The 72,089-nt window shown below is 35.7% G+C and overlaps 2 protein-coding genes and 1 pseudogene across 2 annotated transcripts; 2 read left to right on the plus strand and 1 right to left on the minus strand.

Annotated features, from left to right (window-relative positions):
• Window positions 1-4,843: 4,843 nt before the first annotated feature.
• On the plus strand, window positions 4,844-8,085 carry LOC131058544 (cysteine-rich receptor-like protein kinase 44). Its single transcript, XM_059219967.1, has 7 exons — window positions 4,844-5,993; window positions 6,153-6,296; window positions 6,390-6,532; window positions 6,612-6,822; window positions 6,912-7,146; window positions 7,250-7,400; window positions 7,499-8,085. The coding sequence occupies exons 1-7, from the start codon at window positions 5,186-5,188 to the stop codon at window positions 7,871-7,873; spliced, it is 2,067 nt and encodes a 688-aa protein (XP_059075950.1). The 5' UTR covers window positions 4,844-5,185; the 3' UTR covers window positions 7,874-8,085.
• A 16,501-nt stretch (window positions 8,086-24,586) lies between these two features.
• Window positions 24,587-27,675, plus strand: LOC131058550 (cysteine-rich receptor-like protein kinase 10). The gene is made up of 7 exons (XM_057992304.2): window positions 24,587-25,648; window positions 25,779-25,922; window positions 26,025-26,167; window positions 26,272-26,482; window positions 26,568-26,802; window positions 26,915-27,065; window positions 27,152-27,675. Exons 1-7 carry the CDS (start codon window positions 24,781-24,783, stop codon window positions 27,491-27,493), a joined length of 2,094 nt encoding a protein of 697 aa, XP_057848287.2. The 5' UTR covers window positions 24,587-24,780; the 3' UTR covers window positions 27,494-27,675.
• A 34,362-nt stretch (window positions 27,676-62,037) lies between these two features.
• LOC131058542 (cysteine-rich receptor-like protein kinase 43) lies at window positions 62,038-64,178 on the minus strand (annotated as a pseudogene).
• Between the last annotated feature and the right edge of the window lie 7,911 nt (window positions 64,179-72,089).

Here is a 72,089-nt window from a genome sequence, read left to right on the forward strand (position 1 = left end):
CATAAATATTTCCAAGAACACTGTTTTGCACGCACAGACCAAACATATTGAATTGAAGTATCATTTCTTAAGGGAAAAAGTGCAGAGTAAAGATGTGATCTTGGAGCATGTTTCTACCAAGGAGAAACTTGCAGATATCTTTACTAAACCTCTGCCTAAGACTATTTTTGAGTATCTTAGAAGTCAGGTAGGTTGTACCCCTTCATGAGGCTAGTTAAGCATGATGTAGATTACATCAGTCCCAGAGCTACTTGTAGAATTTTATAGAAGGATTGGTGGTAGAAGTGGAGTTATTCCACAGGGGGGCATTAAGTTGCAGGTTGTTGATGCTCCACAATGATATTTGACATTACATGTTTTACTTTCAATTTGGCATTGCTGTCAAATGGGGAGAAGAATTATGCTATTAAAAGGAGAAGAACCGGTGACAAGTTGAAGACATGGAGAGCTTGGTGAATACTTGGTAATGTAAACCAAGATTCCTATTCAAAATCACAGCAGCAATCAATGGTATTGATATTTATATTGCCATCAATGCCAAAGGGGGAGATTGTTGGCATTCGCATGAAGATTGCATTAATGATATGTTATGTTGTCATTGATGTCAATTAACCGGTAATGATATTGTTGATATTATTGTAATATTGTTTTGTAACCAGTAGGAAGAGCTAATGAAGGAAACTATAACTGGTAGGAAGAATTTGTGGAGTGAACCGGTATTGTTATATATTGGAGAGTTGAACCAGTATTCGATAAATCCTACCTGTTGTTTTTGATAAACCCTAACCGATTAAGTTTGGTGAATTGGTTATATTGGTTTACAATCTGAAGATGAGCGACAATGATTATGACATGTATGATTATTGTATGAAGACAATTTTAAGTGATTTTGGTAAGTTGATGTAACAGTTTTTGTCTAGGGAATGAGAAAGTATATTGCATATAATGCAAAGTGCATGATGAGTTACTAAGTTCGATGAAGTGGTGATCAAGGAGTGATTGAGGTTTTCTTGATTGATGTGCAAAGATTGCTATGTAATCCAATGGTCATAGTTGAACCAACTTGTTTGTAATCTCTATGAGAATTAATTTTTTGTTGTGTTGCCGACCTAATTGATTTGTTTATAAGGTTGATGAAGTTGTTTAGTTTAAGTGCTGGCAAAGATTAGTTAAGTGTGTGGTTACCAAACTGGATGATGTATCTGTAGTTTGAGTAAAGGCAAATAGGAGCATGAAAAGGATCTGATCAAGCAAGTGTCTAGTGCTATTCAGACAAATCAATAAACTCCTATTGTTTTCTAACAATTACAACAGAATTGAAATCCCCTAACCGGGTAAGCTTTAACAAGCTTGGTGCTATTCAAATCCTCTAACAAGGTGATCCATTAGCTTGGATTTTCAAATCCTCTATTGAGGTTACTCCTTACAGGGTATTACTTCTAACAAGGCATTGTAGTCAATCCCTTAACTAGGTGGTCCCTAACAGGATCTGTTCTTAATAGGGCTTTTGTAAAGCTTTAACAGGCTAGGCTCGTAACAGTGTGAACTTTAGAAGAGTTCAGATAGTTATCTTGTGAGTCTCATCTCACCATGGTTTTTCCCATTTGGGTTTCCACATCAAAAATATTTGTGTCAAGTGGTGAATGTTTTTTTGGTTATGTTCTTATGGTTGATTTACTTAACTACTTTGATAAGTCATGATAATCGGAAGCATTGAGAAATAAAGTCTGTTGACATATGAAAAAGCATTTGGATGTTTATGAGTTTGAAGTTGTTTATCGTTAATTTGTTGTAACAATCAACCACTTTATCTTATGAGTTTTTATCTTGACAATGGTATTACATTATTAGTTTACTTTGAGAGATTGATTTTGAGATTGGTGAAGTTATTATCAGTTTTTCTATCTACTGATTCACCCCCCCTCTCAGTAGTTGACCGGATACTTATTCTTTCATCGTACCATCACATACGGTGTTCTAAAGGGTCATATAGTGTCATTAAGTGTCATATGGGGCCCTAAGGGGGAACACATATGAGCATTAGAAGACCATATGACCCTTGAGGACACCACATGACCCCTAAGTACACCGGATTACCCATTAGGACATCATATTGTCCTAAAGGGTCATATGGTGTCATAAGGGGTCATGTCATGTACTAGGATGTTAAAAGGGGTCATATGGTGTCCTGAGGGGTTATATGGTATCCTAAGGGGTCATATGGGGTCCTAAGGGGCCACACATGTGTTAGAACACCATATGACCCATTAGGACATCATATTGTCCTAAGGGATCATATGGTGTTATAAGGGGTCACATGGTGTCGTTAGGGGTCATATGGGGTCTTAAGGGGCCACACATGTGTTTGAAGACCATATGACCCCTTACGAAACCATATGACCCCTAAGGAGACCATATGACCCATTAGGATATCATATTGTCCTAAGGGGTCATATGGTGTCATATAGGGGTCATGTCATGTACAGGGATTATAAAAGGGGTCATATGGTATCATGAGGGGGCATATGGTGTCCTAAGGGCTCATATGGTGTCGTTAGGGGTCATAATGGGTCCTAAGGGGCCACACATGTGTTAGAACACCATGTGACCCTTTAGGACACCATATGACCCCTTAGGACATCATATTGTTGTATGGTGTCCTAAGGGGTCATATGTTGTCCTAAAGGGTCATATGGTGTTTTAAGGGGTCATATGGTGTCGCTAGGGGTCATATGGGGTCCTAAGGGGCTACACATGTGTTAGAACACCACATGACTCCTTAGGACCATATGATGCATATGGTCCTAAGGAGTCATATGCTTTTGTGAGGGGTCATATGGTGTCCTAAGGGGTCATATGGTGTTGTTAGGGGTCATATGAGATCCTAAGGGGCCACACATGTGTTAGAAGACCATATGACCCCTTAGCACACCATATGACCATTTGGGACATCATATTGTCCTAAGGGGTCATATGGTGTCATAAGGGGTCAAATGGTGTCTTGAGGACCCCTTAGGACACCATATGACCCCTTAGGACACCATATGACCCATTACAATATCATATTGTCTTGAGAAGTCATATGGTGTCCTAAGGGGTCATATGGTGTCATTAGGAGTCATATGTGGTCCTAAGGGGCCACACATGTGTTATAACACCATATGACCCCTCAAGACACCATATGGACATCATGTGGTCCTAAGGTGTCATATGGTCTCATGAGCGGTCATATGATGTCCTAAGGGGTCATATGGTGTTGTTAGGGGTCATATGAACTTGTAAGGGGCCACCCATGTGTTAGAAGACCATATGACACCTTAGGATACCATATGAGCTCTTAGGACACCATAAGACCCATTAGGACATCATATTGTCTTAAGGGGTCATATGGTGTCATAAGGAACATGTAGTGTACTAGGATGTTACAAGGGGTCATATGGTATCATAAGGGCTCATATTTTGTACTAGGATGTTAAAAGGGGTCATATGGTGTCTTGGGGAGTCATATGGTGTTCTTCGGGGTCATACGGTGTCCTAAGGTGTCATATGGTTTCGTTAGGGGTCATATGGGGTCCTAGGGGCCACACATGTGTTAGAACACCATATGACCCCTTAGTAAACCATATGACCCATTAGAACATCATATTATCCTAAGGGGTCATATGGTGTACTAAGGGGTCATATGGTGTCCCAAAGGGTCAAATGGTGTCGCTAGGGGTCATATGGGGTCCTAAGGGGCCACACATGTGTTAGAACACCATATGACCCCTTAGGATACCATATGGACATCATGTGGTCCTAAGGGGTCATATGCTTTTGTGAGGGGTCATATGGTGTTGTTAGGGGTTAGATGGGGTCATAAGGGGCCACACGTGTTAGAAGACCATATGACCCCTTAGGAGACCATATAACCAATTGGGACATCATATTATTCAAAGGGGTCATATGGTTTCATAAGGGGTCGTGCCTAATTTGTTCTACCAAATGGAAGAGGAGCTGAAACTAAAACCATGATGAAGAGAGTAGTTTTTCCAATTTAAATATCTAAACGCTTGCTGCCATGCCTTCCATATAGACTGCAAATAAGGTGAAGCTCTAATATGAAAGAAGGGAGCCATCAATGTTGTCTTCCCACATGATAGTTCACCAACCATCAATATATGTAGAAAATAATTCCCCACATGATAGTTGCTAGGCAAACCCCTTGTGTTTTGGGATCCAATATCCCTATCCAGCCAAACTATCATAACCTTTATCGCCAACATAAAATGGAGCTACCGATCCCAGCAGCTATGAGGAGCTACTGATGGGCCCAACAACTATTAGTCTAGTATAATTACATTTTTGCAAGATTTTTATAATATTTTCAATATTAATAATGTTTAGAAATTATAAAATTAGTTTATCATTATCTATTTTATTAGTCTATATTGTATAAAGATAATTTTATGTCTCTTAAATGTATTTTTCTTTGACTTTTAATTCATTGTTTTAAAATAACTAATCTTATAATTTTGGGATTGACCATAAAATTTATATAATTTTGTTAGATGTATTTTATAATTTCATCATAAATCATCTTACGAAATGCCCTCGAAAAATCGTTATAATGACCTTATCAAACTTGTTTGTCACTTCCTTTGATCTAATTAGAGTGGTTTCAAATAGCCTAATTTTTTCCTTTATAAGTAATATAAAATCCTCGTTCAAAAAAAAAACGAAAGGAATAGCTTAACCGTGGAACGTCACTTCAGTTTGGCTAGCTTGTTTTCAAAAGTCATCTATTAAACTTTCAGACACTGTGAATTCTCTCGACTGACGTGTCGTGAGCTGGTAGACCAGAGTTCACAAGTCGTCTTGTGATAAATTTCCTCTGTGCAAAACTTATTTGTCAGATTCGGGGAAAAAGTTCAGTGGTTCAAGTTAGGCAGGAATATGTGTGGTATTTACCTCTGAAGGCCTTCCTCAGTTGAGTAATTTCCCCATCGAAATTTATTAATACCTACAGCTGCCACTTTACCTTATCTTCAGGCGTTCCCCAACCCACGACTTTTGGTAAAGTGAATGAAAACCACAGGCGCCTCCACAAATCAACCCTGAAGACAAAAACTTATGATCTTGCTGTGTTTGAGACCCTGCAGATCGAATCCCAATGTGAATGTAGGAGTCGTACCAGTTAACAATAATGAAAAGGATGAAGCGGGATTCCATTCTTATTTTGCTCTTTCTATTGAATTCTTGTTGGTTTATATGTGAGTGCCGATGGTCTAACTGTAACAATGGAACAACTTATCTTTATGGCGGTGCATATTCCACAAACCTGAAGCGAGTCATAAACGACCTGCTTTCCAATACATCTGATACTCCAGAGTTTGCTATCTCTTCATACGGTCAATCTCCCAACACCGTCTATGGCCTTTTACAGTGTGTCGGGAATATATCAGCTGAAAAGTGTTCTGAATGTTCGAAGAATGCATATAAAACCGTTACTGAACAGTGCGGCAATGACATAGGTGGGCAAGTATGGATGGATGACTGTTTCTTGCGTTATGACAAATTCAATTTCTTTAGGGATCTTGATATCAGTGGAATGCCATTTCCCAATGAAAGTCATATTACTAGCAATTCACAGGCTTTTGAGGCAACAGTAACTAATCTTTTGAAGACTCTGTCTGAGAAGGCTTACGAACCTGCAAATAAGGATTTCGCCATGGGATCGGCTAGCTATAGCAGCTCCGGAAAAGTGTACGGTTTAGTCCAGTGTTGGAGAACTTTAGAGAGAGAAGATTGCAAAAGGTGCTTATTGTATGCGAGGCAAGAAGCACAGAGTTGCTGCTCGATCGATAAAGGAGCTCAGGTTCTGTCCACATCCTGCAAGATAAGATATGAGATATACCCTTTTTTTGGATCTGCAGAGTCGATGTTAACTGATGGATCAAATAATCCACCCACTTCTTCACCTCCGGCATCTCCCGCAGAACCCCATAGTTCTGGTAATTTATTTTATGAACTTCTGAGACAATATCTAGGATTATCCAAGTGTCATTTGTTATACTGCTGAATGTGATTTATAGGTTTTCAGTGGGGTAGATATTGCAAGGGATCCCGAGTGCCACAGTTCCAATGACTAACAATGAAGATCTACTCTGCAGGAAAGTCCTCAAAAACGTTACCCATAATATTGGGACTCATGGGAGCCCTGATTCTGGCGTTACTTATTTGTCTGATTGCAATGAGAAAAAGAGTGGCGTCTGCCATTTGTAGGAGGCCAATAACAATAGTTACCCACAGCGAAGGTGCTCGTTCAAATTTACTTCTTTGTTATTTTAATTTCTCTGTTTCTGGTTAGATTGCAACATTTAATCCTATGCTTACCCACTTGGCTACAGAGAGGCAGGGAAATTCCTCTGAAGCCAGATTAATTATACAGGAGAAACATTTTGTGTTCAGCTTAGAAGAACTTGCAGAATCCACACAAAATTTTGATGAGAGTAAAAAGCTTGGAGTGGGAGGTTTTGGTGCCGTCTACAAGGTGGGATGTGTTGCAATCCTTAACAACAAAGTCCGTTTAAAGAAGAATTTGCAGCTCTAAATCTGTTGTGATCTTTCAGGGAACAACTAGGGAGGGAAAAGAAATAGCAGTGAAAAAACTGTCTGCAAGATCTACGCAAGGTAAGAGAGAATTTATGAACGAAGTGAAGTTGCTCTCCAATGTTCAGCATCGAAATCTTGTGAAGCTGTTAGGATGTTGTGCTGAGGGAGATGAAAGGTTGCTTGTTTATGAATACTTTCCCAACAAGAGCTTGGACACTTTTCTTTTCGGTAAGTTATAGGGCAAGCGCTTTTTATAAAGTTGTAGAGACTTTTGTTTTGGAGAAAATTTAACAAAAGTTAAAAAATTGGGATTACAGATCCGGAAAAGCGCAGAGATTTAAGTTGGCAAAAGCGTTATAACATTATAGTTGGAATCACCCGTGGCCTTGTCTATCTTCACGAGGATTCACAGTTGAAAATTATTCACAGAGACATTAAAGCAAACAACATTTTACTTGATGAGAAACTTAATGCCAAGATAGCTGACTTTGGCCTGGCTAGATTATTTGCTGGTGATGAAACGCATGTCCATACAAAAGCCGCAGGCACATAGTAAGAACCCTCACAATAATGATGTTAGATCTATATCAAAGATGGCTAAGGATTGTTAGGGTTTTCTTTTGTGATTTTACAAATTAATGTGTTGTTATTGCAGCGGTTACATGGCTCCAGAATACGGAATGCAAGGGCAGCTGTCAGTTAAAGCAGACGTTTACAGTTTTGGGGTGCTTCTGCTTGAGATTATGAGTGGAAGGAAAAATAATGATGTAAATATTCCCTACGAAATGGAAAACCTGTTAGAATGGGTAAGCAACTGGACTTCCCACTACGCATCTATCTTCATAATTAATGCTTTTCAAAGCCAAACAGCCAAGTTGTGTTGAATTGATAATATGTGATGCAGGCATGGAGGTTCTACAAAGGAGATGGTGTTAAAAATATGGTGGATCCAACGGTAGCAGAAACATGTCCAGAGGAGAAAGCGTGGAGATATATTCAAATTGGGCTTTTGTGTGTACAGATGGATGCAACACTTCGTCCAACTATGTCGAATGTTATTATAATGATATCGAGCAGTTCGGTCACACTACCGAGTCCCAAAAAGCCTGCATTCATTAGCATGAGCAAAAGCTATGGCCCAAAAGCAGGAGTGAAGATAAGCTCAGGAGGATCAGGAGTTGGGGATTATGAAACGGGGACATCTGGGACGACGACGTCATCTGCATCAGGGCTTGCGTCAGTAAACGATGCCTCCATCACTCAAGTGAACCCTAGGTAAATTTGAGTTTAGAAATGAATATCTGGAAGGCAGCCTTGCCGGCTATTCTTTATAGTCTTACCTATATGCTATGTAATTATAATATACTGATTCGCTCTGGCGGTCGGGAGTGGAATAATTGTGTTAATAAACAATGAAATTTCCCGTACAGAAGCGTGAACCTTTTGTCTACAGTTCAGAAAAGTAAAGTGCAAGCCAGCTCAATTTGTGCAGTATAATGTTCAGAAAAGCTGTAAAGCGACCAATTAAGCACGTGATTACTTTTCGCGAGGCAAAACTAGTGTTTAGTGTCGAAGGAAAAGGCAAGGAAAAGGCCCTTTACATATTTAATTAAAAAATAATTTAAAGTTAAAGGATGATATTGAAATAAATGTTAAATTACATGTAAAATTGTAATAAAGTAAATGTAGTATTTATTTTGACAAGAGACAAGAAAGGTAATGTATCATTTATTTATTTATGAATGTTTTAATGTTGAGATAGATGAAGAACCTCTTTTTATAAATTGGTTACTTGTTTGCCGTGGTTTGTCTTTATAAGTGCATATTTGATCATGTATGTGGATGTAATCTTTTTTGAACATTTGAATTGGTTTATATGGATATAAACCTACTTCACGAAACTTGAAATATTTTGCTCACCTCAATTTTTAATGTCATTATTGTTGCAAGGATATGTGGTTTTTTTAAACACTTTTGAAGAATATGTCATCTTAAAAACTTAGTAGATTAGATTTATGGATTTAAGTGGAATGATAAAGACGCAAGCATGTAATAGTCTAAGATGATGTAAATATTTTGATGATTTGATTTTGATTGTCTCATAAATACATTGATATTTTTCTATAAGCTCTCTTGGATTCATCAAAATGAATGAATGAATATCTTTAAATACAACCACCAAGCACACAAATCAACATAGTATGTGCTAACTTGGGTCACAATATTTAGTGAAATGATAGATGAGGTGAGAATTCAAATTTTATATTTTAAAAGTGAAGTTTAGATTTGCATTTTATGGAATTGACTTAGATCAATCTTACACTTGTGGATTTGATCTAGGGCAATGAACACTGAATTTTAGGATTATGAACAAAAATTTGGGGATCAATTATGAAAGCAGCTAGTATATGGGATGGCATGGACCAATTTCACATAAGTGTGATACTCTATCTAAATATTACACACACAAATATGTAATAAAAGCAAGACCAAAATTTGAGAAAAAAAAAAGAGTGTATGGTATGTTGTTATTACATTTTGGCCCTATTTTAATGTGTATACAAATTATTGAATGCAAATCCATGTTGAAATAAAATAAATAATAGATACATAAAAAAAATTAACAAAGTAATTGATTATTATTGGAACAACCTAGACTAGGCTACCAAAACTTTATATTGATTTTTTTCCTTCTTATTATTTTCTTAATATACAAACATATATCTCATGGTTTACTTAATTAGTTTTTATACATTCAATAGAAGAGACATTGGATCTATAAGGAGAATTAACTTGGTTAAAGTATCATTCTGGTTTCAAATGAACTTTGAACCTCTTGATTACCATTTGTAGTAATAATTTACACCAAGGACTCTAGACATGGCCTAATTTGGTTGTTCGAATATATTAGGGATTTTAGATGACCTAAAGCAACCTTTTTGTGCTCTATTTATTCCCATGAAGCTAAGCATTTCTTGATTACACTTATTTGTTCCCTTATGTTTTAGGCTCAACTTTAGTACATGCTTCTTAAAATATCCCTAAACAAAATAATTCACTAATTGAATCACACGATGTTCTGCAACATTGATTAATAAAGCTCACAAAATTAAACCTACAAATATTTCAAGCTATATTATCATGCACTATGGAAATTTATAATCAAGAACCCAAATAGTGTCAGATTTTTTAGGATATGGATTTACTTGATTTCAAATGTATTTTTAAAAAGTGTCCATTCAAAAAATATCTCCTCATAGTTGTAGACACATGTTGATAAAAGGCCCTGTTTGGTTAATGATTGGAAACCACTATGAGATTTAATAGTAATATGATTCGATGTATTTTCAAATTTTGTTTAGTCAAATTCACTCTTGAGGCAATACTTAGTTGAATTGCTTCAATTAGTAGTATATACTAACATATCCATTGTTAAAATTTTTTATATCAAATATTTTGAGAGGTAACCTTCTTGAGTTGCATGTCTTTAATCAATTTATGATGTATAAGAAAAAATGGTCATCTAAAGAGGATATCTCTCAACATATTTCATATATAGTTGCAACATGTAAGACGACATTAACTTAGTCATTGACAAAAATTTATAATAAGTAATACTATATTTAGTTACGTAAAATTTAGACTTAGATTTAGGGTTAAGATTAAATAGTGTTAGGGTTGGTGTTATTGTTAGGGCTAAAATTATTGCTAGGGTTAAATTTAAAATTAGGGTAACAATTAGAATTAGGGTAAGGGTTAGAATTATGGTTATGGTTAAGGTTAGGGTTAATATTAATGTTATGATATATATTTTAAAATGCTTTACTAAGTTTAATCTTTTGTTATTTTTTTATAATGGACTATAAATATATAATATATATAAAGAATGAATATATAATAATATTCTTATATTTATATATAGATTATATAAAATAATTATTTATCCACCATTATTGTAGAGGAGGTTGTAGGGGAGGCTAATTTCTACCCAAGTTTGACTTAGGCAAGCCCCTATACAGACAACACCATTTTCTCTCTTTCTTTTGTTTGTAGGATTTGGATCTAATGAATTTGGAATGCAAATTTGTCAAATGTAGACTGAGATGAATAGATTCAAAATTTGAAAAAGACAAAAATCCTAGACGTTGCAGCTTAGCTATATCGTCCAACACTTAAAAAAAACAAAAAAATAGGGAGATAATTTGTAGGGTATCCTAATTCAAAGTTTGCTCATAGAATTTGCATTAGATGCCTTAAGGATAGTGGCAGCTAGCTATAGTGTTTAAATTTTTTTGGCTCAAATTGTACACGTTCCTTTCTAAGTTTCATTTCCAAACCTATATTCAAAATTTGTATATCTGTTTTGTAGCTTACTATTCATGTTGATTATTGTCAAATTTGCATCTTTATACCTAGTTCTTGTATTTTCTCATTTAATATTATCCAAGCACATCAAAAGTAAGAGGATAATAACTCAGTTATTGTGTCCAGCTCTCCCAAGGGTTTGAAGTTGGGTATATTGACTATTCTTTAATATATGTTGATGTGAATGGGTTTGACTCCTAGATTGCATGTTTAGACTAGTGAACCCCATTTTTACTATATACACTTACCATCAAGAAGGATGGTACCAAATTGTCTATGTGGTCTTGTATAACACGTTATAGAAGCACAAGTGCTTAGTAATGCTCTGCAAAATGCACAAGGTTAGACTAAAACCTATGGTCGTATAACACACAAAACACAAGAAGCAAAGATCCAAGTTAGTGTTATTCAACCAAAAACTAATCTAAGCAGGCATATCAAAAGAGACACTAAAAACATGATAAGATATTTAACTATGGAAGTAAATACAATAAGGCATCTCCAAATACCTTCTCTCATGCTCTTAGCTCCTTCTCCCTTGTTCCTCTCCTCTCCAAGTTCCAAATTAGTGTAGCTCTCAGCAACTTTTTTGCACTATGGATGCTTATGGAGGTTCAAGATTGTAGATTACTCTAAAATACCGTGCAAATATGAATAAAAGCTAATATTAGATGCTATGATGCTAAAATGATTTATTTTAGGCCAAAATAACAATATATTAGTGATTTATGCTAAATGCTCTCTAAAATTCTCTATAACTTAGATGCATACCAATTTTCAGGATCTGGATTATGAAGAAATGGGCTATATTTATAGGAAAAATGGAGCAATGGATGGCTGAGATTGAGTAATCTCAACAAGGGCCAGGATTGAATGATATTCAATCCATGTGAGGGCTTTCGACCCAATCCCAGGATGACAAGTGTCAACATGAGAGGGGTTGAGAGGAGAGGGAATAAGCATTAAATGCTTGACATGACCTGAGAGTAAACTTGGGAGTTAAGGTCAAGGTCAAGGTTGGGTTGAATGAATAAATTCTTTATTGAAAGAATAAAGCTTTTATCCAATGGATAAACTCTTGTGCAAAGGTAAAAGGGATAACCATGGTCAAAGCAATAAATGTTTGAGGAGACACATGAGTCACATGAGGGTTGAGTTAGGGGTAAACCATAAATGGTCATGTAAGAGCTATTGATGGTTTAGAAGACTTTAGGGGTTAATTTGTTGAACACACAAAGCATTTAATGTTTTTCAAAGACTTTGAAGTCTCTGAGAAGTGACTCCAAGTTGTTTAGGATTGTGACAATAATTAGGGGATGGATTAGGCTAATTAGGAAGGGGTTAGAAGAATCTAGAAGGGGGTTTAGGAGTGCAAGTGGATTTGGTGGGTAAGGGAAAATAGGATTTTAATTAAAATAAAATTAATTTATTTCAATTTGTGGTTGCAAGTTGTATTTGTAGGAAAATGCAAGTGGGGGGAGTAAATGAGAAAAGGGGATTAAATGAATTAAATAGGATTTATTCATTTAATTGATTGTGAGTTTGGTTTAATGAATTAATTGAAATAAATTGAATAATTTATTTAATTAATAGGAGAATGTTTGAAGATGAATTAATTAAATATTAATTTAATTAATTGATGGCTAGTGGGTTTTTAATCAAATAAATAACAAATATTCATTTAATTAAACTGGACAGATTTATATTGTAGTGTGTTTGTGGATTGAGTGCTTTTACATAGTTTATTGAGCGCTTTTGTTAGGGTATTAGCGCTTTTGTGAGGAGATAGCGCTTTTGTGTGCAAAATAGCGGTTTTGTGTAGGAAAATAGATGTCCCAGTTTGTGTGAACAAAAATCTCTCGATGTCAATGATGGATGGATGGAGAGAGGAGGTGAAAGTTGTTTTGAACCATAGCAGCCTTGATGAGACTTAGATCATTAGGATAAATGTCTGTTGAAGTCTAAGTGTGCCATGATTGCTTACCTGTTAAGACTCGAAGAGACTTGATCAAAGTATTTGTTGATAGTCTAGGTTTAAACTTAAGAAAGTTTGAAACAAAACAACTGATGATGATGGTCGATGCACTTGTGTAGGAGGATCTTCACGTCTTACAGTTGCGCGAGAGGCATCCTGGCACACGGGGGTTGCGCGATCAGTTGACAGAGGCCGAGGTGGATTGCATTGCAGCGACTGGCTTGTACGATGTGATGTATATGCTCATAATTCAAATGAATCGCGATGGCATAGTGAGACATGCACGTTTCACTTGGCGTAGGGGGAGATGACTGTGACACTGGAGGATGTATGGTGCATCCTGCATATTCGCATTCGAGGTGAGCTGGTGACGTATGACAGAGCTTGGGGGACAGCCGTAGTGTATAGATTTTTTTATGAGGACGCTTTATTGATGATGGTTCGATAGCCTGGGAGGATATAGCTGCCTTGTACGAGCCATTACCAGTAGTGCTATCAGGGATTGTGGGGGAACTACTGTGCCCAGATCGACGATCACATGGACTTGCTGTTGGTTGGGGTCAGGTGATTGAGCAGATGATTATAGAGGGGACCCGTTTTGCATGGGGTCCATGCGTGCTAGCACACTTATATCAGGAGCTTCATGATGTAGTATACCGAGGGAGGGGCTCATTGGGAGTGGGAGTCACGTTGCTACATATTTGGGCATGGGAGCACTTACCAGTTAGTATGATATTTTGGGCAGTCGACCAGCCATATGTATATATGTATAGCGATATGATGAGTCAGCCCCACCTGGGGAAGTTAGAGTAGTGGCGGCAGGCATTGGATGATTTGGATGCAGTGATCTGGAGACTGTACATTGAGTGTGAGCCCTGGGAGGATGATGCGGAGGCGTTTCCATATGTGTTCATGACACGATTCCTCATTGGTAGGACAACCTACCATGTGGAGAGATAGTTGCCTGGCAGAGTATTGAGACAGTTTGGACGACGACAGGGATTGCCTAGGGGAGTGGGAGAGTATGCACGAGTTGTCCGAGAGAGGTATTTATGGGGGCTAGTATTACCTTATGATCAGGCATTAGCAGAGTTTCAGATGCTACAGGAGAGACCATGGGATATACGACCAAGGATGGTAGATGTAGGGGTGTTGGAGGAGTATACGCAATATATGGCGGCACATCCGATTCCTCGGATATCAGATCCGACAGAGCCGATTCTAGAGTTTGAGGAGGATACAGGACAGAGATGGAGGAGGAGAGGAGGTCAAGGACCTATAGTAGATGGATGAGGGAGAGGGGATGGTGGTGATGGAGGAGGTGGTGATGGCGGTGGTCGAGTTCAGCGGAGAGGAAGAGGCGGTTTGCCATTGCGGATATCACAGGGACCTTTGATGCAGGGAGGAGTTAGATGAGGTGGCTGAGGTATGGGGGAGATGGAGGTACCGATGGATAGAGGGGAGGGAGCCACTGAAGAGGGAGCTACAGGTGAGGCACCTATGGATACAGGGGAGGGAGCCACTGGAGATCTTTGGGACCATATGATATTATATTTGCAGATTCGACTTACAGCAGCCGAGACACGGGTGGAGGATATGGAGGCAGAGGTTGCAGCTAGAGACGTGCAGTTGTTTGCACGAGAGTCAGAGCTAACTGTAGTGTTGCGGGAGAGAGATGATGTAGTGGAGAGATTAGCAGAGCTACAGGAGAGAGTCTGGGTTGGAGTAGGAGCACAGGGTCCTCCTGGGGAGGTGATGAGGGAGATTCGGCGAGCACAAGCTGAGATAGAGTATTGGTAAGGGTTATATGAGCAGGTGGTGCCAGCTAGTTAGCGAGCACTAAGCTATTCACAAATGCGGCAGGCCAGATCAAAGCGGTCTTAGAGGATGCAAAGCAGTGGGGGTGTGATGGGTCCTCCACGGAGAGATAGGTCAGGTGATGTAGGAGCTAGTGGGGGTTTGATGGGTCCTCCATGGAGAGATAGATCGGGTGATGCAGGGACTAGTGGGGGAGCAGGTGGTGATGGTGGTGCAGCATCTGAGAGCATTTTGTATATTTTGATATTTGTTATTTTGGACTGTGTCTTGGATGGCTCTTGGTAGCTGATTTTTTGGACTTCATTGTACTCTAATACATGAGATGATATATATGAGGAGACCCCATATTTTGTGATGATATGCATGTTGATGTGTATGGAGTTTATACTTGATGATGATTTCATGAGTTATGCTTAGATGGATACGTATACTTTGCTATATGTATGTGTTTATGAGATGATTTATTCTTATATGATGTCTATATGCATGTTGTATGATGTTGGATGCTAGCATGTGAATGTAGGGTTATATATGCATGATTTGTTTGATGTATTGCTTTATGTATGTATGTAATGCCATGATGATGATGTATGCATAATGATATAATGATATAGATGGGATAGATAATATCTTGTACTTTAGATCAATACAATGATGAGATAATGATATGTAAATAATGTTAATGTAATGCTGTGAATGAATGATTTATTTATGGCTATGCATCTAGATGGTTAAAAATGAATGTAACATGGAGAAACAAATGTAAAGTACAAATGTTTAAATGATGATTTCTAAATGAATGCATATGTATAATGTATGAACCAATGTTTATAATGATAATGATAATGCATATGATGAAGTAAAATGATAATGTGATGATAATGCAACTCATGTTTAATGAATAACTACACCTTAATGCAATTAAAAGGATAATGAATGCTTTCTTAATGAATCTTAAATGGTACTAAATGAAATGAGTATAATAATATACTAAAATGGATGAATGAATGCACTTTAACTAATGGATAGATAAATGAATGTATGCAACTATGGAAACCTAAATAAATGTATGATACATAAGTGTTTGAAATGATGATAAATGATGATCACTAACTAAAATTAAATAAATGTATAGTAATGGCTAATCATGGTAGTAAATGCAAAGAAGGACAATTTATCATATAAGTGAATCTAAATGTCATGAGTGTAATAATGAAATGATATAATGATACTAATGCAAGTAATATGAGAATGAACTATATGTAGTAAGTGCAACTAAATGATATTAAATGCACGCTAATGAATGGCTAAAAATTTGAATAAATTTATATGCAAGTATATGATAATGAACTAGGCTAATGCAAATGCAACTAAATGGAATTAAATGACGATGTGATTATGATAGATGAATGCAAGGTTGTTTAAACTTTGCATGATGCACTGATGATGTATCAAAGGACTCCGTCGTGATTGCATCCAAGACCAACTCAATTTTTTTAGATAACCTCTCATAGTAATCTTGTTTACATTTGCACAAAAAATTATGTATATGAATAATGAATTTTTAAATGGATGGATGACATGCAACAAAATGCAATATATAAATAGATGAGATGAAATGACGATCCATAGTGCTTTATTTTCATCATTGAGCTTTAAAATGTTGTAAGAGAATACAAGCAACTTGACATAATGATTCAAGATGACTAGAGTATTCCTTACATGGATTTTGATATAGCAAGTTAATACAAACAACTTGATATAATTGGTCAAGTTGACCTGAGTATTGCTTGCATTACAAACAAGGATCGTCTCCTTTCATGCATGACTTGGAACGTCCTCCTTGATCTTGGGCTGATCATATCCTAAGACAAGTTCATACCGTAATAAGAGATAAAACCTTTATCCAACTTGGATGAGGTAGGAGGAACCAAAGAAAGAGCATTGTACTTGCGAGCAAACAACATATATAAAGAATAAAGAATAAAGAATATGGATCCTTGATAATGGTTCATGCTCATATGGTCGCGGTATACGCTATATTCAGCAAGCCGTAGTGATCCATGACTGTATTTTGCATATGATCACGTAGCTTAGTGAACTTCTCACGTAGACACCATTAGTACATGCCCCAGAACTTCATCGGAATAATTCATAGAAGACATACAAACAATGCCTAGGAACCATCACGACCACTCTAATCACTTGTGGATATCCTAGAGTAGTGTAGGAACCTAGATTATATAAATGAAGAACCTAAAAATCAACCAAGTATTTGATAGCTTAAACAGAATTTTCTTGTCAAAGAAAACGATATCATGTCTTTGTTTTGGTAAGGAAGGATGCATCTTTGTTAAGACAGTTTTGTGTGTTGATGTTGATTGTTTGGTCAATTTGATAAGAGGTCATCATTTTGAGTGTTTCATAATGTTTGTTTGGTATCTACTCAGATGAGTATGTACAATGTGTTGCCATGTTTTTTATTTTCGATGTTTTCTAATGTTTTTGGATTTTGTGAGATAGTTTTCCAATGTTTTTGATATTTTGTGATTGTTTTGAATGTTTTTGGATTTTGTGAGATAGTTTTGAATGAAGAACCCCAACGAATCACAAGATAATGTAGAATCCACTTCCATCAAATAGGTTAAGGGCATTGCCCCCAGTTTAGACATGACTATGAAAATGCGGGATGCCAGACGCATGAAGTACTATCCTTGATTGTTGATCAATAACAAGCCATGGTTTTGGACTGATGGATGAGTGAATGTAGTGAATGTGATCGCAACAAGCTTGAAAGACAATGGAGCCATAGCTTTTACAAGTGGCACCTGTTTGCCAGGTTTTCACCATCGCACTTACCCAAGGTGCCACCAGAGTGGTTGTTCACCGTTTGGATGTATGATTTTTCTTTACTATTTTGATGTTTTGGTATTTTCTTCAAGATATTTTCCTGAATGTTTTTGGTATTTTCGCCGGTAGGTATGAGAGCCTGATGCTCTGTACAACTTATGTATAAACCATTTGAGGTGCATGCTATTGATCGGATCTGCTAGCGGTTCTTTGTCTGAAGTAGCCAACTGATATGCCCCGGACCCAAATACAGCAGTGATAACATATGGACCCAGCCAATTTGATTCAAATTTTCCCTGATGTTCTCGGTTGGGTTGGTTGCGAGGATTCTCTCGTAAAACAAGATCACCTACCTCAAATGTATGAGGTCTAACTCGGTGATTGTAGCAAAGATCCAAGTTAGTGTTATACAACCCAAAACTAATCTAACCAGGCATATCAATAGAGACACTAAAAACATGATAAGATATTTAACTATGGAAGTAAATACAACAAGGCATCTCCAAATGCCTTCACTCATGCTCTTAGCTCTTTCTCCCTTGTTCCTCTCCTCTCCAAGTTCCAAATTAGTGTAGCTCTCGGCAACTTTTTGCACTATGGATGCTTATGGAGGTTCAAGATTGTAGACGATTACTCTAAAAATACTATGCAAATGTGAATAAAAGCTAATATTAGATGCTATGATGTTAAAATGATTTATTTTAGGCCAAAATAATAATATATTAGTGATTTATGCTAAATGCTCTCTAAAATTCTCTATAACTTAGATGCATACCAGTTTTCAAGATCTGGATTATGAAGAAATGGGCTCTATTTATAGGAAAAATGGAGCAATGGATGGCTAAGATTGAGTAATCTCAACAAGGACCAGGATTGAATGATATTCAATCCATGTAAGGGCTTTCAACCCAATCCCAAGATGACAAGTGTCAACATGAGAGGGGTTGAGAGGAGAGGGAATAAGCATTAAATGCTTGACATGACCCGAGAGTTAACTTGGGAGTTAAGGTCAATGTTAGGTTGAATGAATAAATTCTTTATTGAAAGAATAAAGCTTTTATCCAATGGATAAACTCTTATGCAAAGGTAAAAGGGATAACCATGGTCAAAGCAATAAATGCTTGAGGAGACACATGAGTCACATGAGGGTTGAGTTAACCATAAATGGTCATGTAAGAGCCATTAATGGTTTAGAAGACTTTAGGGGTTAATTTGTTGAACACACAAAGCATTTAATGTTTTTCAAAGACTTTGAAGTCTTTGAGAAGTGACTCCAAGTTGTCTAGGATTGTGACAATAATTAGGGGATGGATTAGGCTAATTAGGAAGGGGTTAGAAGAATCTAGAAGGGGGTTTAGGAGTGTAAGTGGATTTGGTGGGTGAGGGAAAATAGGATTTTAGTTACAATAAAATTAATTTATTTCAATTTGTGGTTGCAAGTTGCATTTGTAGGAAAATGCAAGTGGGGGGATTAAATGATTTAAATAAATGTTTTATTTAATTTATTTAAAAGAGGAAAGGGGATTAAATGAAATAAATAGGATTTATTCATTTAATTGATTGTGAGTTTGGTCTAATGAATTAATTAAAATAAATTGAATAATTTATTTAATTAATAGGAGAATGTTTGAAGATGAATTAATTAAATATTAATTTAATTAACTGATGGCTAGTGGGTTTTTAATCAAATACATAGCAAATATTCATTTAATTAAACTGGACAGATTTATGTGACTACACTTAGTATTATAACTTGACACTGAATGGTGTTAACAATAATTCAACGAGTCATACCAACTAGGGAATGACTTGTTATTGGGGAGTGGTCTTATCTCTAGAATGTTTAATAAATTGTCCTTTAACTTTTGTAACACTTGGTGGCACGAATTAGATAATTTTGTAAAAATCTTTTTGTGTTGTGAACCTAATGTGTTCTTCTTAGAAGTTTGAGGTATATTTATGACATTAGAAATAACTTTGTTTTTCTTCGAACTTATAGAGAAAGACGTAACTCTATGACTATTAGGATGAGAAGAGGAAGTAGAACCCCATACTGCATCAATGTTTGTTAATAGTCATGCAGTGCAGTAAATGAAGAATACTTCTTTAGGAGGACTTTCTCCCTTAACGTTGGCTACAAATTACCTATAAACATCCTTTAGATGTCAAAATTTGGTAATTCATAAAGGGATTAAAAAATGCAAAGATCGATATCTAAAAATAAAATAAATGAGCTTCTCATGAGGCAATTGTTTCCAATGAACCAAATCAATAAATGTAATCTTCGGTGCAATATTTGCGTAAAAATGCTCAAGGAATTGGTTCATTAATTGTTCAAATAAGAAGATGGAGTGATCAGGAAGTGAACAAAACCAATCCAATGTGGTCTCCTTGATAGACCGTGGGAAAATTTTTGCTAAGAAGCGGTTATTAAACAAGAAGTCACTACAAAGAGCAACATGTATGTTTGTAGATCTCTCCTTCTATTGTATTTGTCAGCCACAAGACAAAGATTGGACGTGGGAGGTGGAACTATTGGGAGAACCTAAAGACAATATACAAACATTACCCCAATAAACAAATAGCTCCTAAAGGTGGGAGACCTCCTTTGCCTTGAAGTTATCATTCTATTTTGATTGACCCAAATTTAATTCCGTAACATGTAGGAATGAACCTAAAAACCCAAAATATTAAAGACTCTTAATATTCTTTGCAGTGCCGGTTACATATAGAAGAGCATTAATTCAAGCTGCAATTTTATTCAACTCAAATCTTTTTTGTTCCGTTCCGTTTGCTTTTCTCAAAGTCGACAACGCCGCCTCGACCCATTCCCACTCATTTCATCCCTGGTCGCTAGAACTAAAATGAATTTTTTGTGTGGAGAAGTAGAAAGAACCATCTCTTTCTTTAAATGGGCGATGGAAAATTCATGTCGTCATGAATGACTCAGTCGGAAATGACGTATTTGAGATCAGAGACGTGGCGAGCGGAGATTCCATCGTATTTGATTACTTAATAGTCAATGTCGACCTTATTAATAAAGAAACCGTTCATTTTCTTTTTGAATTATTTTGGTAAAGTTGAGTGCAGTCCAGTCCGTGTCATTTTTCAACTCCGAGAATGGAGAATACTAAAAGTTAACACGTGTTCGTCGAAACAGTGTGCCGACGTTGACGGCTACCCAACCATTACCAAAATAATATAATTGATCGTTGATTAAACAGTGTGCCGACGTTGACGGCTACCGAACCAGTACCAAAATAATATAATTGATCGTTGATTACAAAATAGTTTCTATTCAATACGATAATTGATAGTCGTGGTTGGATAGGAATCTAAATTTAAAAATGAAGTGATGTTCTCCTATGTTAGAAAGTCAAGTTAACCATCAATTCTTACGAGTGATCAAATATAAAAGCAAATATATTGGTATTTGTATTTTAAGGAGGAATACTACTCAGTGTATAAATAGAGAGCAGTAAAAAATATCTTATTTTATTTATCGATTTGATTTATATAGAATGATGTAAATAGAGAAAGACAAAGGATACAAATATAAAGAAGATGTATGAAGATGATGTAATTATTTATTGAAGATTTGGGAATCTCATTAATGTCAAAATGGTCAACTACTTCAAAGCAAGAGAGTGAAAAAGAGTTCCAAAGATTCGAGGAGAGATTAAGAGGTCCTTGAACAAAAATTGTGTTACTTTCACATCTTTTGAGTAAGAAAGGGGAATTGTGTTGAAGCAAACATAAAAAAAAGCTTTTCTTGGCTAGCACCCAACCACAATTGAGTTCAAACAAATCACAAGGCTTGAACAAGTCAATGTACAACTAATTTCCCCCTACTTCTTGAGGCAGTCGTACTCAAACTTGAAACGAAATTGATGAGAGACTATCAAGGATGAGTATTATTTTCCTTCAGAAATTCAAAGTATGGAGTTTGACAAAAGACTCAAAAATGAAAACTCATTAGATGTTGATATTTCAAGATGGCATGCTTGAATAGAATAATATAAGAAAACCATTGTCCTCTATAAAAGAAAGAACCCTTCAACAATGTTATGTAGCTCTACAAGCCAAGAGAGAGGAAGAAGATGTAATTATTGTGTGTACAATGTAAATCAAAACCTCGGTAGTAGTTAGCCCTAATGAATCATTTGCATGAGCACATACAAGTTAGTTTCCTCCTATCCATTACTTCAAACACAAAATATTTGTATGGAATCTTCTAAATACAAAAGAAAGTGGGACAAATCTCCCAAAAAAGGTGATGGGCTTCTAAAATTCAAACATGATAAACTAGTAAAATGATAACATAACACATAATGAAAATATTCGTAGTAAATAAAAAATTAATGGCTCTATAATGTTCTCCAAATTAATGACATCTAGATAGTAATTATGAAATGATCGAAAGTCTTGAGTATCTAGATTTTTTTTTCTATTCTAATAGAACTATGAGATTTTGATGACTGCAACACGACATTTAAAATAATAATGTAAAAAAAATGAACAAAATAATATAATCCAATAATAAAATGTGAAAGCCAATAATTAGTAAAACATTCAATAAAACTGAAGTGTGCAAATTCATTTTAGTAGTTTGTAATTCATTTGAGGGAGTTAGAGAGACATTCTGCAAATCATTTTTTGAACTAATATATTTCTTAAAATTGGTTGTCATTTTCTTAATGCGAGACAAATTCCTGACATGAAACAAATTCCCATGACTAAATTGTTGTTGGATCCAAGTCCACATAGAAAAGTATAACAACTAACTAAATGTCGAGTAACTTCAATACAGAACCTAATCACCATTTATTTGAAGAAAAAGCTCTAGATTGAATACACAAGCCACTTTTGACCTATTATTGGTGAAGAGAAAAGATAACATGTTTTAATGTTGTTGCCAACTAATTGAAATCAAATTGAAGGTCTTAAATCATATAATTTATGAATCTTTATGAGATAGTTTTTTGAGCACAAGAACACACATAAGTGTCCAATCAGCTATTTGATTAAGAATGCATGTTTATTATTATTTATGTTGCTTATAATGAAATTAAAAAACTTGAGAGTGAATATGCACTTTGGCAATTGCCATTATGAATTATTTTATTCAATAATATATTCGTGTAGAGGTTAGTTATATATAGAATTCAAAATTTCAGATATTGTATAATTCAACTTTAATAAATTTCATCATAAACTTTCAATTATAATACACAATTTTTAATTCTAACTATTTTTACTTTATTTTATAATAAATTTATTTCACTATTTATATCTTATTAATAATATATTTAATAAATTTTATATATTTTATATCATTCACTATATAGTTAATTATTTAACTATGATAAAATTGTCTAAAATAATCTCTAACAAGAAAAATTACTGCAATATAAAATAGTTTATGAACGTGCCAAATATATTAATAGATTACATGGAATATACATTATTTTTATGATTCCTTAATAGATTATTTTATTCAAGAGCGGAGTGATCCACTGAGTGAATCAAGATTAGAACATGTCATAAATGAAATTTTGTGCCCTTCACTCCGTATGCTCTAATATTTTTAGAGAATAAATAGTATTAACTAATTTTTTTACTGTTTGGAACGGTGCATTTTTCATGGTAGGATAAAGTCAATAGAAAGTGTTGCACGAGTTTGACTATTTTCAAGGTAAAGACCGCTTAAATTATTTTAAAAAGATCATTTAAAATAAAATAAATATTAATTCATTAAATTCAATTCAAACTTTTAGATGAATACAATTTAAATGGCTCGTGTTTTGAAGCATGGGAAAGTGAAGAGGTAATCTTTAGGAAGACTCAAACACACGAGAACCCTAAATAATAATTGATTCTTCTTATTGGTTTCACATTAATTCAAATGCCTTAATTCGATTAGTAATGTAGATCTTAACTTCTTTTTTACAACGAGATTTTTTTAAGGTTATATATAAGTAGAAAGTTATGATGGTTGAATATTAATAAAATAGAATATAGGGGAAGAGCACAAATAGAAAACATAGTTCTAATAACCGTTATCTTATTGTCATGTTGACCCCATAGTGAAAATACCATTATTAAATTTGTTTTGTACCAATAGCCAATCATTTTTTGTAATTAATTAGTTCATTTGTGCACAACTATTGGAATATTTGTCCTATTTGTGTACCACTATTGGAACATTTGTGCACCACCATTGGGACATTTGTCAACAAGTACTAGCGATTTTGAGTTCATGGTTATTGGAGCATCTTTAGTTAGGTATCAGGCGACAGTTTGAAATGTGTACTTTTTGACCTTTGTGTGCATAATTGATTCCACAACGTGCATCGCTACTACCCAAAAGCCAGATCAATAGCTATAAGCAGTTAAGTTGCATACGAAGACAACTAAAAAAAGAAAATCAAAATCCGATGTACCATTTAGGATCTGTAGATGTGTGAAGTTAGCTATGACGGCTGTTGGTGCTCTTCCCCTATTAAGTTAGAATCTGTAGGTACCTAAAGTTAATTATAATGATCTTTTTTTTTACAACAAGATTTTTTTAAGGTTATATATTAGTAGAAAGTTATGATAGTTCAATATTAATAAAATAGAATATATTAAGTTAGAATATGTAGATACCCAAAATTAGGTATAACGATCATATGACTTCCCCTATCAATGATTTAACTTTTATTAAAAAAAATTAAATTAATAAACATCATAACATCATCTTTACACTTTTACAAGCTAATTGCATATCAGATAGACTTATTAGATTTCCACAATCCATTCAATTGAATATCATTTTAGACGCACAAATCATGATGTTCGAGAAGGGAGTTCCTTCTAGATTTGCCGCAAATTTCGAAACCTTAAAGGTGCCGTGCAGACTACATCCAGAGAGCTCGGAGTGCATGTCTGACAAGAAATTTTCGCGACTTTATTAAACGCCGTTCCTTTATTACCTTCCACTCACGCGGAAAGGCGCCCATTGACCGCTATTTTGACTCCTTGACTGAACCTGTGACTTTTCTCACCGAGTCATGCGGTGATCTTGCGTTACGTTTGAGGCTTTCTGAACGCGGAGGAAGTTGTAATGAAATCTACGCCTTAATTTAGTGACAATTAGATTTTATTTGGATTTGGTGGAATAGCGAACGCGGAAGAAGATGAGGTGCAGCTCTTCCTTTCCCAAGATTTGCAGAGATATGTTGCTCCCTTTGCTTTTTCTAATGATTTTGCCTTCAGTCATATGTGATTACCGATGGTCTGTCTGCAACAATGCCTCAACTTACACAGAGGGGAGTACATACTCCACAAACTTGGATCGAGTTATCAATGATCTGTCTCGTAATGCACCTCTAAGTTCTGGTTTTAACACCTCTTCCCGTGGCCAATCTCCCAATAAAGCCTATGGACTGCTACAATGTATCGGTAATGTATCAGCAGCGAGATGCTCAAATTGTTCAGTGCAAGTAAATAACATTACTCAAGAACTTTGCGCCAACGACATAGGTGCACGGGTGTGGATGGATGACTGCTTCATGCGCTATGATAACTCCAATTTCATTTCAACATTGGATACCAATTTTTTACTGCTGGAGAACACGCAAAATGTCACAAGCAATATGCAGGGTTTCATATCCACGACCTCAAGTCTTCTGTCCAATTTGTCTGAAAAAGCTTACATCTCTGCAAATAAGCTACTTGGGATTGGATCAGAATCCTACTATACTTCCGATAAGGTGTACGGTCTAGTTCAGTGCTGGAGAGATTTATCTGTCAAGGATTGTAGATCATGTTTGTTTCAAGCAAGGCAGGCGTTGGAACAGTGCTGTTCTTCAAGACAAGGAGCCCAGGCTATGTCAGCAAGCTGCACAGTTAGATTTGAGATATACCCATTTGTTGAATCCGGAAATCTGTCATCCTCACCCTCACCTTCACCTGAGGCGTCATCACCACCTCCGACAACATCCCCAACCAGTTCTCCGCCGGTAGCCCTCGGTCCTTCTGAGCCAACTTCTCAGGGGAAATCAAGTATTATCTCTGCTCACCTAATTTAATGTTTTCTTCAATTATTCTCTTGAATATGCTTGTTAGATGGGTTTGCCTTGGGTATCTGATATCTTCGCTTTCATTAAATAACTTTAAAGATTTTGTCCCGCAGATAAATCCTCAAAGACATTACCTATAGTACTGGGGGTTGTGATAGGCGTGGTTCTGGTGTTACTCATTTGTTTAATTGCTATGAGAAAAAGAGTGAAATCTGCCATTTTCGGGAGGCCAATAACTACTGCTACCCATAACGAAGGTGTTGCTCCTGATTTTAATCTCTCTTTCTTACTTTTGTCTTCGGTTGGTTTTAATGTAACTTTTGATTCTGTGAACTTAATCTGCTTTTCTGATCCTACAGACAGGCATGCATTTTCTCCTCAATCCGGGTTACTTCAACAGGAACAACGTTTTATCTTCAGCTTGGAAGAACTTGCAGAAGCCACCGAAAACTTTCATGATAATAATAAACTTGGAGAGGGGGGTTTCGGTTCGGTATACAAGGTGGGACTGTACTCTAACCTTCACCTGAAGAAATACTGCTCAGGTAGACCAGAAAGTCTGTTAAAATAGACATGTAGGGATCTAATTCTGTTTTAATCTTTCAGGGAAGAACCAAGGACGGTAAGCAAATAGCAGTGAAAAAACTGTCTGCAAAGTCTAGGCAAGGTAAAGAAGAATTTATGAATGAAGTGAAGCTTATGGCCAATGTTCAGCACCGAAACCTTGTGAAGCTATTTGGATGTTGCGTTGAGGGAGATGAAAGGTTGATTGTCTATGAGTATTTACCCAACAAGAGCCTTGACACCTTTCTTTTTGGTAATTTACATCTGGACCTTTATTTAATCTTTAGTATTGCAGCTCTTGTTTGAAAGATGACGGAGTTTTAGATTTGGGGTTACAGATCCAGAAAAGCGTAGACTGCTAGATTGGGAAAAGCGGTATAACATTATCATTGGAGTTGCTCGTGGCCTTCTCTATCTGCATGAAGATTCACAGATGAAAATCATTCACAGAGACATTAAAGCAAACAATATTTTGCTTGACGACAAACTTCATCCAAAGATAGCTGACTTTGGCCTCGCTAAGCTTTTTGGGGAGGATGAGTCGCATGTACAAACCAGAGTTGCAGGCACATAGTAAGGATAATGAGATGTTCTCTGTAATATTTCAGATTTAAACTGATGACAGTTAAAGCTTTTTTGTATGGGTTTTCTAAATGAGCGAATGTTGATGTGGCACTCACTGCAGCGGTTACATGGCTCCAGAGTATGCAATGCAAGGGCAGCTTTCTGTTAAAGCCGACGTTTATAGCTTTGGAGTGCTACTGCTTGAGATTGTGAGCGGAAGGAAAAACTTAGATACCCATTTAGCCCCGGGGATGCAAAACTTATTAGAATGGGTAAAGACCTCAGCTTTCCATCTTTCATTTTCTCTTTGGTGATATTTTTCCCCCTAATTTACTGAATTGCTTGTGTGTGAATCTAGGCCTGGAGACTTTACAAAAGTGGAAACATCATGGGCATAGTGGATTCAACAGTATTAGAAACATGCCTTGAGGAGCAGGCATTAAGATGCATTCATGTTGGGTTTGTATGTGTTCAAGCGGATGCAGCACTTCGTCCACCCATCTCCAATGTTATAATGATGATCTCTAGCAGTTCGGTGACACTACCAAACGCAACAAAGCCTGCCTTCGTAAGTGGTAGCGAGAAGAATGTTTCAAAATCAAGCTCAGAGGTCGAGGAGAATGAGAAGGGAACGGTGTCGATGACCACGTCATCTGGATCAGTAAATGAAGCCTCGGTCACTGCAGTGCAATCGAGGTGAGCCTGCCAGGCAATAGACAGCTATGACTACCTGTAATATGTTCATTGGTATAGGTGTATTCATAAAGTTTAGTAGGGGCTGCTCATCAAAACTTTATGGTGAAAGGGAGATTTTTTTAGTGGTCTATCATGTATTTACAGAAAGTTTATAATAATATGACACTATCCCTTATTTCTTGCGAACGACCTAACTGTGATATTGAAAAAATTAAAAGTGGATTGCACAGTAATCGTGCGGCTACCATAAATTGTGATTGGCCCAGCTTTTCGAGAGATATAATAATGTTCAAAGCTTTTTGGGTATTTCTTTAATAAAAGTCAGTGAAATTTACATGGACACCCATTGCGTTGGGTGTGATATGACTCAGCAAATCACTGAGAATTCGATGTTTTTGCTCCCACCCAAACAATGATATCGCCGCTTGTTGATTTTCTATACAGGCATGGAATATCACTGCCTGCCAACATTAAGCTCTCATAAATGTAGATTCCCATTGTTGCAGAATAGTGGATTTGTGGGTGATTACTCTTTTCCGCCATCTATGACTTAGTTGTTCTCCATGTATTTCATTCTATGCTTTTCCTTACGTCAGTTTCAACTCTCCTTGTCCCTTCATCCTTATCTAGCAAATCAATGTGAAAGTTAATACTTTCTCTGGAATTGAACATCAAGGCAAAAGGAGATAGGGAAGAGGGAAAGTACATTACAAATTAAATAAAAAATTCATAATCCATCAATAATTCAACGAACCGGTTATAAAAAGTTAGTTATTCATGCTTAGAAAAGTTACATGGTAAGGGGACACACATATATATATAAATTTGATATTTTATGTAAGATATGATGTGAGAACTAAACTTTTTTAGGTTTTTTTCTATCTTGTAGATCAGGTGATAGTAAATATGTCATTTTTTTGTGTAACAATCATGATGTGACTGTAGTAAATATGTCATTTTTTTTGTAACAATCATGATGTGAATCACTATGATGTTGTCATCTTTCTTTCTTTCTTGTATTTATGAAAATTACACTACTTAACTAATGATGTGACCTCTACCAACATTTTTTTTGGGATCTTTTTCAACATTGATAATCATTCATTTGGAATTTAATAATGTCGATGTTTCTAAATAAGTGATTAAGGTATATTCTCCCAAGAACGTGAAATACTTGTTTGTGAGATCGGAAGTGAACTGCTATTAGAAGGTGACTATGTTTCACCTTCAACAAACTTAGAAAAGGCTTTGAAAACTTTCAAGTAATTCCAATTTGGGTTGCGATGCTAAAGTCTTACTCATAGTGTCTGCCATGCTAAATTTAAAGAGTACTATGAGGCAATGAATTCAAGGGCAGCACCCAATACATTTAATTGTTTTATTGTTGAGATTTATTTCAGCACACTTGCCCAATGCCCACTCAAATTGCAAAGTAAGGCTCTGCAAAAAAGAAATCAATGTGATAATCTCACCAAAAGAAAAAAATGGGCGTGAGAAATGTGGAAACTGGTGGGAGGTTTCCCACAATAAAAACAACCTATCAGCTAATAAAGCTTATATTGTTGTTATTTAAATATTTGGGTTTATGTATAAAAATAGAATAAAAAGGTTAAAATGATAGTTTTTTTTAAAAATAAATAAAAAATGATTTTGGATGAAATTAAGACATCCATGCTTAAAATTTTAGGATGTGATGAGCAATATACTAGTACTTGAATCAAAATTTCAAAATAATATTTTTTAAAAAAGTATTAGATATTAAGACGGTAAAATAGAGAGAGCACACAAAGTAGTTCTATTTTTGTAAGAAAAATATAACATAGTATTAGGTGTGCTCTTTAAAATGTTTACTTTTTAAAGTATTTATATATCCGTTTAATAGAATTTAAATAACACTACTTGGTTTATGTCATTTATTTTTACTAATTTTTCAATAAATATATGATCTCTAACTATTTTTCAAAGTAAACACGCCTTAAAACATAGAAAGTTGAATTTTCTTCTTTATTTTGAGTAACCTAATTAAAAGTCTTACTTTTTTTAATATGCATAAAATGAAGTTTAGAATCTAAAACATTCAAGAGAATGAATATTTCAGACAAAGTAGATGTCAAAATAGAAGAGGCTAACAAATTCATTCATAAGTTTTCAAAAATCCATCTTCAAGTTCAACGATGACTTCAGCAGTATCAAGAAAAGTGCAAGTTTTACCATGATCAATGGTAAGTGGAACATAAATTCCATGTTGGTAATAATGTTTGAATATAAATGTGCAAAATGAGGCTAAAAAAATTAACAAAATGCAAACCACTAATATATGATGCTTTCTAGATAACCTAATGGATATTCTAGAATAATTTCATAATATACTCTCTTTATTATATGAAGATCTTCTCCATGTAATCAATGTTGATAAGTTAAGGTTGTTTGAGCTTGCTTTCTTAGATGATGAGGATCTTTACCCAAGGAACTAAAAAAGTAACTAGACAACACAATGTTGTGCTTGACAAGAAGGTGAAACATACTAAATAAGGCATGCGTGACATAAATAGGTATCCAAATAGGAAGTAGGAAGGAACTTACCACATTTTATTAGTTCCAAATATTTTGGTGACCCAGATCCTTTTGGTGGTGTATATATTATTTGAAATTTGATTCAATTACACTAAGCTAATGGAATTCATTGAAGAACACTTCCTAGGAATGCCCTAGTGAGCACTTTCCTTCATCAAAATTGAATATAAATTGTGTATGGCAATTAGAAAGGTGGATTTAAAGGTACTCGGGATTATATAAAGTATCTTTATTGTCTTTGGTTCAAAGTACAAATGTTAGATCTAATTGAAAAAATACTTGGTGAGTTTGCTAATTATACAGGGAATTTTTAAAGCATCATGGTGTATGCAAAGTTATCATAACAATGCTCAAATCCTAGTGGTAAATAATTGCTCCCGCCAAAAAATAATTGCTCTCGCCAAAAAAATTGAAGCAAGAGGTGATGAACTATTTAGTAGCAAAATTCGTGAAATTATCTTGTTATGAGAAAAGAACATAAGGTGATGTATGTTCTTTTCACATTTAAGGCACCATAGATGAGTAGATGACATCTATATTTGAAGTTATTTTGATGTTGTATAGGTTGGCTCTTTTGACAAACCTTATTTTAATGCTCATATGGTATATTTAAATGAGGCATTAAAGGTTTTCACATTTGCAAGAGGAAGAATATGTGTAGAAACTTGTAAATGTGGTTGAAGTCTCAATGAACATTTGTGGTGACATCCTTAACTAGGAAAAATTATATATGAGATGTCTTTTAACATTTTTTGGATTGTAAACCATTTGTGAACATGTGTGTACACTATTGCAGTGTTTTCAATGAAGTAAAATCTAATGATAGTAGAGGGTTTACGTTATTAAGATAGCATGAGTTTTGTTATTGATAAGGTATAACCTCTCTCTCTCTCTCTCTCTCTCTCTCTCTCTCTCTCTCTCTCTCTCTCTCTCTCTCTCTCTCTCTCTCTCTCTCTCTCTCTCTCTCTCTCTCTCTCTCTCTCTCTCTCTCTCTCTCTCTATATATATATATATATATATATATATATATAATCAAAGCTTAATGTTCCTAGACTTCAATGGTAGGTAAAATTTGAATCTTTTATTTTCACTTCTATTTCTTACATTCAAGAGCCTTGAAATTGTTGCACTTGTATGTTATTTATCTTTTCAAAATTTCACATTTATTCTATCTTCTTCTAATCTTTTTTCAACTTAATAAAGTAATTCTTAGAATAAAAAGAATTATCATTTTGAATTTTAGACTAGTCATTTCTAACTTGAAAATTATTATTGTAGAATGTATAAATGTTAAGTTTTTTTCTTTTTATATTGAAAAATACAAAATAGTAAAGAGAGAAAAATATCCTTTTTCACAAAGATTCAAACCTCTATTGAGATGTTATAATTGATTTTTCATGTTGCACATGAGATCCCTATTTGTGACCTCACCAATTCATAACTCCAATAATATATATATATATATATAGGTTTAATTTAACACATTTTCAAATGCATTAATAATAATTGTTCAATTAATTTCCCATTTTGTGATACCTCAAGACAACATGCATAGAAACTTTTTTAGTTGTCCATTTCTTTATACGTTTAACACACATTACAAAAGATGTTTTAGGAATAGTTGTTGACATTTGAGCACCGTCTTCATAAATTACATTCAAATTTCAAACTATTTTTTTCTCAACTTTAGTCACAATTAGAAGATATCACAGCTATGCAGTTTGACCTCTTTTACTTGAAAGAAAGCTAAAAGGAGTTCAAGTTCTTGCACCTCCATCAACAAGACATGAGAGAATATCCTCAATAATTGAGCATATTTTAATAGTTGTGATAGCGTTTATTTATTTTATTGGATGAAAGTAAATAATTGCAAAGACAAAGTCAAGGCTACAAACAAACTAGTTGTAGAAGGAACAACCACAACTACGAGACTAGAAAAGCAATATTAACCAAAAATAATCACCTATACAAAAAATGAACAACGGTAATTTTTCAAACCCAAGTAGACCTTATTGTGAACTGAAATAGTAAACAAGCATAAACAAAACTAAAACTTCAACGTTGGGATCCATTTATGATATAATGTTATTTGTAGGATTTCCTATCAGGAATATAACCATAAATTTATATTTCCATCAAAAGCAATAGAATCACATCTAAATGCTCAACCTTTATCAAAGCTTTAATAAGAATTGATTATGAAACAATCCTTGGGCTTTACACTTTCTTTGAGATACAAAAAACACTTTTGGATGCCTTCCTACAGCTTCAAATTATAATAACATTTGTTGATTTAATTTCTAATATTTTTAGTAATATAGGGGAAAGGACCTAGTAGTTGTGCACCCTAACTTCGTGCTTCTCAAAATCCTACATGCAAATTTCAAATCACTCTGATTTTTTACAGCAACTTACTTGGCAAGTCCCCTGCTTATAACTAAGGTTTCAGGGCCACATCATCAAATATCATGCCACATCAGCATGCTTTTTGCCAAGGTGTCCAAGACAACCCAAAAAAAAGTGAGACCGATAGGTGTGCAAAAGGACCCCAATACTTGTGCAGCTGATGTGGCATCACATGATTGGTTACTTTTTGTAGACACCTAAAAGTTGCACAATGAATTAAGTGAATTTTATTCATTTAATTATTCTTAATTCTTCCAATTAATTAATATACCCTTCTTCTATCTAAGCCATTTAATTAAATTTACATTTAATTAAATACCCCCCCTCTGGCCATTTTGAATAAATTCACATTTAAAGATATCAATTTATCCCCTTTCCCATTTTAATTAAATCTACATTTAATTAAAATCTCATTTGCATTTAAATAAATATAAATTTATTTAAAAATCCCCCCACTTGCAAAATCCTACATCTCCCACTTGCCTCATAAACCCCCTTTCTAAATTCTTCTAGAACCCATCTAATCCTAATCAATTAGCCTAAACCCTTCAATCATTCATTTTCCCTAAATTTGAGGATGTCACTTCTCAAATTTGGAGGAAAGTCTTCCAAAAGCAATAAAGCCTTTATGTCTTCAACAAGCTAACTTGTCGAGTTCCCTCAAATTTGGAAGGACTCTTACAAATTTGTCTCCAAAGTCTTCCAAACCATTAATGGTTAACTCACCCTTTTGGCATGGCTAGAGACTTTTTACCTAACTCAACCTTCATCTAACCCAGGGGACTCATCAGACACTCATGGCTTTACCCTTGGTTATTCCTTTAACCTTTGCACAAGAGTTTACCCCTTGGGTAAAAGCTTTATCCAATGGATAACCTTAACCTAACCTTAACCTTACCTCCTAAGGTAACCATGAGGTCTTCTCAAGCATTTAATGCTTCTTACATCTCCTCTCAAGCAGTCTTATGTTGACAATTGTCACCGTTTCATTGGCAAGAATTGTAAACATGGATTGATTAAATTTCAATCTTGGCCCTTGATAAGATCATCCAATCTCAACCATCCATTGCCCTATTTTCCCTATAAATAGAGCCCATTCATTCTTCAAAACAATCAAGTCTTTGTGCATCAAACTTATAGTCTCATAACATTAAGCATATTATCTCTCTTTGATAGAATAGAATTTTAGATCATTTTGATAGCATTATAATCTTAGATATATCATGTTAATCTCATATCATGATAGCTTCATGTTATTATCATTTTCATACTAGTTTAAGCTTCATATCAATATCTTGCATCCTATCATCATTTAGTTTCATATCTAAATCATCACTAGGATATTGGTTGCATTCCATTTAGATCTTAGAATCATAAATCTCGTTCTTTAGGTTGTCATCTTAAAGAATCAAGTGCTCTTCCAAGCTGAGAGCCACCTTGAATCTTGAAGATCTTTGGAGATACACGAAGATGGAATGATTTTAAGAGTTTAGATCTATTAACTTGCTCTGTTTGGATTTCTAACCTCTAATGCAATGTTTCATGTGTGTGTTTGAGATGTTTTCTCCTCTTGCAGGCTGATACCACATTTGCAGGCATATATTTCTGGTGCCCACCGTGGGGCACGTCCCAAAAAATAACATCATTTTTCATGCAGGTAGAAGATAACAATCACACCAAAATACCAGAATAGCGCATCCGAAATTTTCGGTAGCACATCTATGCTGATCTTTAACGCATCCATGGCACATATTGGTGCATAGAAACCATCTTTTAGGGCATCTGATCTTCCTTTTAGCGCATATCCCTCTCTATTATTTCAGCGCATAGGAGTACTGTTTTAGCGCATCCAAGCCTCAAAGTGGCGCATTGAGTTGATTTTCTAGCACATAAACATCATTTCTTAGCACATCTGTGCAATAGTTTAGCGCATAGAGTTGGTAGAGGCAAAAATTTGTAGCAGAGTAAAACATTAGGCTTGTGGGAGGCAGAATATATATGGAATATAACATTTAAGTATAAGTTCTTATACTTTAAATTATATTCCATATATAGTGTCAAGATGTTTGAGAGGGGTTTCGAACCTCTAGGAGTTATAATGCAAAATCTAGTTTTTGGAAGATCCTCCAAATTTTAGACTTAGTCAAATTTTAGGGCATTTTAGGACTAGGATTGTAAAATTTGTAACCAAGATCAGAATTTAGGCTTGTGTAAGCCCACACTAACATTTGATCATTAACTGTGTGTAGGTTCTATTTTTTTTTTTGTGTGCAGGGGAAGGAGTTAGTTTAGAGGCTTTAAGTTTCTTTTCTCACTTTCTTTCAACAAAAGTTGGTTAAAAAGAATCCACTCTCCCTTCTTGTACAAGTTAAAATTAACCTCACATTTTATTTTGGAGTACATAAAATGAACCTCAAACTTATTTTTGGTGCTTAAAAAAAAAATCATCTCTCTTTATTGCAAGGTAAAAAGAACAACAACTTCATATTTGCTTTCTTGCAAGATTAGAGGAAAAACACTTCATTTTGGAAGCTATAAAAAGAACCAAACAAACTTACTTCTATCAAGGTTAAAACAAACTTATTGCAAAATGAAAAAGAACCTCATCTTCATTTTACGCAAAGCAAAGAGGGAAAACTTTCCCCTATCAACTTTAATTTTGTTGACCAAAATCACGATTTACTTTGTTGAATAGGCTTGTTTTACAAAAGTTTTGGAAATACACACTTTGCTATGAAGGGTTAAAAAGAACACCATGCTTTTTGGAGCAACATCTCCAATAGAAGTTAGAAAATCATTACCTTTGAAGGTTAAAAAGAAAGTTTTGTGCCTTGTCTCGAAAGTGGAAGGTATATGTGTAAACATATAAAAATGACCATATTCCTAAATGAATATTTTATGTTCATTCCTCTATTTTAGTTAAATCTAATTTAACTAAATCACCCACATTCCTCTATTTAATTAAGTAAATTATTCAATTTATTTAGTTAAATTCACTAGAGCCTTTTACATCATTTAATTGAATAAATTATTTTATTTAGTTAAACTCTTTTCTCTCTACTTTTAATTAAATTTACATTTAATTAATAGTCCACCCCAAATTGAATAAATCTAATTTATTCAAATTCCCAAATTGCAACCAAATTGAAATAAAGTAATTTATTTTAATAAATCCTATTTTCCCTCACCCACTTGCATTTTCCTACATCTCCCACTTACATCCTAAATCCCCTTCCTAAATTCTTCTAGAATCCATCTAATCCTAATCAATTAACCCTAATCCCATTCATTATCCCCTTTCCCTAAATTTGAGGAGGTCACTTCTCAAAATTGGAGTAAAGTCTTCAAAAGACATTAAATCCTTTATTCATTCAACAAGCTAACTTCTTGAATACCCCCAAATTTGGAAGGACTCTTACAAATTTGTCTCCAAAGTCTTCAAATCATTAATGGTTAACTAACCCTTAGTGGCATGGTTAGAGACTTTTTGCCTAACTTAACCTCCATCTAACCCAAGGGTCTCATCAAGAATTTATTGCTTTGACCATGGTTATTCCTCTAACCTTTGCACAAGAGTTTACCCCTTGGGTAAAAGCTTTATCCAATGGATAACCCTAACCTAACCTTAACCCTTACCTCCTAGGGTAACCATGAGGTCTTTGCAAGCATTTAATGCTTCCTACCTCTCCTCTCAACCAACCTTACGTTGACAATTGTCACCATTTCATTGGTGAAAGTTGAAAACATGGATTGATAGCTTTCAAACTTGACCCTTGATTAACTCTTTCAATCCTGACCATCCATTGCCCTATTTTTACTATAAATAGATCTCTCCTTCCTCCATTTGAAGGATCCAGGAAAGCTTTTAGTATCTCATTTATGCTCAATTTTATCAATACATCTAGTCTCTCTTTGCAATTGGAATTAATCTAATATAGCATTTTTAGAATATTTCCTTTATCATTAGCTTAAATCATTAACTAGCATATCATGTTAGGATAGTATTTATACTAACCTTGTCATCTTATAATCTAATTTAACTCATTTGTAAAATCATGCATAAATAGAATGCATTCATGTTGAAATCAATCAAAAGCATCCCTCATTCTTGCATTAGTCATTCCTAAGTCACTTTGCTCAATGATTTGAGAGCAAAGGCATTGGCTTGAGGGACCTTGTGAGATAGAGAACCATGGAACCAACCTTGGGAAGTTGAGTCATTCTTCATGACTCCATAACTTGCACCAAGAATTCCTATGGGTGTGTGGACAAGTCTCTTTGAGCTTTATTTTTTACTTTTTAAGTTTCATCACCTCGCTTTTCCTGCATACATTTCTGGCGCCCACCGTGGGGCCCTACCCCATTAATCAAATCGGTTTTTAAAAATAAACACTTTTGCAGGTATGCAGGAAACAAGAATTAGCGCATAGGGAACATCCCTTAGCGCATTTGGTGGATCTTTTAGCGCATACAACACACTGTTTGGTGCATGGGGTCTATTCTATAGCGTGTGCAGCCTTTACCTTAGTGCATCATTCCCACTAATAATTTCCTATAGGTCTCGACGTGGGAGAAAAATAGAGTAGCGCATCTGAGACACAGTTCAGCACGTCGGGTCTGTCCGATAGCACATCCGGATTACCTTGTAGCACGTATAGTTTGTCTTGTAGCGCATCACAAACAGAGGCAAAAACCAAAAACTGTAACCGAAAATAAAAAAATTAGACTTGTTGAAGTCCATAGGTGTTCTAACACTTTCACTTGGAATTTTGTAGGGTTTTAACAAATTTCTTACAGGTGGGAGCTTTGTTCTAGGATCATTAAATAGTTTAAAGTTTTTACTAACTTAGTTAAGTTAGTTAAAATATAAACTTCTTTTGATTCTTCTTAAAACTAAACTCACTTTTATTTTGGGCTTTAAAAAGAACCAGAAAACAAAATATTCCTTGCTTTTTTTTAGGAGAGAAAATTTTCACATTGGGTTTTAAAAGGAACAAATCAAATTTGTTTTTTTCAAAGTTTTGCAAACAAATAGATTAAAAAGAACTTCATCATCCTTTGGTATATAAAAGGATCCATTTTAGGTTTTAGCAAAGTAAAGAATCACACCAACTCTCAAAAGTCTTTTTTCAGCTAAAGAGGGAAAATCTTCCCCTTTCAATCGATTTCTTTCATTGACAAAACATCGTATTCATTTTGTTGACCAAGTTCTGTTTTTCAAATTAGGAAATCATTGCTTTGAAAAGTTAAAAAGAACACCATGTTTTCATGGAGCAACATGTCCATATATGATTAAACAAATCATTGCTTTGAAGGGTTAAAAAGGAACTTGTGTGCTTAGTCTTGAAAGTGGAAGATATATGCTCTCCCCTTAATTGGGTGATTAAAAAGTCAAACCACTCTTAAAGCTTTCTTTAATTCAAGCAATAAATCCTTTAGCAGGCCTGCCTTCCCGAGGGGTTGAAAAACTCTTAAAGCCATTTTTTGGCCGGTGTGAAGGGAACAACCTAAGTGGGAAACAACTTTGAAGCCAAGTGTTCCAACCCACTATAATCAAAAGTGGAAAGTGATGAAAGTCCTTTTCAATGGTTGCACGCAGCGATTAGCCTTCCCCCAGTATCTTTACGATACGTAAAGCCTTTGTTCTAAAGGTTGGGAAGCCTCCTGAGGGAGTTTATCACTGACGACCGAAGAGGAAGCTTGATTACGAACCTTAGCATAGAAACTTTGAGCCGAGTTAGTATTCAGACATTTGTAATATCATAGTGCAAGGGTGGGGAAGAATCTACCCCCAAGATCGCTCACCATATATCTCCCAAGATAACTACTCAATTGTGAAGCAATTTACTTTGGGTTAATTTCTGGCAAAAGGCAAAAAAATGGGCGCCCCTAGGGGGTGACACAACTATTTGAGCTGACGAAGTATCGAGACTAGTGGGCTATGATATTACTTATGACCCTTGAATAAAGAGTTTGATTGAAGTGCATGTTGTATCTAAACCTGTCAAAACATTGAGGATTTGAACACATCCTCACAGAACATACACTTATTGTTTAGATTAAGCAAAATGGTTGTCTCTTTGATGTCGTGCTTTCATTTGTTACTTCAGAAAATCATCTATCGACACTAAAAACTCAAGGCAAAATTCCAAAATTGTAGAAAAATAACCAAGTCAATGTATTTCAGGGCAGTTTAGCGCGTAAGAGCAACTTCTTAGCGCGTAAGAGCAACTTCTTAGTGTGTAGGAACCATCTTTTAGCACATTAAACCTTCTCTTTAGCATGTCAAGTCTTAACAGTAGCACTTCACCCAGAATCTAAAACCAACAGTTACAATTGGTGCGTTTTGAAAATAGTTTAGCATGTTGAAGCATCAGCCTAGCGCGTGGGAGCCAAACTTTAGCGCATAGGGTTTAACTGTTAGCACATAGGTGGTCCATATTAGCGCTTGACCTTTTGAGCAAAAGCTGAAACAAAGTTAAAAAGTTTTAACCAGTTAGCGCGTAGTAGAGGGTAGCATAGTGCATGGGGTCTTTTCGCTAGCGCTTTGAGAACGTTCTATAGCGCATAGCGTCTCTGTTTTAGTGCATAGCCAAAACCAGAAAAACATGGAGCAAAACAAAGATCAATTTTGAAAATTTTGAGAATAATTTTGAAAACTTTCCTTCATCAGCCTGAACTTCATCAATCAGAAAACCAAAAACACAGTATCAAAAGCTATTTCTAAAAGCAAGTTTCCATCAAACAAAGTTGTCTGAAATCTAAAACTAGTCGCAGGATAAACATATCTCTCCTATCAAAATCAGGAAACATCATCACAAGTGGCAAATAGGTCCTTTAAATCAAACGGATTTCTATCCCAAAACACACTTTTTTAAAACTCCAAGTTGTCAAATCAAGTTTCCATATTAGGAAAGCTTGTATTCCATATCATTTGACACACTTTGTCGTGAGGGGGCATCTAAAGCTTCACCTTGATAAAGTAGAACTTGAGTTTCCAAAACAAGCTAAAACTGAATCCAAAACAAATCAAAGGAAACCATTGATCGCTTGTGCATGACTAATTCTCATATTCTGAGAAGAAAGAATATTTATCATAACACTAAGTTGAAGAAACAACAACCGAGTTCTTTGAAACTTGCCAAAAGAAACAAATTTTTACACATCAATCGTCAACTCTTCAAATCCCATTGAACATTCCTTCGTCATATACGATTATATCTTCAAAACAAAACAAATGAATTTGACAATGAACCATTAAGGAGTAGAGAATTATGTCAGAAGTCCGCATTCAGCCAACAAATAAATCACGGAGGGAAGATCAATCCGGCATTCCTTCCCAATGAGTGCATCACTTACAACATACCTCGATTTGAACCACCAACCCCTGAACAAAACATTGAAGAACAGTTCATTCCTTTTGTCACAGAGAGCTTCTACTAGATGCCCACTATCACTCGCTCTCAACGAAACAAACAAAGTGAAATGCAATCAGAATCTAGCATGAATCGGAGATTATTGAATCCTTTCGAGCATCCAAATCTAGAGGATACCGAAATTTCTGAAGAACTTCTTCAAGAATGTCAAGAGAGCGCTTTGTTTCAAAAACTTGTGGAAAGACTCATGGAAAATGACAAGGAAAAATACTTACTCATGCTCACAAGAAAAAGGAGTTAAACTTCCGGAAGACTTAGACACAGACATTTTTAGAACAGGGTCTTGACATTACGAATATCAAGAACGACAAAGAGAAGAAGAAGCTCATGACCTTGAACAAAACATACCAAAACAAAATATACCATAACAGAACTTGCCTGAGCAAGGCATCCCTGAGCATCACATCCCCGAATCAAACATACCATTCCATACACCATTTCAGCCTAGAATTAAGGCAAGGGAAGAATTCTTTCCTCGGCAAGATAATGCACCTTTGATTGCTCTTACTCAACAAATGCAAATGTTACAAAGACAAATGGAAGACATGCAACAAGGAACAACAGTACGGTATTTATTAACTGAAATTTGTCCTTATCCATTTGACAGAAGATTGAATATGATACCTTTTCCTCCAAACTTAGATGTTTCCAAATTTGACAAATATGATGGGAAAAGCGATCCCTGTGATCATGTTCGAGAATTCTGTACAATGAGTCTTGAATTTGCCCATGATGATACCTATTTGATGAGGTTATTCCCAAGAATCTTGGGAGGACAAACAATGGAATGGTTATCCAAAATCACACCTCCCGTCAGATCATTCGATGAACTAGTCAACAAATTCATAATTCAATATTCCTATAACATTCAACATGCTATCACCATGTTAGACGTCTGTAACACCAAATAGAAAAATAATGAAACATTCACGGTCTTCTTTCAATGTTGGTGACGGATGGTTTCAAGATATCCTTGAGATGTGCCCGAAAAAGAAAAGATAGAAATTTTCATCGATAACTTAAACAGTGAGATGAGTTACAGACTCAAACTCCAATGCATACCATCTTTTGCTAAATTGATTGAGAATGGCATCCAAGTAGAAGAAGCATGTGTCAAAAAAGGAATGTTGAAATTTTTCAAAGAAGGAACAAGTTCATCCAATTACAACAACCAAAACAATAGCAACTTAGACAAATCCAAATTCTTGACTAGAAACAAAAACAATGGAAATGAAGGAGGAAATGAATCAAATGATCTAAAATCAAAGTAGCCCATGCTCGCGTTATCAGGTAATCCTCATGCTAAAAAATAATCCCAAAAGTGCTAACCCGGACACTAACACTTATGCATCGAATACCAATCAAGATAACCCAACACAAATAACACCAACAATACCCAAAATAATAACACCAATCGAGGACCTAATCCAAACTCATGGGGTAACACAAACAACTTTCCAAAACGCATTTACACACCACTAGGGCAATCACTGGAGTCAGCATTCAGAGAACTTTTGGCAAACAAAATTATCTCTTTACCCGCAATCAACAACTTTGAACCACAAATCAAACCACCCTGGTGGAATGACTCACACTTTTGTGATTTTCATCGCAACAAAGGTCATCAAACAAATGATTGCATGAGGTTGAAAAATATTGTTCAGGACATGATCGATAGAGGTGATTTAACAGTCGATGGTCTCAAGACAAATGGGGACCACGGAGCTTTCAAAAATCCTCTTCCAAACTACAACAAGGATGGAGCTTCAACCTCAAATGATACACGTGGAGCTCGTATCAATCACATATACAATAACACCATCAATCACATATCAGCTGAGGACAATCAAGTCAATGTTATCACAATCAAAGACAAGCGTGAACATGAATCTGTCAACGTAACAACCAAAGCTCAAAAATATGTCTTGAAGGGACATATAATAACAACAAACACCGTACACAAAATTCAATATGATCTAGTCAGTCAACTGTGCAAAACTCCTACTCAAATATCTATACTTGAGTTGCTAAAACTTTCACCAAAACACAAAGACATCTTGGAACAAGCGCTATTGGAAACAAATGTACCTCAAGATCTAGATGCTGAAAAATTCCAAACCATGGTCGCTCATATGACAGGGCCTCATAACCTCACTTTTTCTGAGCATGATAATATGTCATTGACCCATCCACACAATACTCCACTCCATATTGAAGTCATGGTCTATAAACACCGAGTTAAACGAGTATTAATAGATGGAGGAGCTGGACTTAATATTTGTACCTTAAAACTTATTTGTGCATTAGGCTTCTCTGAAGAGTCTATTGATCCACGCAAAAAGATCATTATAAAGTCATATGATGATGAGAAAAGATCATCTAAAGGAACAATGGTGTTGCCAATTCAGGTAGGACCGATACAAAAGGATACTATGTGTCAAGTCATAGACATAGACCTCACATACAATATCTTATTCGTTCGACCCTGGATACATGAAATGCAAACAATACCCTCCACTTATCACCAATGTGTTAAATTCCCCTACAATGGGTAGGAGGTTTCTATATCAGCTGATCATAATCCATTTCAGCATTGTAATGCTATGGGGGCAGCCCAAGATAGCTTGGTTCCACATAATAGAGAGAAACAAAATTCCTCAGCACCAGATCTTCAACAAGAAAAGTCTACATCACTGTCTATGGATTTCAAGCAGAAAATGAAAATCAAAGAACAAGGCATGGGAGAATACTCTTTGGAACCTATTTGCTTGGCCAACTTGCCAACATCACCTAGATCTCATGGATTACCTACAACATCAACACATCAAGTAACTCAACCCATCACCAAGTTTGATGGCACATTTATCCAACTCGGCACTCTAGCACATGAATCCGAGGAAAAGGACATCCTTAGTTGGCTATACAAAGATGAGGAAGAAGACAGAGCAACTACTGTGGAAGTAGCCATACCAACACACTTGTATGGAAAAGACTACTTAATCATGGAACAAATGGGATACGATGGCAAAGGACCCATTGGTAAGCGTCAGGAAGGCGTCACAAAACCATTGGATCCTCCTTCACAATTCAGTACAGACAAAAAGGGATTGGGCTTTGAACTCACTCTACTACTAAAGAGGGCACCATGCAAATATCAAAAACCTCAATGGAAAGCAAAGAAGTACAAAGAAGACTCCTGGCAGGAGGCACTATTTGAGTCGACAGAGAACATATGTAAGGAACATGAACATCAAGAAAGGAAACAACATCAAGAGAAGCCCATCATTCAAAAGACGACAACATCTATAGAAGTGCATCACATTCAAGAACTAATATCCAACAAAGAGGAATCACCTTCTGATTGTATTATTCCTCCTCGAGCAGAGACAATATATGAACAAATGCAAAAAGTGGAAGCAAGATCTGATACAGAATCAGAGAAAAATATCAAACTTGTATCAATCATCAAAAACCTGTTCTCACCCTACAACATACCAGTTCACGACACTGATAGAATCTGGGATGATACCTCTGAGACTAATTCCAATGAATATGAATGGGGTAGTTGTGCTAACATTACTGAAGATATTTGTGCAATAGACAGTCATACACCCATCTCTCAAGAAGAACACAACACAGAATATAGACCGCTTGAATTTGGTCCATAAAATATCTATGATGCCAAGGAAAACGAGCAGCAACATTATGAGCAAGTCTATGTGGAAAATGATACCATCGAAGACCTCGATGAAATCCTTAACTCCTTTAACACCCCGACCAACCACAATGAAACCTTCATCCTGATACTTACAGCGGTCGAACTTAATCCACCTAATCAGTCCTTACCACTTGTCTTTCCAGACTTCATAGACTCGGACAAACCTGAAACTCATGATATATGAATTTTCCCAAATGACGAATCCATTATCCATTACTTATGTACCGTTAAACCAGAAACAGACTCTACCAGTGAACAAAGTAATGATGTCTACAATCAATGGAGTGCCAAGTCTCTCAGTCACAAAAATGAGCAAAATAAAGGATCTATTGCTGAAAACCAGTCAATGGTAGCAATAGATCACACAAAAGTAAAAATAAAGGATGCATCTGAGGGTGAAAACCTTTTTAAGGCACCTAAAGATGGGAGACTTGACACTCTTCCTGAGCATTATCATGAGTGATCACCCATATTGATTGAACCCACTCAATCAATCAACATTGGTACTATAGAAGCAACCAAAACTATACACCTTGTAGAATCTCTGGCAGAGGAAGAAAGATCATAATTTATTAAATTTTTTAAAGAAAAGAAAATCAACTTTGCTTGATCATATGCAGATATGCCCGGGATTGATCCACAATTAATCATGCATCACTTGTCCATTACTCCAAGAGATAAACCAGTCAAACAAAAATTGCGAAAGATGAATCCACATGTGGCACTCATGGTCAAAGCTGAACTGAAGAAACTATTAGATGTCGGATTCATCCGACCCATCGACTATGCTGAATGGATCTCCAACATTCTACCAGTCTCAAAACAAGATGGTAGTATCAGAATATGCACTGATTTTAGAGATGTCAACAAAGCCTGTCCAAAGGACAACTTTCCTTTACCCAATATTGACATAATTGTAGACCTCATAGTAGGCCATGTAATGCTATCATTAATGGATGATTTTTTAGGCTATAATCAAATCAAGATATCCCCAGAGGATCAAGATAGAACAACGTTTACCTGTCCATGGGGAACGTACTGTTGGAATGTCATGCCTTTTGGCTTAAAGAATGCAGGAGCAACTTATCAATGAGCAATGACGACAATATTTCATGACATGATGCATACCTTCATGGAAGACTATGTGGATCATTTACTAGCTAAATCCTTCACCAGAGCAGAACATCTAAGCATCTTAGAAAATATTTTTGATAGATTGGAAAAATTCCAAGTCAGGCTCAACCCTAAGAAATGTGTCTTCAGGATTACATCAGGCAAGTTATTAGGTTACATAGTTTCAGCTAAAGGTATTGAAGTGGATCTAGCAAAGGTACAAGCCATTATGGAGATGGCACCACCGAAGAACATCAACCATCTTAGATCTCTACAAGGACGACTCTAATCAATCAGGTGATTCATCGCTCAACTAGCAGATAAAAGTCTCCCGTTCAATCATTTGCTACATAAAAATGTACCATTCAGATGGGAAGCCAAATGTGTAGAATCATTCTATCAAATCAAGCAATACCTGATGAACCCACCAGTTCTAGTACCACCAATAGCAAGGAAGCCACTCATTCTCTACATTTCAACAACAAACATCACTAGGGGCATTGTTAGCACAAGAGGATCAACAAGGCAAGGAGCGAGCTATCTATTATATCAGTAGGACATTGAACGGATATAAATTCAACTATACATTCATTGAGAAAGCTTGTCTAACAGTGGTATTTGCCTCTCAAAAATTCTGGCACTACATGCTAGCTCACACAATAAAGCTGGTTGCAAAAATTAAACCTCTCAAATATTTACTCAGCAAAGCAGCTCTTACAAGTAGATTGGCTAAGTGGATCATGATCCTCAGTGAATTTGATATCCACTACACAGAGCGACGAGCTATCAAAGGACAAGCAATTGCAGATCAACTGGCTGAAGCACCACTACCTAGAAAACAAACTATAGAGATTGAGTTTTCAGACAGGGATGTTGTTGCTATCTCCACCACACAATGGACCTTATATTTTGATGGATCCTACACGCAACATGGCTCAAGTGCTAGCATTTTGTTCATCACCCCTGAAGGACACAATATACCAAGATCATATAGGCTTATGTTTCCATGCACAAATAACGTTGTTGAATATGAGGCATTGGTTATAGGCATCAAAATGGTCGTCGAATGGAGAATCACAGAGTTAAAATTCTATGAAGATTCGCAACTAGTCGTCAATCAAATCAACAATGACTATCAGACAAAGGACGACAAGCTGCTACCATACAAGCGAATGGTGGATGATTTCAAACAATATTTTGTACACATCACCTTCAAGCAAATACCAAGGTTGGACAATAAAGCAGTCGATGCAATGGCTACTATCGCTTCACTACTACAAATCCCAGAGCAATAGAGTCATTATGAGTTTATGGTAGAGAAATTGTTCTCCCCAGCCTATGACCACTTTGATTCTCATGTTATCTATGCCTTGGCCAGTTTCGACTCTCCTTTATATGGACCAATATACGAATATCTTAAAAACAATATCCTACCCATTGACCTATCCCAAAACCAAAAACGTAACTTTATCCAACAAGACGCCCGTTATACTCTTACCACTGATACTTTGTACCGTCGAGGTCTAGATGGTACTCTTCTTCATTGCCTTGATTGTAATGAATCTAACTCCGCTTTACATGAGCTTCACGAAGGTATCTGTGGCACATATTCAAGTGGTACTACTCTTGCTAAAAAGATTCTAAGAATGGGATATTATTGGCCGACAATAGAAAAAGACTCTTACCACTTTGCAAAGAAGTGTCCTAAATGCCAAATCCATGGCAATCTTATACATGCACTAGCATAGGAACTGCAACCATTCACAACATCCTGGCCCTTTTGTCAGTGGGGACTAGACTTAGTCGGCAAAATTCATCCTTCATCTTCAAATGGACACAAGTTCATTATGACTGCAATGGAATACTTTACCAAATGGATTGAAGCAGTCCCCATGACCACAGTGACTGGGAAACAAATTGCCTCGTTTATCCTTAATTATCTAATCTGCAGATATGGCATTCCCAGTTCCATCATCACAGATAATGGACGACCTTTCAAAAACCAAGATGTACGAGAACTATGTGAAAATTTTAAAATTCAACATCGTTTTTCTACACCTTACTACCCACAGGGGAATGGTCAGGCCGAAACATCCAACAAAACAATATTAAAAATCCTAAAGAAAACAATGAATGATGCAGGCAAAGATTGGCATATACAACTCAATCCAGCACTTTGGGCATATAGAACTAGCATCCGCACACCTATAGGAGCTACACCATATTCATTGGTATATGGATCAGAAGCAATTTTACCCTTGGAGGTAGAAATTCCATCTCTTAGAGTCTCTTTGAAAGGCTTAATCCCAGATGAAGAGTATCGAGTTAACCGACTACAAGAGCTTGAACTTCTAGATGAATGATGCCAACGTGCCTACACTCATCTCAAAGCATATCAACAACGCATGTGCAGGAGCTACAACCACAAGGTCATTCCCAGGATTTTTAAAATTGGAGACCTAGTACTGAAAGAAAATCCTAGAGATCAGCAAGATCGGTAAAAGAAAGAGAAATTTGAACCTAACTGGTTAGATCCCTATGTCATTATATCAGCTTATGGATCAGGCGCCTATCAACTAACAACTTCAGAAGGAGATGTGCTCGATGAATCAACTAACAACATCCATTTGAAAAAATACTACACTTGAGTAGTCTAAATGCATGAAAAAAGAAAAAAAATCAAAAATATCCAAAAATCAAGAAAAAGCAAATAAAAAGGTACAATAAAAGCGACTAGTGAAAACCTGGCAACAAGCACTATTTATGAGAGGACAACTCCTCTATCTATATCCATACCATTATATCCACAGTCAAGAACTATCGGCCATCGCCTGACAGTTTTATCACAATACCCATCCAGGTCATACTTCGCATAGTCACTATCCTGTTTTATCCACATATCCTTTCACCGTATCTCACCATGGTTTGGTAATCATTGTACATATCCACATCAAGAGGCACACTTGGCTTGGGGCAGTAATCAAACCTTGCAGCACATTCAAGCCGTCAAAACTAGTCACAAACTCAGAACATCATATCCAACAAAACAACACGATTGCAAAGCAAAATATTGATCGCTTAACAGGATTCACAAAATACGATGGATGATTTTTTGAAGTATCAAATGTTGCATCTGGCATAAATTTTTGACTATTTTTGCACTTGAACTTTTTGAATTATTAGATCCTCTATATTTTCTCAACAATGCTTCAAAGCTAGAGAACGTCGTGGGGACTCCAATATTTTCTTAGTTTTCTGTTTGTGAGGCGATCATCTGTATTGTGTAAAAACTTGTCTCAAGACGTGATGCACAACACATCACTGAAGACATGATTCCACTTTACGCATACAAATGGTTTAATCTTGTCTATTTCTATGCAATCTGCATTCAGGTCGTCCTGGTTCAATTATACCTTAACGCTTGTGCTATCTTGCAAAATCAAAAATCATGTCAATTTTTCTCAGGTCATTATGGTTCAATTATACCATTATGCTTGTATAAATTTTCAACATATCCCAAAACAAATCAATTCTCAATGATGATACATACAAAGAAAGCAAACAACATGTGGCTATACAGGGATGACAAATGCAGAATGAGAGCGCTCAAAAATAATTAGTTGCATATCACAGCATATCATATCATACATCTCATTTTCAAGATACATCTCATATCATACATCTCATTTTTACGATACATCTCACAACATCATGCATCCTCACATCATATTCATCAAATATCACATCACATACATTTATCTAAGCATTGCATCATCATAGAATAATCAGAAGCATATAGAAAGCATAATCCATAACACATCACATGAGGATCAAAGAAAATGGTGTCATATATATATATATATATATATATAAATAATCAATGTACAAAATATGTCATGTCTGTGCCAAATACAACAAAATAATCAAAATACAATAGAGACAACATCTCTCACATATGACTATCTGCTGGAGGAGACGGTCTTGCTGCAGATGTCCCAACACTTGGATCTCCAAGTGGATCATGTCTAGGAGACCCTATCATGCCTCTCCTCTCCATCCTCGATCGAGTCTCTCGAGATCGATTAGATCTCGACTGTGTAAAACTCTGCACTCGATGCTCCCGGAGCACTACATCCTCATAATGGTGCCGGTAATACTCCATCTCTTTGGCTCTCAAAGCCAACACTCTCAGGGTGTCTCTCATCGAGCCACCTATTGCCACTCTCTGCAAACTCGCCGCAAGCTCCTTTGCTCAACCCCACCACTCCATCTCAATATCGTGCTCCATGGTCAGCTGAGTAATCTGACGCTGATGTGCCAACAACTGTGTCTGCAAATGCTGCACTGACAACTGCAATGATCTAATCTACGCATCCTCTACATGCATCGAAATCCACATTTGTAGGGGTACCTGTGAAGGGGTACCCTCTATCCCTCTACCTATCCTTAGTGTTGGTGGAGGTAAAACATTTGACCTCCTCCTCTGGGCTAGTTGTCTGAAGTCATCATACCCTCCCACCACCGCTATCACCTCTCAAACCCGCTCCTCCTCTCCAGCTCTAATAGCCAAACCTCCTCTCCCCCTATCCACCACCACCCGCCACCCTACCCTCTCACCCCGTACCCCTCTGGCACCACCATCTCCACCTCTCTCTCCTCTCCTCCCCCAATCAAGTCTCCCTCGATCCAATCTCCTCCTCACCGACCTCGCCAACCTCGACCACCTCCTCTATCACCACCTCCTCCATCATCTCCCCCTCCATCACCACCTCCATCCTCTATCTCCTCACCAGCCTCTCCTCGCTAATCATCCTCATCGTCATCAAAAGCGGGAATCATCTCCGCTAGATCTAATATCCGAGCCACTGCACGCACCACAAAGAGTGCTGCAAACTCATCTGTCATCCCCGCATCCACTATCTCAGGGGCATAATCCCAAATCTGGTCGGCTGCATGAAATAACTCCTCCACTATCATCGTGCCATCAATCGTAGGTCCCCAATCTGGGATGTCATGTCTCCGTCGAGCATAAAAACATGCTCTCTGTGGAATCCCCTGCTGTCAACCATACTGCCGCAGCACCCGACTATGCAGAAACCTCTCAATCACAAAGGGTGTCTGCCCTATCAAATATCTGGTCATGTACACATAGGGCATCTCCATCCCATCCTCTGCCCATACCTTGCAACCTGTATATGGTTACCAAACGGCCGTATCAATATCATCCAACACTCTCCTCAAGTGCTCTAGTTTGCCTAGCTCACGCTGGAAAACTATCCCTCTGTATCTGTATGCATACGCACACCCAACAGGCCTATCTCTGTCCACCAATGGCCTAGCTGTGAGAATATGCTCCCACGCCCATACCTATAGTAGTGTCACTCCAGCTGATAAATTGTTGTAACCCAAGTATACCACCTGATGTAAATCCTTGTATAAGTGGGCCAGCATAGGCGACCCCCATGCAAATCGCTGACCCTGCATCACCATATCCTCTAGAACCAATCCCCACCCCACAGCTAGTCCCTTCGACCTACGATAAGGACATAAGAACCCACCTATGAAACCTGCCAGCATTGATGGTAGAGGAGCTTAATCTAAATCCAAGAACTCCTGCCAGGGGATCTCATACCCGCAAACATTATCATCCTGCAAGATCCGATGAAGTGCCTCAGTCCCCCCCTCCTCGGTCTGCTCATAGGGTAGCAATGCCCCTACCACAGGATTTCGTAGAATCCGGTAACAATCCTCTGGCATCACTATCATCTCACCTATTGCCAAATGGAAGGTGTTTGTATCACTGTGCCACCTCTCAGCCAATGCTGTTAATAAACCCCGGTTTACGATAAACCAAGGCATATCTAACAAAGAGGTCAAGCCACACCTCTCAATAATGTCTCTATCTACCTGTGTCGATCGTGGTATCAATGACTACGGTCTAAAAAATCGCTCACACGACTGAACCACTCCAAGACGCTCTTGTCAAAATGCAAAGCAAGTCCAATATCAGTTTCGTCATTAAAACACATGGATATCAAAATCAAATTCATATAAAAAACTTGAAAACTTTGAACAATTTAAATCAAGTTCCACATCATATCAATCCATCAAATCATATCAACTTGTAACACAACTCAAGTTTCACAATCATATCAACTTGTAACACAACTCATGTTTCACATCCATATCAACTTGTAACATAACTCAAGTTCCACAATCAATGTAGCTTGTAAAACAACTCAAGCTCCACAATTCATATCAAAAAACACATCATATCAAAATCGCATCAAATCTATATCAACTTGAAAAATCGCAAACCAAATCAAGTTATATCGGAACTCATATTGGACAAACAATGATAGTAGACACGCAGACTGACACATTGCACTTATCCTGGTAGAACTGGCATCACCCTACCAATTTTCTTCATTCACACATCACACTCTACCAAAAATTTTCCTATGCGCTAAACCATCTTGTCTATGCGCTAAATTGTTTAACAAGCGCTAACCTGTCCTCTCCACGCGCTACCCAATCTACCCTATGCGCTAGCCAGAACCTACACGCTACCCTTTTCTTCCAACGCACCATCCAATCTACCCTAAGCGCTAAAGCTACCCCATGCGCTAACCTATCCCGCTCTTGCGCTATGTATCTAACCCTATGCGCTAGGTCATACCTACGCGCTATCTCTACCTACCCCCTAGACACTCTAGGTGCTAGGTATCTCCTATGTGCTACCCGTTTTACCCTCTGCGCTACCCTGTGACCTCGATGCGCTAACCTAGTCTACCTATGCGCTACCCTAAATATTTCAGACGCTACCTAAATTCATTAAACCCTACGCACTACGAAATTTATCGTATGCGCTATTTCTTGACCCCGACGTGCTAAAACGTAAAATCCGGGTGACAAATTGCAAAAATTGACTAAAAACGACAAAATAAAAAATCAAAAAGGGGTCAAAGAGGTTGACTTACCGGTGGTCCATACACGACAGGCCTCTGATACCTCCACATGCGCTCGAATTGATGAGAAGAATACAGAATCAACATGTTGACTTTTCTACACGTGTCACATTCTACAAAGTCAACAAGCACAAATGAGACAAAAAGGAATCACTTTTTCCCTTTTATAGGGTAAATCGAAAATAGGGTTACATGGAGGAACGCGTAAAATTGCTCGCGGTATCTCCTACAACCCTACCAAATGGCAATATCGGGAGATGAATCCAATTACCACATTCAACATAAACGAAATTGTACAATGCAATGAAATTTATCAAATTTATCTAAATCAAATCAAATTTTCAAAATTTTTGATTCATCTCCCGAGGAGGAATTATCAACATCATTTATCAAATATGGGGCACAACATGAAAAATCAAAACGACGCATCATTTTCTTTGAATCAACATGTGCACACACGCCACTTCAAAGAAAGGTAAAATGTAGACATACAAAAATGACCATATTCCTAAATGAATATTTTATGTTCATTCCTCTATTTTAGTTCAATCTAATTTAACTAAATCACCCACATTCCTCTATTTAATTAAGTAAATTATTCAATTTATTTAGTTAAATTCACTAGAGCCTTTTACATCATTTAATTGAATAAATCATTTTATTTAGGTAAACTCTTTTCTTTCTACTTTTAATTAAATTTACATTTAATTAATAGTCCACCCCAAATTGAATAAATCTAATTTATTCAAATTCTCAAATTGCAACCAAATTGAAATAAAGTAATTTATTTTAATAAATCCTATTTTCCCTCACCCACTTGCATTTTCCTACATCTCCCACTTGCATCCTAAATCCCCTTCCTAAATTCTTTTAGAATCCATCTAATCCTAATCAATTAACCCTAATCCCATTCATTATCCCCTTTCCCTAAATTTGAGGAGGTCACTTCTCAAATTTGGATTAAAGTCTTCGAAAGGCATTAAAGCCTTTATCCATTCAACAAGCTAACTTGTTGAATACCCCCAAATTTGGAAGGACTCTTACATTGTTGTCCCCAAAGTCTTCAAACCATTAATGGTTAACTAACCCTTAGTGGCATGGTTAGAGACTTTTTGCCTAACTTAACCTCCATTTAACCCAAAGGTCTCATCAAACATTTATTGCTTTGACCATGGTTATTCCTTTAACCTTTGCACAAGAGTTTACCCCTGGGGTAAAAGCTTTATCCAATGGATAACCCTAACCTAACCTTAACCCTTACCTCCTAGGGTAACCATGAGGTCTTCTCAAGCATTTAATGCTTCCTACCTCTCCTCTCAACCAGCCTTATGTTTTCAATTGTCACCATTTCATTGGTGAAAATTGAAAACATGGATTGACAACTTTGAAACTCGACCATTGATTAACTCTTTCAATCCTAACCATCCATTGCCCTATTTTTACTATAAATAGAGCTCTCATTCCTCCATTTGAAGGATCCATGAAAGCTTTTAGTATCTCATTTATGCTCAATTTTATCAATACATCTAGTCTCTATTTGCAATAGGAATTAATCTAATATAGCATTTTTAGAATATTTTTCTTTATCATTAGCTTAAATCATTAACTAGTATATCATGTTAGGATAGTATTTATACTAACCTTGTCATCTTATAATCTAGTTTAACTCATTTGTAAAATCATGCATAAATAAGATACATTCATGTTAAAATCAATCAAAAGCATCTCTCGTTCTTGCATTAGTCATCCCTAAGTCACTTTGCTTAGTGATCTAAGAGCAAAGGCATTGGCTTGAGGGACCTTGTGAGATAGAGAACCATGGAACCAACCTTGGGAAGTTGAGTCATTCTTCATAACTCCATAACTTGCACCAAGAAGTTATGTGGGTGTGTGGACAAGTCTCTTTGAGCTTTATTTTTCACTTTTTAAGTTTCATCATCCCGCTTTTTTCGCATACAATATGCTCTCCCCTTAATTGGGTGATCAAAAAGCCAAACCACTCTTACGCTTTCAATATTTCAGGCAATAAATCCTTTAGTAGGATTGCCCTCCCGAGGAGCTAATAACTCTTAAAGCCTTTACGGTCAGTGAGAGGGGAAGGACCTAAGTGGGAAACGACTTTATTGCCAAGTGTTCCAACCCACTATAATCAAAAGTGGAGGGTGACGAAAGTCCCTTTCAACGGTTTTGCTCAACAATTAGCCTTCCCCCAGTATCTTTATGATGCGTAAAACCTTTGTTCTAAAGGTTGGGAAGCCTCCCGAGGGAGTTTATCACTGAAGACCGAACAAAAGCCTGATTACTAACCTTAGCATTAGAAACTTTGAACTAAGTCAGTTGCCAAACATTGGCAATATCATAGTGCAAGGGTGGGGAAGAATCCACCCCCAAGATTACTCACCACATATCTCCTAAGATAGCTACTCAATTGTGAAGCAACTCACTTTGAGTTAATTTCTGGCAAGAGGCAAAAAAAAGGGCGCCCCTTAGGGGGTGACAAGGTTGTTTGAGTTGACGGAGTATCGAGACTAGTGGGCTATGATATTGTTAATGACCTTTGAATAAAGAGTCTATCTGATGTATTTTTTCTTGTAAATCAAACCAGTGATAACATCGGGGATTTGAACACATCCTCAAAATAACATACACTCAATGTTTAGCATTAAGATGACCATTGCCTTCATGTGTGCTATGTATTCTTGTCACAAATGTTAAAATATCTTGCAAAGTATCCAACAATCAAACTCAAAATTCAGTTCAAACAAGAAAAAATCATAAAGTGGAGAAGATTTCCAAATCCAACAAATTATCTTATGAGATGGTTATCAACATTTCAACTATCTTTAGGAAAGATTTTCATCCAACAAGATTAGGGGAATATCAAACCAAGTGATCTCAAGAGTTTATCTATTCGACTTAGTAAGCTTGAGTATCCAAAACAAAATCATCCATCAAAATCACAAGTGTTAAAATTCAAAAACAATAAAAACAAAGCAATCATGGCAGTTTCGCGCGTAGGAGCAACTTCATAGCTCATCTGGAACATTCTCTAGCACATACGAACAGAATCTTAGTACTTTTATCAGTCAAAATAGCGCATAACCAGTATCATGCTGGTGAAATTTAGGTAGTGCTTGTCAGCATCAGTCTAGCGCATTTAGGCATTAGTGTAGCACATTCGAGACATATCATAGCACTTTCAGTGAAAACAAAAGCGCGTAATCAGGAAATATTAGCGCATAACCCATCTAGTGCAATCATTTTCAAACAATCTGAGTCAACGCATAGGAGAGGCAGCTTAGCGCATAGAGAGCCTTCTGTGGTGCATCTGGAACATTCGTTAGCACATCCAGTCTCTGTTTTAGCGCATGGTAAAAACCAAGAAAAACAAAGAGCAAATCAGGTCTTTAAGGAAATTTTTATCAACAGCCTTGAGTACCCTTTTAGGTCTTCTATCAAACTCAACAGTCAGAATCCAAATCCAATTATCAAAGAAAACAATTCCAAATCAAGAAAGCATCCTGAAAAAAAATTTGTCAATCTTAAACTAGCTAGAGGTAAGACTTTATTCTATCAAAATAAGGTATTACCATCACATTGATCAAAAGATCCGCCATCTAAACGGATTCTATCAAACAAACAACATACCGATTTTAAACCTTAAGTTGCCAAATCAAGTTTCAATATCGGGAGACTTTATCCATATCATTTGACACACTTTGTCATGGGGGCGAATCTAAACCTCTTTTTGATAAAGTAAGCTTGAGTTGTTCAAACGAAGTATCTCAATCCAAACATCGAAGGAAACCATTGATCATTCGTGTATGACCACTCCCCACATTTTGAGAAGAACAAGTCTTCATCAAAAAACCAAGTTGAATAAGAGACAACCTAGTCCTAGGGATCTTACCAAAAGGAGCAAATTTCTCTACATAAACCTATCAAAAACATCATTTTTGATCATTCATCATCAAACCAAGAAAAAAAAAACTCATTCAAAGGAAATGAGTCCTAGCATAATTCAAGATCACAATATCATGACTTCCTAATCTGATCCCATCTTCGATCAAGATCCCACTTGTCAAGAATCTTATGATGATCCCCTAATATTTTGGTATTCCATCCATGATGATCCCCTTTCATCTCAAGAGAATAGTCTCGTTCGACATCCATCTCTTAAGAAAAGGCATGATATCCCTTCCATATCCTCCACTAATCTAATTCAAAATCAAGAGAAAAGCACAAACTCAAATGATCCTACTCCAAGTCAAGATCAAGATCAAGTAATCTCTTCATCCTCCAAATCTATCTTAGGTTCTTTCATTCCAAATTCAATCTCTTCATCCTCCAAATCTATCTTAGGTCCTTTCATTCCAAAGTCAAACTTTTCATCCTCCAAATCTATCTTAGGTTCTTTCATTCTAGAGTCAAACTCTTCTTCCTCCAAATCTATCTTAGGTTCTTTCATTCCAAAGTCAAACTCTTCATCCCTTCCATCCATATTGGGTCCTTACCTCCCTCCATCCACAAATCCATCACCTCAAATGATCCATAAGAAAGATCAACAAAGGAGCACATATTTAAACTTCTTTCAACCCTCTATCTAAATATCTTTCCAAAACTATTCTTTCATCATTTCCTCTATCTATTTTGGGTCCTTATGTCCCAAAATTTGATTTTCCTCCATCTCTTCATCACTTCTCGAGTTATGTACCAACACTCATCCTGAACACATTTCCATCTATCCTCGCACAAATCTTCAAACATTCTATCTATTATCCTTTTCTATCCTTCAATCCCTATCATTCAATCCTTCGCACAAATCTTTCATCTGTTAAATAGGCATTTGTGTCATTTTGTAACATATTTGCCCATGCTTGAATCTCATGTTCAGTCCTTTTCCTAGATATCTATTCATGAAATGCTTCAAAATCTGAGGTTGTTCCTCTTTAACATTTTCTTTTGGTTGGGATACACACTCAATCTAGAAAAGAACCACTTATCGTATCTTGGTGTCGACATCTTTTGATTACTATATCTCATACACTTCATTGATTGCTCTAAATCATTGTGATCTCTTAAATTGAAGACATGGCTAGTAAAAAATCTAAAATCTTGCTTCAACGCCAATGTAATTATCAGACCCATGTAAGTTTCATCACTTACAAGCCAATGCAAGAAAAATAAAGAGCAAAAACAAATATCAAAAGATCAAAAACATGAGCAAGAAAGAAAAAGAAAAAAAAAGTAATGAAATGCAATATCAAAATGCTTGGCTATGGGAAAATGCAAGTAACTCCATCGGGGCTATGGACGCCTGGCTGGCAATGGAGCAATATTTGTGAGATTACAACGATAACCTCATCGGGGCTATGGATGTTCGCTGGCAGTGAGGCTCTATCCAGGATGCTTTTGAAGTTAGGGTAACTCATGTAGCTAGCCACGTTGGATTCTGAAGATTACAATGATCATATGAGCCGAAATGAACTTACTTGCACACACATGGGTAATCAAAGACTAAATACCTTGATCCAGTTTGAGATTCTTCTTCCCTTTTGAGTATGCTTCCCAGTTGTTAGAAATGTTCAGTTGAATTTTCTGGAGGTTCTAAGTGTGGGTTGGGTCTCTATCTTTGAAAAGTTCACGAACACTTATTCAGGTGGTGCTAAATATTGTGTCAATCTTACATATCACCTTTTTGCAAATGAAAACCTCTATGCTTGGGGGAAAAGTTCATCCACTCTATTCTTCCTATCATATCTCGCATTATCCTTGCTCCAATATCCATTACCCTATCTAACTTCATTATAATCTACGATCTTGCTTCACCTCATCCATATCCTCTAATCCATATCCCTTATCCTATCTATTCATTGCTTCCATCATCCAGTGCTAACCATATCCTATCTCTATACATATCCCCTTTTCCATCCTTGATCTTGATCAAAACTAAGGACAAAAACATTATTTCAAAAAATCTCTTGATGTGTCTCCTCATAAGCTACCTCCATCTTTCTCCTATCCATTTCCACCGAAATGGTTCAGTCATCCATTCATAATATTCATTGTCTTGCTATACATTGGGGCAACCAAATACATCTTTCTTCTAATCCAAAAACTCAAAAAATCAAAATATCCAAAAGCTAAAAATCGACAAAATCAAATCAAAAATCAAAAATCAAAAACATGAAAGCATGGACCATCCATCAAATCAGATCAACAATAGAAAAACTCTCAAAGTCTACAATCAAACTGATCACATGTCTTGTTAATCAATTCATCACTCAAAATCAACATCAACATCAAACATGTCTTATACAGGTATAGGTACACTTGAAACTAGATAGATCGGTCTTATACGGGGTACTCACTCTTTGAAACCAGATATTCCTATCAATCATCAAGTCTTGAAAATCAATCCATCTATCAACATCAACATCAACATCAACATCAACATATCTTATACAAGGATAGGTACACTCGAAACCAGATAGATCGGTCTTATACAAGGTACTCACTATTTGAAACCAGACATTCTTATCAATCATCGAACAAATCAAAATAATGACATAGATCAATATGACTGCTAGATTTTGTTCTAGTTATCCTTATCTTTATCAATTGATGGTAGTACATGTTTCACGAGTCATATTGTAGATATCATATCCACCCATCTGAGACATCACTAGAAATTCACAAATGCTTATCAATCTTGGACATACTTAGCGTAGTCATTATCCTTGGTTTATCTGAATCAGTTATCCAAATCATATCCCACCATGGCTTGGTGATCAGTGTACATATCCATATCAAAGTAGTATCAAGAGCAAGGGGCAAAATCCTGACCTCCCTAGGGGCATTTTGCCTTCAACATTTTCAACATCAAACCAAAAACATAGCAAGACAACAAGGATCAGAACAACCAACAAATGACAAACGACAATGCAAGAAGGCTAGACATCATGAACTTAAACTGACTAGAACTAAACAAAGATCTATTTACAAGATGTTTTATTTGACAAGAATACATTCCAAATATCATGCATGCTTACTTATCGTTGTTAATTTTTGCTTATCATATCTCCTAAGTGACTCAAGGATGTCTCAACGACTAGAGAAGCAAGGAAGGAATGTGATGTTTTATTTGTCTGCTATCTGTGAGTGAAGTCTTTTATCATGCAAATTTGTCCTATGAAGCAATTAGGTGGCATATCGCTGAGGACATTTCGGATTTGTATGGGACAAAGGTTAACTCTTGTCTGTTTACGCAAGCAACACTCAGGCTGTCTTGGTTCAATTATACCTCGATGCTTGTGTCGTCTTGCAATATCAAAATCTATGTAAGTTATACTTAGGTTGTTATGGTTTAATTATACCATGATGCTTGTATCAACTTTCAACAAATCAAGGCTCGATGATGAAAACAAAGGAAGCACTGGCACTTTGATCATAATAGATGTCAACAAATTTGAGAACGAGAATGTATATTAAGCTTTGCATTAGCTGCACATCATGATCATCTTAATCTTGCATTAGGTTGCACATCATTTTTAATCTTGTATTTAGTTGCACATCATTATCATTATCATACACCTCATTTTCAAGATACATCTCACATCTCATAAATCAATGCCATACATCATCACATTTTCACTCATCTCATCATAAATCATGCATTCACGTCATAATCGAAATCAAGAGCATTTATCTAAGCACCACGTCATCCTCATAGAATCTCATATCGAAACAAAATGCATATCATTCATCATTGCATCCCTCCCATGCATATCTATCGCATCATCATGGAATCTTTTTTCACTTTCATATCTTCATCATTCTTCCAAACTATCTTCTATCATGTCTTATACAGGATGTATCTTTCCTGAAACCAGATGATTTGATAAGCTCTTATGTAGGATATATCGTTCCTGAAACCAAATGTTTTGATAAGCTCTTATACAGGATATATTATTCTTGAAACTAGACGTTTTGATCAGCTCTTATATAGGATATATCGTTTCTGAAACCAGACGCTCGATCATCCATGTCTTATACAGGCGGTATCATTCCTGAAACTAGATGCTTGATCATCCACATCTTATACAGGCAGTATCATTCTTGAAACCAGATGCTCAATCATCCATGTCTTATACAGGAGGTGTCATACCTGAAACCAAACTTGATCTCAATGCAATCAATCTAATCAATCTTATCAAACCCATGCATGTAATCACTATCCACTCTTCTATCTTTCAAAAAACATTCTTCTTCTTTCGAGAGATCGTTCATGCCTTTTGTGCACGAACAATCTCTCGAGGGGGCATAATTATATCAAATTTCGACATCAATTTCATATCAGTTTTAAATATCGACATCAATTTCATATCAAATCAATTCTTCATATCTGGGGCATCATCAATATCATTCATCAAATCTGGGGCATCATATCAACTTTTCATATCAAATCAATTTTTCACATCCACGACATCATATCAATCAAATTTTGACAGCATATTCAACAAATTTTCTTTGAATCAACATGTGGTCACATGTTAACTCAAAGAGGGGAAAAATGTAGACACCTAAAAGTTGCACAATGAATTAAGTGAATTTTAATCATTTAATTATTTTTAATTCTTCCAATTAATTAATATAGCATTCTTTTGTCTAAGCCATTTAATTAAATTCACATTTAATTAAATACCCCACCTCTAGCCATTTTAATTAAATTCACATTTAAAGATATCAATTTATCCCCTTTCACATTTTAATTAAATCTACATTTAATTAAAATCTCATTTGCATTTAAATAAATCTAAATTTATTTAAAAATTCCCCCACTTGCAAAATCTTACATCTCCCACTTGCCTCCTAAACTCCCTTTCTAAATTCTTCTAGAACCCATCTAATCCTAATCAATTAGCCTAAACCCTTCAATCATTCATTTTCCCTAAATTTGAGGATGTCACTTCTCAAATTTGGAGGAAAGTCTTCCAAAAACAATAAAACCTTTATGTCTTCAACAAACTAACTTGTTGAGTTCCCCCAAATTTGGAAGGACTCTTACAAATTTGTCTCCAAAGTCTTCCAAATTATTAATGGTTAACTCACCCTTTTGGCATGGTTAGAGACTTTTTGCCTAACTCAACCTTCATCTAACCCAGGGGACTCATTAGGCACTCATGGCTTTACCCTTGGTTATTCCTTTAACCTTTGCACAAGAGTTTACCCCTTGGGTAAAAGCTTTATCCAATGGATAACCTTAACCTAACCTTAACCTTACCTCCTAAGGTAACCATGAGGTCTTCTCAAGCATTTAATATTTCTTACATCTCCTCTCAAGCAGTCTTATATTGACAATTGTCACCGTTTCATTGGCAAGAATTGTAAACATGGATTGATTAAATTTCAATCGGCCCTTGATAAGATCATCCAATCTCAACCATCCATTGCCTTATTTTCCCTATAAATAGAGCCCATTCATTCTTCAAAACAATCAAGTCTTTGTGCATCAAACTTATAGTCTCATAACATTAAGCATATTATCTCTCTTTGATAGAATAGAATTTTAAATCATTTTGATAGCATTATAATCTTAGATATATCATGTTAATCTCGTATCATGTTAGCTTTATGTTATTATCATTTTCATACTAGTTTAAGCTTCATATCAATATCTTGCATCATATCATCATCTAGTTTCATATCTAAATCATCACTAGGATCTTGGTTGCATTCCATTTAGATTTTAGAATCATAAATCTCGTTATTTAGGTTGTCATCTTAAAGAATCAAGTGCTCTTCCAAGCTGAGAGCCACCTTGAATCTTGAAGATCTTTGGAGATAGAGGAACATGGAACGATTTTAAGAGTTTAGATCTATTAACTTGCTTTGTTTGGATTTCTAACCTCTAATGCAATGTTTCATGTGTGTTTGAGACGTTTTCTCCTCTTGCAGACTGATACCACATTTCCAGGTATACACTTTTCCCAACAAATGGTATATTTCATTCAATTATTGGTATTTATCATACAACTATTGGTGCAATGTTATACAAAGGTTGGACATTAAATCAACAAGTATGAGGTATTAAATCAACAACTTCTATCACAAGAATTGGAATGCGCTCAACTATTGAGTCCTTTCCCCTAGTATGAGTAGTTCTGATTTTAAAGTTGTTAGTGTTTATCATGAACACCCATAATTAAATGAAATGTCTCTCTCAATCTAAAAAGCAACAAATCATAAGATTTCACATCAGTGCACCAATAAAACATAACTTTATGTACAATTATGAATATAACATATTTTTATAGATCTTTATAAACACCCCATGACATGCTTGATGTGACCCTCTAACCTAAGAGATTTACAAAAATAGACTAGCATAAAAAAATTAAAAGAGATTTAAAAGACATGAATGCTCAAGTACCTACAGATCCTATCCCTCTACAAATAAATCTAACCACCGTCATAATCTAAATGTCAATACCTCCCTTACCTCGGTCCACATCAGTAATGGAGGTCTCATTTACAGATGGAACGACCAAGGCAGATGAAGCACTCGTTTCAGACGTCTGCGACTGTGTAAATGTGGGTGTGCCCTTTTCATGCTTTTGTAATCCTAGTCCTTTACTTGAATCCGAGGCACTCAAATCCGCTGGTTTTGTTGGAACTGGCAATGTCACGGAATTGCTCGATATCATGAGAATAACATTGGACATAGCTGGACGAACTGTCGCATCAGCTTGTACACACAAAAGCGCCACATGAATTCATCGTACCACCAGCTCCTGTGGGCAACTCTCTCTTATTGTTGACTCAACCATAGTTATCACATTTCCTCCTGTATACAGTCTCCATGCCTGCATACGACATCACAAATCACAACACATCAATCCGTTTTAAGTTTGGTGTCTGGAATTGAAACCACTATTGAATACAAACTTATAGTGGAAAATTCGATTTGGTACCCATTCCAACAGATTTTGCATTTCCTGGGGATGATTGAGATCTGTGTTTTTCCTTCCGCTCACAATCTCAAGCACTAGCACGCCAAAGCTATAGACGTCGGCCTTAACTGACAGACTTCCTCGCATTGCATACTCTGGAGCCATGTAACCGCTGTCCCACAAACAAAACCCCGCTCACCAAAAATAAAAAGAGATTAACCACTTTCAATCTGAAACCAGAAGCAAACAGATATCATCACTGGGGTCCTTACAATGTCCCTGCAATTCTTGTTTGGATTTGGGTCTCGTCTTCAGGGAAAAGTCTGGCTAAACCAAAGTCTGCTATTTTAGCATTGAGTTTGTCGTCAAGTAAAATATTGTTTGCTTTGATATCTCCGTGAATGATTTTCATCTGTGAATCTTCATGAAGATAAAGAAGACCTCGAGCAATTCAAGTTATCAGGTTATAGCGTTGTTGCCAATTTAGCTGTCTGCGCTTTTCTGGATGTGTAACCCCAATTCGATTTATCACTCGTCAAGAAGTCTGCAAAATATCATATATAATGAATTGAGAGAATGTAACTTACCAAAGAGAAAAGTGTCCAAGCTCTTAATGGGAAAATATTCATAAATAAGCAATCTTTCATCTCCCTCAGCGCAACATCCAAACAGCTTCACGAGATTTCGGTGCTGAACATTGGCCATGAGCTTCACTTCATTCATAAATTCTTTTTTGCCTTGGGTAGATCTTGCAGACAAGTTTTTAACTGCTATTTCCTTTCGGTCTCTGGTTGTTCCCTGAAAGAGCAAAGCAGAATCAGAGGGCCTCAAACCCCTTAAGAAATTTCCCCGAAATAGCCCAATTGATCTATGACTGGAGTGTTAATTCAGTTCAAGGATACAATATAGACCCACCTTGTATACACTTCCAAAGCCTCCCTATCCAAGCTTGTTTTTTTCATAAAAACTTTGTGTTGCTTCTGCCAATGCCTCTAAGCTCATGATAAAATGTTGACACTTGTGCATTAGTAACCCCGATTCGGCAGAATATCCATGCCTTTCTGTATAGGAAAGAAAACTGGAAAAGCTTAGAAAATTTATTGTAAAATTAGAACGGACACAGAAGAAAATTAAACACAGAGATAAAAATTGGCATACCTTCATTGCGGGCAACCAGAATAACTGGTCCCCAAATATGACAGATCTTATTCTTTTTCTCATTGCAATTAGACAAGTAACTAACAGCAGAATCAAGCCTCCCACAACTCCCAAAATAATGGGTACTTTTAAGTGCTTCTCTGCAGTGTAGCCTCTTTTAATATAAAGATATCCAAGATATAATCCAACAAATATTTAAGGGGGTGGCTGTGCTTACTCTTTGATTGGGTGTGGCCTGCTGTGGGAGGTGCGGAAGTTGTTGGAGTCTGCCTTTCTATTGGAGCTTCAGAAGTTGTTGGAGTTTGGCCTTCTGCGGGAGGTGAGGAAGTCGTTGGAGTCGGTGGTGAAGCTTTTGGTGAGGATAACGCTGGATACCATTAATCATTCTTAATAATCATTCATCTCTTCTCATTGTACTGCCACATTTATGTCCCCTAGATGATTTTATATCACAATGCCATCATATATATTTTTATATTTTCCCCACTTCTCGTTGAGGAGATAAAGTAAAGTAAAGTAAAGTGTCTTTATAGTCCATGATGCCAGCGATCTATGTATGGGTCTATAGATGGGTTAGAGTCTTATGGGACTACCTCGTACCCCTTGCAAGAGGTACCTAACTGCACTACAAACGAGGCGTACATACCTTACCCCCTTGTGGGATTCGAACTTGTGACCTCTCTTTCAAGAGCACAAGTTCTCCACCACTAGGCCAACTCAGGTTGTACTCAATTATTTTGTTATTGATTGTATGTGTTCGAATCCAAATATAACACAAAAATACTCATTACTTTTTTCACCAATTTTAGGCAATAAAACTTATTCAAATATGATATTTTGCCCATAAATATGTAAGAGAGAGGGCTAACTTGTTTATCCTAAGATAAATAACTAATATGTGATGCATGTACCTCCAATGTCGATTTTTTTAAAGATATCATCTAATACATACCTCAAACCACAAAACAGTCAAATCCAAATTCATGCTAGCTGAGAAGTTATTGTGGAATTGAAAAATGTTGACCCAAATCATAGCTCTAACACCATTTGTTATGATATTCCTTAAAAATAGATATTAAAAAAAAATAGTACACCAATTTGAGAGGGTGACCTCCAATAATCATTCAATATTTGATATTATCATGTTTTCAAAGAAACATCTCCACCTTTATTTATAAGCTTAACTAAGTAGGGACATATCCTTCATCCTAATTAAGAGTATTTAAGGTACTAAATAAAACTAATATTAAGGTTAAGAATTCCATAAGTGATTAACTTATTATACTTAGGATTGTATGATATTAGGGTCATAATATTAGATGGAATATTAGAGACCTTGGAACATCATCTATTGGGTCATTTGTTTAGGATATAAAGAATAGAGATAACAAATTCTACAGCTGCTAAAATGTATTGTGATCATTTATGTTGTGTATCTAGCCATTGGAATGGGATTGATTTATCTGTCGTTCGGAGCGGAAAATATAAGTTCATATGGTATTGTTCTAAGAACAAATGATATTTTTTGTTCAAATTCTAAGGATTTCGTGATTTGGTTTTGGTTGAATCCCTAAAAATGTATTTTAAGGATATTTATATAGGGGTGTTGATGTGATAAGTTATATAACAAGTAACACCTTAAAACTTTACTTCTAGATAAATAAGAGGCCACATCACATTTCTTAACAAATAAGGGCATTATGAAATTCCATGTATCCACTACGTGCTTGCAAAGTTAGTTCGCAAGGCTATTGGCCCCTCTCTCTTACATATTTAAGGGCAAAATATCATATTTGAGTAAGTTTTATTGCCTTAAATTGGAAAAAAAAGTAATGAGTGGTTTTTTGTTATTTTTGGATTTGAACACATACAATCAAATCCAGAAAAAACATAAAGAACTACTATGGATTGTAGAAAAATAATATATCTTAGTAATAAGCATGTCATGGAGTTAAAAACAAGGAAAATGCACAACTATAAAGAGTAGCAATACACCTTTCTATGTGAGTAGAAGGTTGGTATGAGATATCAAAGATGATGTTCAATAAAGCCTTATAAATGTCCTATCAAAAATATTTTATAGGGCACTCTTGAGTTACAATTTTCTTGCACCTTTTAGGTTTGGAAAATTGTGTAGAGGAACTTCATAAATGAATGTTATATGAGATGGTGTATATGCATTCCGAGAATTCTAGAATGAATTTATATTTTAATTTGATTGCAATTAAATTTTATTGGATTCACAATAATTAAAAAAAAAAAATGCAAATTCAAATTTATTATATTTTTTATTATGTCATTTGTTGAAATTTAAATTCTATGAAATAGGGGATATATATTGTGATTTGGACAATTTTGGTAAAATAAATAGCCTTCAGTCTGAGGTTCATGCATGTTTTTGTATTGGAAAGGTAAAATAACTGTATAGGCTTGCAATAAAACCCTGCAACAAAAATAAAGGGCCACCTACAATAAAGGAACGATAGAATCAAGGGCATGCGAGTTCATTTAAATGGGCATTTGAACTAAAGTAAACATGGTTATTGAGAAAAAGTGGCTATAAAATCAATAGCGACAAACCACCCGTTGTATACCACTAATCAAGACCAACTATTTTCCACCAATTTTAGATTTATTTGCAAACGGAATTGAAAAGGTATTCCTACTCATCCCGTTTCTTCAATTCACACAGAAAAAAGCTCTTGCAGGGATTAAGGAATTATAAGCCATTTAATCACTAAGTGAACATTTTGGAGACACATCTTCAGTGAAAAATTACTTTTAAATGTGATAATAAAATAAATATAATGTTTGTATTGTTCTTATTTAAATATTTGGGTTTATGTATAAGAATGAGATAAAATTGGGTATTAAAGGGATTTTTTTAAATCAATAAAAATAATCTTGAATAAGTAGATCAAGACATTTATGTTTAAAGAGAGCACACAAAGTAGTTTTATTTTTTAGAAAAATATAACATAATGTTAGGTAGGTTCTAGATAAAATGTTTATTTTTTAAAGTATTTTACATATTCATTAAATAGAAAGTTAACTAAATTTTTAATGTACATATGATTTCTAACTATTTTTCAAAGTAGACATTCTTACAAAATAGAAAGTTGAGTGTTCCCCTTTCTTAATATTGAGTAACCTGATTGAAAATTAATTGTGTTTAATATGTATAGAATGAAGTTTAGAATATAAAAAATGTAATTCATTTCAAATTTTAATGAGTGGATAAAAAATGACACTAAAAAAATTATACATGCATTTTAATATGATTATTCAAATAAGTGTTATATATATATATATATATATATATAGATGATATCTAAATGAATGTAGAATAATATTTTAAAAATAGAGCAAATTTTAGGGTTATGACATTGAGTGGTCATTTTTGGTCCCCCATCTTGGTGCACACCCCCTTGTATGTTATTTTATTTTATCTTGTCAATTATATCTTTGCAACTAATTAATGTTGTAATATCATTTAATATTGTGAATTTATGTTTCCGCTTTTACAACATATATAATTTCATTGAATATTTTTTCTAAAATATGAATTATATTGTTGAAGTTCATCATAAAATTAGAAGAACATGGATAGTTGTTGTTTCTGGGTATGATTGTGTTTTATTTGTTTGCATCAACGTTTCAGATCACTCTGTGATCCATCATCACGATGAAAGAGAGCAACATAAGAATGAAAGTGGCTAAAATTACAGACTAAGCCAACTAAAAAAAGAGGGGAAGAAAGGAGGGTAAAAGAAATATAAGAAAAGGAAAAAAGAAATAAAATATCAAAATTGTATACATAACAATGTATACCAAAGAAAGCAAACAAAAACCAATGAATGAACCATATACAAAATAATATATATATCTAAATCTAAAAACTATACATAAATATTTTTTAAGCCCCTCAAAAATCTACAAAATGTAAAACTCATGAATTTTATTTTAATATACATTTAATATAAAAAATATTGATAACAAAAATAAATCTTTCATGTACCAAGAAATGAACTCAATTTATTTTGTTCAATCCATATATAATACAAATTACATAGAATTTGCTCTCTCTATATGGTCTAAATTGACATATTGCTGGAAGAATGTATCTCTTTCTTTTCCCTGTTGAATGATGTTTATTACAGTACATGCTATAACCTATATCAAATTATTATCTAGGTATCCCTAACCAGGGTTAAAAAGTGAATTTAAGCCATCTTTTAAAAAGAAATCTATTGTTTATTTTGAAGATGGAGATGTTGTATGCAGGGAAGTTACAATGTTACTCTAGAGTTATCGTATACCATACGTAATTATATGTCACCGTCTAATCATAAATTTAGCCTTTCCTTGACAAGGACAAAAACGATAAAGATCGGACTTTGCGTATATGGTGGTAACGATAAAGTCAATAGAAAGTGTTACACAGGTTTGACAATTAATGAACCAATCAACATCTAGAATTATTTCTATAATTCATATTTATTTGATATTTTATAGAATTATTAAAATATCTCTTTCTTTATTCTTAATAATGGATAGAAAATTAATTTTTATATTCAAAATAGTGGATAAAAAATTAATTTTCCTTTATATAAAATAATATATTTATTCTTTCATTAATAATATTGATGCGTATGAAATTGATTATAATTTTATTTTTCAAAACTCTATATATTTGATTCGATTTAAATACACTAGTCATTCCTACGACAAAAAATTGAACCCAATCATCATTTGTATTGGAGATTTAATGCAATATCTATACTGCTGTATAGTTTTTTTATTTATTGAATGAATGCAAAATACATAAAAAGAATGCAGTTAAAAACTGCAAAAATAGATCAGCAGCAGTTACAACAGCATACCAGCACTATGTAGCAATTACAACAGCATTATAATGTTTGTACAAAAAGACCAACATGACATATAGGTTGTCCAAATAGACCAGCTTGAAATACAATCCAAATAGACCAGCCATGTGACAAATAAAATACCATTGGTATACGCAGCCCAAGTACATGAGAAATGCACAAATATAGCCATACAACATAGTTAGTCATGTAATTGATCTTAGACTATATTGTATGCCAACCTTCTTGTCATCAACCAGCTGAATAAATTGAGATTTAATGCCTTAAATTAAAAAGTCCAGCTTTAGGTTCTTTTCAGCCTCAGCCTGTAATTGAGAAAATAAAGCAGCAAGACAGTAAAAAATGTCAGAGTAAAGCTTTAGAAAAACAAATCGTTGATGATCATTGAGGCTACCAAAGATAGCCTTACACCTGCTCCGTCAAATGTGCAACAAAATAACATGCCTGACACCATCCCTAATGGGATTCGAATGAAGGCCAACCCTAAGAAGAGCTTCTTTCCATCTTAATTTATGATCAAAGATAGCAGGTAAATCATTAAATACAAAATTCCATTATTTTTTGACAAATTGACAACTCCAAAAGATATGTTTTATACTTTCTTGCTTATGGCAAAATGGACAATTGACCGGTTGGGTCATCATACATTTCAACATGTCCACAATGGGCAACTTGCAATGTAAAATTGTTGGTGTAAATAAATATTCATTTTGGATATTATTACACTTACTTAAGTTAACTTAGGATAATGCATCTCATCGTAATTTGAAATTGAGACACTTAGGGAAGTGTGCACTTAGGGATAGAGCTTGTAGGAGAAATTCCACCTTTTGTGGTCTTATTTTGCTGTTACACTCCACATTCGGTGGGTCATCCACCTCTTGTGGAATATTATATTATTTCTCCTACCTACCCTTAGTATTTCTTACCTACCCTTGTTTCTCATTGAGCCACATGTCATATTTGTGTGCTCATACATCCATATGGCCTTGCCTATATAAGCAGGCCTCTCTTCATTGTATTGGTTAATCCAGTTGATCATTTTTATATTGATGAGAATACAGTTTGTTCTTGTCATTCTATTGTCTCTTTTATGCTTTTCATTGTGCCCTTGATCTTGGCAAAATCCAACAAAAATATTCCACGCGATCAACTGTTCATCTGCACTAACTTTAGATTTCCAAATCCGAGCAGAAATTTCAGACCAAACCTTTTCAGTGAATCTACAATTCCATTTAGAATTCAGTCAAGATTTGACATTCATATGCGGAATCAGTTGTACGTAAACCTTCTTTAAAGGAAAAGCAAAAAAAGAATATGCAGACAACCATTGCCAATCTTTGAAGAAGTTACATTGAATGGGAGTACATAGTTTTATAGACAACTTTGTTGGAGCCAGGGATTGCACAAAAATAAGAAAAGCTTTATAGCTATTATTCAAATTGAAGTGAGCCTTAACAATATGCCATGGTAACCACTCCAAAATGCCAAAGTCCCAAAGATCCCCAACCGTCCAAATACCTTTTTTAAACAAATAATAAGAATGTTTGGGGAACATAATGACAAGAGGTTGATTTTGATAACGAATATGTTTCTTCCACCGAATAGATGAGGTGGAAAAGCTAAACCCATGTTGGAGAGAGTCTTCTTTCCATTCCAGAAGATGACAAACGTGTTGGCAAGACTTCCATATGGACTGAAGAGTAAAAGAGGCCTTAAATGAAAAGAAGGGAGCCTGAAGAACTTTATGCAACTACCCCACTTGCTGCCATTTACCTTTCACAGAAGCAAAATTGATGCGGTTCTGTATGAGTAATTTCTACGGTTCATTTCCATGGGCAACTCTAACAATCCACTTAGCAGCCAAACATAATCCTTGTGTCCTTGGATCAATTAATCCCAGACCAACTTTACATTTGGGCTGAATACAATGACTCCATGATGTAGATTCAAATCCCCTTTTACCATCCCATTTAGCCCAAAGGAATTGATGAATAATTTTGGTTAAATCATCATACCCCTCTTAGAAGGCATCCAACATGATGAATAATAAACATGTGAAGCAAGCAATATTTTATTAACAACCTCTTTTTTACCAGCCAAGGAAAGGAACTTGTTTCCCCAAATAAAAAGATGATTTCGTACCTGATCAAGAAACCAATTCCACATATCAGAAAGGGAAACACCAATGCCGAAGGGAATGCCAAGGTATCTCATAATTTCCCCATGCTTGATTTGTTTCCATTCATGAGGAATCCAATGGGGCATAGGACCGAATTGCACCATTAAACATTCAATTTTATCATAAGCAAGTTTGGACCCTGAAACATCACAATATAGTTCCAAAATCTCCATAGTATTAGATATATCCCTTTCAGAATTTTGTAAAAATAATAAGCTGTCATCAACATAATGTGAATTAGTTACAACAACATCATATGGAATGGATATTCCAGAAATCAGGTTCATGTTATTGGCATATTGGAGCATATATTCCAAGGCATCAACTGTAAGAACATAAAGATATGGAAATAATGGGTAGTCCTGTCGGATAGATCTTTGTAATGGAAAAGGATCCCTCAATATATTATTAAAGACAATTTGAGCATTGGCATCTTGGAACAACATTTGAACATGAGCTTGAAACTTAGGTCCAAAGCCCAACAATTGCAACATTTTGAGAATAAAACTCCAATGAATTCTATCGTAAGCTTTATCAAAATCAAGTTTGATCAAAATAGCATTTTGACCTAATTGCTGAGCCCATTTGCAAGTCTCCCATGCCAACATGAGATTATCAAGAATAAATTTTCTAGCAATGAATCCAGTTTTCTCAGTTCTAACAATTTCTTTCACTACCAGTTTGATCCTATTAGCCAAAGCCTTAGCTATAATTTTGTAAGATGTATTAAGCAATGAAATAGGACACCAACTAGATATGCTATCTTCCTTTTTCCCTTTAGGAAGTAATCTAATTATACCACTGTTAATAGTAGGACCCAAAGAACCTTTCTCAAAGGCCTCCAAATACAAATAATAAAAATCCTCCTTAATGTCTTGCCACATAGCCTTGTCAAATTCCATTGGGAGTCAAATTCCATTGGGAGCCCATCGTTGCCCGAACTTTTGTAAGGGGCCATAGAAAAAAGAGCATTTTCCAACTCTTCTAAGAAGAGAATTCTATCTAAGTAGAGACTGTAATCAACATCAATTTTGTTAGGAATGTAGGCTCTGACTGAATCTTCTAGATTTTCTTGACTATCTTGCCAATAATCATCCCTAAACAAATTCTCATAAAATATTTTAAACACATTATGATGCCCTCCTAAATGGCACAAGGTTAGCAAATGACAAATAACACAAAAGACACGAAACCGTTAGTGTTA

Source organism: Cryptomeria japonica, chromosome 4, assembly GCF_030272615.1.
Source record: "Cryptomeria japonica chromosome 4, Sugi_1.0, whole genome shotgun sequence".
Taxonomy (NCBI): Eukaryota; Viridiplantae; Streptophyta; class Pinopsida; order Cupressales; family Cupressaceae; genus Cryptomeria; species Cryptomeria japonica.

Bases quoted from the DNA above. Each gene is read 5' to 3' on its own strand.
- LOC131058544 (XM_059219967.1), top strand. From the start codon at position 5,186: ATGAAAAGGATGAAGCGGGATTCCATTCTTATTTTGCTCTTTCTATTG. The intron at 6,297-6,389 runs GTGCTCGTTCAA...ACTTGGCTACAG, and splicing joins AATAGTTACCCACAGCGAAG to AGAGGCAGGGAAATTCCTCT. The intron at 6,823-6,911 runs GTAAGTTATAGG...TTGGGATTACAG, and splicing joins CTTGGACACTTTTCTTTTCG to ATCCGGAAAAGCGCAGAGAT.
- LOC131058550 (XM_057992304.2), top strand. From the start codon at position 24,781: ATGAGGTGCAGCTCTTCCTTTCCCAAGATTTGCAGAGATATGTTGCTC. The intron at 26,483-26,567 runs GTAATTTACATC...TTGGGGTTACAG, and splicing joins CCTTGACACCTTTCTTTTTG to ATCCAGAAAAGCGTAGACTG. The intron at 26,803-26,914 runs GTAAGGATAATG...CACTCACTGCAG, and splicing joins ACCAGAGTTGCAGGCACATA to CGGTTACATGGCTCCAGAGT.